The sequence below is a fragment of the Sardina pilchardus genome, chromosome 8, assembly GCF_963854185.1.
Source record: "Sardina pilchardus chromosome 8, fSarPil1.1, whole genome shotgun sequence".
Lineage (NCBI taxonomy): Eukaryota > Metazoa > Chordata > Actinopteri > Clupeiformes > Clupeidae > Sardina > Sardina pilchardus.
Window position 1 is genome coordinate 25,697,246 of NC_085001.1, and position 71,752 is coordinate 25,768,997.

The following is a 71,752-nucleotide window of genomic DNA, read 5'->3' on the forward strand; positions in this document are numbered from 1 at the left end:
ACTTGAATATTAATTCGCCAATGTCAATGTAACGGTAAAAACAACAACGTTGTATCTAAGACAGCGGCAATATAAACGAAAGTGATAGTAGCAGTGGTATAAGCGGGATAATCAACTCCACGCCGTGCGTTTATAGGAAAATAATGCACTTATCGAAGTGTAAAGTCCCCTCCGCCTGCGGCGTTGGGTCCTTATTACCACTTCGAACGTGCATTATTTTCCTATAAACGCACGGCGCGTCGTTGATTATCCCTTACATGTGTCGTTGATACACCTAATGTGTGGAACGTCCATTTCATATGAGCTAAACCACATTTATTCTACTGAAAAACATATCAAATATGAATATTTCATGGCATGAAAGGTGAACATTTCAGCCCCAAAACCTTAACAGCAGCTGCTCTTACATTTGTTCAGACAGTAGACATTGGGACAGATATCCCACTCCTCCTCTCACTTCTCTCACTTCTCTCTCTCTCTCTCTCTCTCTCTCTCTCTGTTCAGATAAGGACACCTCCGTGAGGGACGGTCTGCTGGTCTTCTTCTTCCTGGTTCTGCCGCTGCTGCTGCTGGGTCTGTATGTGTTCTTCAGACGGAACGAGCTGCGACGGCGCTTCGCCAGGAGGAAGCGCTCACGGGGCTACGAGTGAGTGAAGGAAGTGATGTCACCGGTTCAGAGATAGAGCAGGGGCTGAGGTCATATGAATATTCCAAAAATGCCCAAAAATATAAACAAGTCTAAGGAAAGAAATAAAATAATGGAGGATAGATGGGACACACACTGTCTGCTAAACAAATTATTACATACATTTCATGAAGAGCAAGCACATCACATGGTTAGGTAGCCTATGTGGAGATATCACATGCGCCCACTATCTTAAGTTTTAAGATCTGTGCTAAATCTACTACTGTGCTATATGTACTTCTATATGTATTTCTAGCTCTCATTCACTCTGTGTGTTGAACAGGGCTGAACCGGTGCCTCAGGACAACAGCCGTGTCCCACCTTCCCAGAGAGGAAATCCCAATATCGTTAAAAATGGAGTGAGTTACACATGCACCGCTAGATACAGTACATAAACACACACACACACACACACACAAACACACACACACACGGAAACAGTCAAGCACTGTTGCAACCTCTCCAAAAGCAGGTAGTGGTAATGAAGGAAAAGTTAGTTAGTGGGGAAACATTTGACAAGCTACCGTAGTAGGGACATATTTGACAGGGCTTACCCCGTATGCATGCCTCTTAGCTGTTGATAGTGTTAACAGATGGCTAAATAGTCCCTTGCATCCACACCAGATTCACATATCTACGACTGGGAAGATATCAATACCCCAAGCTCTGGTCTGGAACTCTACACTGACAGTGGATAGACTGTAGAGTATGTCATAACTCAGGTCAGAGTTCACCTGAGTCCATGTGAATTAACACTGAGATCTTCAGATGGAGTCTCTCACTGCATATTAGATACATAGATAGATAGATAGATTATTACTAATACAATATTACTGCATCCTGTTTAAGGCGGGATGGTCATATCAGCCACAGAGATGAGATGAGATGTAGTCAGTGTCCAGGTCTTCCCCTCCCACAACCTTCTTAGATGAGCAGTGTTCAGGCAAACTAATACAAATCCACTCACGGACGAGTATCAAAGAAATGATAATCTAACGTTCAAATTTAAAAATCTAACGTAACAAATTTAACAAAATCTCCTTTTGCAACCGTTGTGTTCAAGACCATGTATGCACTTGTGTGGTAACTTGCCTATAATCCCATACTAACTGTCTTCTAAGAAACTGGTATTGATCAGTAGTCATTGACAGGACAGGACAGGACATCTCCATTGACTGGAGATCTCCCATGTCTCCACATCTCATGTAACACCCTCTATGTAATCAACTGACTGAGCTTTTCTCTTCTCTCCTGCATCTGACCAAAAGCACCAAGTTCAGTTATTACCACCAGAACAGGTAAATGCCCTGAGCTCCTCACACTCCTCTTTGAAGGGGTCGTTATGTCTTACCTCTGGGGCCTACTTCTCTCCTCTACCATCCCACATTTCTCCCTCTCCTAGTCTATCCTTCCATGTCAGCTGTTCTCCCTTCTCTCTCTTCACTTGCTCTGCATCCATGGGCTTTTACAGGCCAACTCTGACCTAGAAATGCTGCTGAATCGTTGACTGTTTAATCCTCCTCTCTGAGCATCGCAGTGTAGTGGTGAGAAACTCACACACTGAAGTGAAGTCCTGGCTGAATTCTTAACGGAAAAAATCAACATGTTTGTTTTTACAAATCTTCACACCTCAGCAATTTCGCTACATTTCAATTGTGCATGTGAAGAGAGATGACATAAAATGGCGGATCTGGTTGTTATGAAAATAATTTAATTGGCATCCCCCAATTGCCATTTCTCCCTAGAGCTTGCTATTCACTATTGCATGGGGCGAGAGATGTGGTTTTGAATGGAGGACTTTTATAGTTGTGTTGGCAGGAGCATGCTAGTCGTCTTTCCTTTACTCCCTTTATAAGTGGTGATGGGCAAAACATACTGTATCTTCTCAATGGAAAACTCTCCACTTATTATATGTATTTTCATTATCATACTATTTATCTGCCAGTATGTTTCATTAGGGTAACTGCAAGGTTTTTCTTTTCTTTTTTTTAAAGCAGATTGTTTTGTTAAAAGTGTGTTGGAGTAACATTACAGTAGGCAAGATATGATTTATGTTGCCTAACCAATCAGTGCGATAAACAAGAGCATTCAAGACCCATAGTGCTCATCTGTGCTTCGGTGGCACAAATCGCCGTTATTGAGAAACTAAGGGCCAAGCTTTAACTTTGAAATGAAATTGAACTGCTAAGGTTTGCGTTTGCTGGTGTGTGTTACAGGTTGTTCAGACGGATAGGACCACCTCTGCACTATCTTATGCCCCGAGACCACCTCGGCCTCCTGTCAAGTACGTTCACTGCTCAGAATCATGCCTAGCAGCCTTTGATCAACTGTGTGACGATGCTTTTGTTAAACGCCTTGGTTTGCCTGCTGTGTCTTGTTGTGTAATGTACTGTACATGAAATCTATCTGTCTAGACTGCAGTGTGTGGAATATTTTAAACAGTTTTTCAGCATGATTCATGACCAATAAGTATAGTATAGTATACATATAGCACATACATATAGTATATACATATATATATATATATATATATATATATATACAGTTTTTCAGCATGATTCATGACTAACATGTTCACCACGACCTGCGCTCTTGTCTCTCTGTCTTTCTTGTCCAGGCCCTCTCCTGCTGCAACACATCTAGTGCCTCAGAGACCCCCTCCTCCGCCTCCCGTATAGCCCACACACTGCAGAGGTCAAAGTGCGCCGTGGGACGTGTGGTGGTGGCCAAGGAGGACGCGTGAGGGAGAAGGGGAATGGCCTGTCTGCAGCACTCCCTTCTCCTCTCATCGTTCCGTACTGACCTTCCTTCCCGCATGGTCTCACTGCTTCAGGGCATCAGTCAGCTGTCCAAACAGAATCACAAGGCTGTCACTTTAACCAGTAAAAACCTCCTGCAATACGACTCAAGAGTGCAGGGCCGGGCGTCACAAACTCTCGTCCAATGAGCTGGCTCCTGCCTGGATAGACTCCACGGTGTCTACAGCAACATGCAGATTTGTTTTTTTTCCTATTGTTTTGATTATTATGGGCTACATAGGACCACTACTACCAATTGCACTTCACAGGCTCAGTTCTTGATACACTGCAATAGGAATGTACAGAAAAAAAAACACGAGCCACGAGGAATCAGTGCGGCCTGTTGACATTGATAGGTCTTGAATTTTCTCTTTTTTTTGTTGTCGTGATGAGCACTGCTTTTTTTAAAGAGTCCTTTATCCTTGTGTGGAATGTAAATCGAGCACCTGCTTTGGACTGCAGGCTTATTGTTCCAGGTTAAAGGTTATGCCGCAAGCTGACTGCCATATTCTGCCCTGTTTGCATTTTTGATGCATTTTTCTTTTGTACTGATAACTCACAATGCTCTCTCAAATTTAATTTTGAAAAGATCAAAAGTGTGAGATGTCTTCTGAATCTTGAGGTTTAGAACTGACTGTTTTACAACTCACATAGTCTCTCGCACATAGATATACAGCATAGTACATGTATCCCTACAGTATACAGCATGCATTCTGTCTCTCTCTCTTCTTTTCAGACTGCCCAAATAAGGTAGAACCTCAGAGATCTGGGCCTCTCAGACAGCCTCAACTAAGCACACCTCAGTTAGCAAGTTTGTAAGCAGAAGTAACCCACGAGGGTCTGTGCTAACCCAGTGGATCAACAACACAATCATGCAAACAGACCTAATGGTTTTAATGCTGTGATTAAGATATATTACATGTTTTTATGATCATTTGTGTTGTTCAGGCGAGGACAAAATGGGATAGTAGGGTGATGGCATGTGTGACTTGTGCCTGGTATAAACGGTGGTTTATTGCTGATAAGAACTTGTGTTTAACTTTGGTTTGCATCTCACTCTAGCCTTCGCCCGTGCAGCGCATAGAAGGTGAACAGCTAACAGCTGCAGTGGCACCTCTTGTTCAGCTGTTCTCCTAAACCATCCATAGCTGTGTAGAGAGATCAGGATTGTTACAGGAGTGACTTTCAATATTCTCCACAGTTGAGCGGGACATGTTGCGGGCCATGAATGATCAGGTCTCTGAGATTCTACTTTCTACTCTGACGCAGTCATCTGTACAGTGTGCAGACAACTTTGAACGTTGCCCACTCCAAAAGAGCTGTTCAGAGAGTTGTGGGATTCATATAACATGCTGCACGTAGTCTGAATGACAGTAATAAATCAGTGGAGGTTTCCCTCTCCCATTGCTCTGCACAGTGACTCTCTTTAGCTTTATTTAAGTTTCATAGTTTCTTTTTTACACATTTTTGGTTAAACTCATTTGGTTATTATGGGTTTTATAATCAAGAAAGGTTCAAGTTTTCAAACTTGGACTCATATGCCATTCGCTAGTTTGGTTCCTTTGTTCTGTAAGGGCTGTGCAACTGTACGTGTTTAACATCTGCAAAAAAAAAAAAAAACCTGTTGGTGAATATGAGGAATGAGCTTTTATGAATCAGATGGATTGAATTGTTCTTCCTTAAACATAACACTGGCCACAAACACACAAACACACACACCCTTAATACAGATTCTTGTTTTATGATTCTTTCACATTTACTTTCAATCTTATGCAGTTCCACAAATATAAATGCAAACACACACACACACACACACACACACACACGCACACACACAATACTGAATCTCTGTAGATGTCAAATACCCATGGTGCATCAGGAGGTACAGCTGAGTGCCATGCCGTATTAAAATGAATATATGATTAAATAAATTAATAAATATTTTACTGTATTTGCAAAGGAATATCATGTATATGTGACTGATATTCTTATCACCACTATTGATTGGAATTATGTACTTGTGCAGTATATATTATCAAAGACAGTATAATGGAGGAATTGATTAACTGATGTTGGGAGGCCTGATTGCACTGCATACTCAACTCCAGCAGGCCCCTTTTCTGTGTCTGATTGTGGTGTTGTAGTGACTGCCATGCCCTCTCTCAAGAGGCTGACTAGTTGCTGGTACAGTAATGATGGTTGGTTTTGTTACTGCATATGAAAAATAAAATAAAAAAAAATCACTGGTATGTTTTTACACTCGGTTGCAAATGTTTTCTTTTTCACTGTCATAAATATTTTCTTGTTAAAGATGATAGATGGGTGCCATAGCACATTTATCAGGTGCATATCTATCTAATTAACTCAGAGCTTTATTACATGTCATTCATTTAGAGCAGTGGTTCTCAAACCTTTTCTGTCATTCCCCACTTGGACATCTTGGTTCCACATTAGCCTACATTTTCTGTCTCAGTCCGCTGAATCAGATGTTATTTTAGTTAATATGTCGGTTTGTTTGTGACTTCTGTTTGTGTGTGGCTATTTTGTTTTGAATCTATGATATTCATTGTTAAAAAAAAGAGAGGCATTATTAAAGATAGGCACAAAAGAACACATTTCCTCCAGTCCTCGCGCCCGACCTGTCATGTCTCTATTCCCCACTAGAGGGGCTCGCCCCACGCTTTGAGAACCACATAGGACATTATTACAGTCATGGTCAAAAACAGATGAGGCTATGACCTGTTCTGGCATTCAGTCGAAGCTGAATGTCTAGCTTCATGAAAACAGTCTCACTGTTAGTGATTTTATGGAAGCATGTGGTTTCTTTGGGATATCTTTTGAACCTCCATTTGCTTTGAAGTCACCTCATCAGGTGTTATTTTCATTTAAAAAATCATTGTCTACCCTTGCTGCCTGTTGTCGTTTCATTCATTAGTCAGTTTACACAGTGTGTGCTGTGGTTTGGTAGATGAATGATGAGCTAGCCTAATGGTTTATAGTTGGACCATGTCACAGTGCTAGAAGGGGGAGTTCCGACTCCTGCTGAGACATTCATTAAACGCCCTCTGACTGACAAATGCTAATGCTTTAGGCGTGTTCAGCACCACGGACAGCACTCACACATTTCTACCGAGCAACTCTAAACACAAAGACAGACACAAGGTGAAGATGAGGGAACTTGCATTTCATTATACACACACTCAAGATGAAAACTAATGGTTCATTAAAAAAAAAAGTAATGATACAAGAAATCCCCGTCCCCTATCACCTTGTTTTACTTAAAAAATATAAAAATAAATAATAATCAAAAACTGATGGTGAAACAGTTGCATAAGTATGGGTAACTTCTGTCTTCCCTGTCTGGGAATATCTTGGTTAGAGAATATCCACAATCTCCTGTGTGACAATAATTATTGTAAGTAAAATATTTAGATTCAGACATGTATTCAATTCAAGGCTATTTGAAAGTAAAATCTTTTAAAATGTAAAAAGATTCTTTCTCACCTGTCCAACATGATAATATGTGATTTTGTTCTGTGGTGCTCGTGTTCTGCAGGTGGGACCGTCTTGGTTTAGAGGAGATCATAGGAGATAATAAACATAAAGAATGCAAGGGTGTAAACGAAGATACCAGCTGCCGATATTTACAATCACTGTTTCTGTGTGTGAAATAAATTACCTGGTAGATAGCACCCTTGTGACAAATCATTCTCGGTAACAATTTAGGATCTAAATGGAATAATTTCGAAACACCTGATGATATGAGCTACTCACTCAGGTTCAATGATGTCCAGTGGGGGAGAGCGGGGTTAGTTGTCACACTTTTTGTGTCACACATAGGCCACAACATTACAACATTAGGCTACACGTTTTTTTAGTTAGGCCTGGCCCATAGATAGACAGTAAAAGCCTAGCCTCGATCCGTCTGTCAATTAGGCATACCGTCAACGTCACATCCTTTCCACACCTGACCCGCGGTTAAAACATGGTGACAGGGTTAAAATTATACATTTCGCTGCGTGGCGTGTAGCCTAATGTGCTATGTTGTTCATTCCTGTGGATTGCCTATTGTGTTTGTTAAAACTGGATTTTAAATAGGTAGCCTTAGAAGGAGCACAAACTGAAGGTGTATTCTTATCTCTCTATTGAACGCGACATCGTCTTGCCCTCTCAACAAACAAACAAACATGGGCAGACAATTATCTCTGTGGTGCTATTATGTCTTCTTCCTCGGTGCTTTTATCGTTGACCTTGTCAACTGCAGTAGAGGTAAGTTTGTGTTAGTCAACTACAATACGGATTCGTATAGGAAAGCTAAGTGATATTCTGTGCTGTGATACTCTGGCAACACTGCAGAGGTACAACAGTAGCCATGTAGGCCTACAATGATTTGGTAGAAGGTTGATTAGTTTAGTTTTTTAGAAATTGAAAGCAGAATGAAAAAGTGTGGCTGTAGACCAACAACTGTGTAGGCTGTGTGGTGCAACTGTAGAAACCAACTTGTAGCCTAAGCCTAATAATGGAGACACTGAAAATACTCTCTGACAGTGTAGGCCTACATGGGACATTTCCTTTTAAATTCAGCCTTTACTTCAGCCTTCTAGTGAGATGAAGCTAGTCAGTCACATTATGCTATCATCCTATTTCCATTGCATTGTTTTTTGTCTTTCTGTCTTTAGCCCAGCAGACCTCCCGCTTCTCTGCTTATGAGGTGACTGTACCAAAACAAATAGCAAGACAGAGGAGAGACCTGGATAACCAAGACACAGGGGAGGTAACATTTCAAAACATAATCTCCCAGGTGTAATTTCTTGAGTCTACTGTGAACACGAAACATGTCTCAAATATAGTCTGTTGCATACACTCATGTCCCACTATCCCACCACAGGGCAGATTTAGTAAAGTCACACTAATTTGAGTGATTGCTGTAAAAATGTAGATCATGGCTCCATGTCTTTTTTTTTTTTTTTTTTTTTTTTTTAAACAGATGTCTTACACCATCCAAGCCCAAGGCAGTGAGCATGTTCTGGTTCTGAAGAGGAATAAGTAAGCGTTTCTATGGTTCACATGCCCACCTCAGTCATGTCCACCTGTTACCTTTGAGAGCAAAGAGATATTGCCAAGGGGTCCGCAGAATAATTTGCTTGAAATTATAAAGTTAAAATTTTTAAAAGATGATGCTCTTTTCACCCATAAAACAAGCAAATTGTGTCTATTTGGTCCTACCCACATTAACTTGGGATAGTGGACGCGGCCACAACTTCAGAGAATACGAATGGTTAACTGTTACAGAAAATGTTATCCCCTAAAAGGGGTCCTTGGAACCAGAAACATTGAGAACCCCTGCGCTAGAACCATAAAGATCTGTGGGGAAGAACTAGGGGTGGTTCGCACACTGAAACATACTGTATGATTAGACAGAGACTTTGCAAATGGAGCCACTTTTTAATGAGGAGCAAAAGTTTCAGCTATCTGTCTATTCTCAATGCTCAGTTATCTTTAAAATAGTTCAAAGTCAATCAGCAGACATGCAGTTCATGTATCTCTAGACATTGTGACATGCATGTTGTGTCATGTCATTGTCAATTTATTTATGTAGCACATTTAAAACACACCAACCGTTGTAAAAGAATAAATTAAATTGTAAACAAAATTGTAAAAAAAGAAATGAATAAAAAGAAAGTTTGAACTGAGTTAAAGGCTGTAGAGTAGAAATGGGCTTTGAGGTGGGAGTGGAACATATTTAGAGAGACGGCCAATCTAATGTGGGAGGGAAGCTTATTCCAGAGTTTGGGGCTGCAGCAGCAGCAAAAGCAGTCTCCTCTACATTTATATTTGGTTTTGGGTACAGTAGGCAGAAAAAGCTCTTACAGGGGAGAATTTGTGTAATTGTTCGGAGAGATGGCATTTATTAAAGGTCATTAGCAAAACCTATGGTGAACCGTGAACAGGGAGACAGTGAAGGGAGGCTAAGGCTCAATTCACACCAAAGATCCGGGACGAGACGAAACCGTTGCAGCAGTGTGAATTAAATGTTGCATGTCATTGCCAGCTGTTGCAAGCGGTCACAGAGTATTCGCCATGTTTAGTCGCAGTTGCAAGGTGTTAGAACATCGCAGCTCATCTCGTTGCGAATCTTTGGTTTGAACCCTCCTTAAGATGGGAGAAATGTGTTCTCATCTACAGGTATCAGTTAAAAGGTGAGCTTCTACATGTTGAACCAGCTGGTTGTGGCAAAGACATGAATTACTTAAGGTCAGGTAAGATTTGATTTTAGATGGGTTCCTTAACTGAAAGAGACATTGACTATGGACTTAACCTGTCTGTCAAAGGTAAGATATTTGTACATGATCACACCCAGGTTCTTTACAGAGGTCTTTACATAGGGCTTCAGGAAACTTACGTCCACACCCTGGGTGTTATATCCACTGGGTCCTAATAGGAGGACTTCAGTTTTGCTGTCTCAAAATGTACATCAAGTACATCAGCAACAAGTAAAACAAATCATATTCTGTTTGTGAACATTAACCGAAGATATTTAAATAGAATAGGATGAGAAGAAGGAGGCTTATATATAGGAAATATGAAAGTCGTCCACATTGGACTCCAGTAAAATCTGCTGACTTGCAGAGAGGGAAGTGTAGATTAACTACAGGTGGCCTGGCCAGACTGATTCTCAATGGAGAATTGGTCTGCTGTTGAGCAGCCTAGAGAATTATTTAGACCATCTACTGAAGTTAGTTTGCGTGTATCATTGGAGAGGCATGACCTAGTAGCCACAATCTGAGAAACTTTGTGAATGGAGCTTCAGCAGTTTAGGGAGGATCTGGCACAGCACATTTACTTGACTAGGATTGAAATGTCATTTTCTTGGGGAATTTTATTTAAGATGAAATATGTTTTAAGATGTATGTGATTGCTTCATTCAAAATCAACATGCTGTCTTCACATCAACTAGAGGTTGAATTTAACTTGCCTGACTGTGCTACAGTAGGTTTGATGTCTGTTTTTAGAGCACTGGCTTACAAATATGAACTAAACAGATTCAGCCAAAACCTTCCTGTTGGGCGTAAGGAAGGTGGTGGTGGAACCATTTATGCAATAAGAAAAATTGTGCAAGCTTTCCTCTGAAAGAAAATTAGAATGAGGAACAGATTGTGAAATATGGCATGACTAGTGTCTAGTGCCACCCTCACAAATGACCACAAATGCAAAATTGAGGCCAACAGTAAAGTGACTCCACAAATGCACGCTACAGTGCACATAATTATTTGTTGTGTGCCTTACAATTTAGCGCTGAATTAATTAAATGTATGTGGAGATTGGTGAAGCAGCAGTATCAATACTGCTGACATTTGACAATACTGCTGACATTTGCTCAGCCCAGGTTCAACTTGTGAAGCTGCCATTGTGATTCTGTGTCCCTTTGGATGGAAGTGTCTGCTTCATACCAGTCCATTTTAACTTCAGCTTTGAATATTCATGTAAGCTACAGCATATCTTGCATTTGTATTCCATGTTTTGTAGGTGTCTTCATGTTCATGTGTTCATGTTCTGTTCACAGGCTCCTACTTGACACAAATTTCACTGTTTACACATATGACACAAATGGCTCCCTTATCAGTGAAAGACCCGACATGCAGGTATAACAAACCGACACACCAACATCTTACATTCATGCAGACACTGCATTTTCATTCGATGTGGGATTATTAGTCATTGGTCATTTCACACTCTGACACACGGTTCTAAAAACACCCTGGTGATGTGTGTTCTAGTAAGTTTTGCCCCAACCATGTGACGTGTCATCCATGATCCATGACCACATGTATATCATACATCACAAACAAACAAACCCACATCTGTCTGAAAATGGGATCCAATGACAACACCTGTGTTGCTTGACACACATGGAAGGCAACTTCTTAAAATTTTCCATTCAGTCTTTCTGAATTATTCACCCTTCAATCCTATACAGAGTCACTGCCATTACAAAGGCTATGTGGAGGATGTCGAGTTTTCATCTGTGTCTGTTAGCCTTTGCTCTGGACTCAAGTCAGTAAAACCCATTTACTCTGAAATATGGTGCTTTTGACCTTTTGCTGTGTTTGTGTCATAACTTGTGTAACATTTACTGTATGCTATTTATTTAAGTGTTTTAGTTCTGAGTCTAACAATAAAGCCAGTTCTAAAACATTTGTGTGTGTGTGTGTGTGTGTGTGTGTGTGTGTGTGTGTGTGTGTGTGTGTGTGTGTGTGTGTGTGTGTGTGTGTGTGTGTGTGTGTGTGTGTGTGTGTGTGTGTGTGTGTGTGTGTGTGTGTGTGTGTGTGTGTGTGTGTGTGTGTGTGTGTCTTCTCAGTGGATTCCTGAACATAGGGAATGCCAGACTAGGGATTGAGCCTCTGGAGGGCTCCTCTGACTTTGAGCATGTGGTGTACCGCTTGGAGGATGAGGAGACGGAACCTTTCAGCTACAGAACCTCTCACACCCATCACCATGACGACAACAACATTTCCCCTGACCAGACCATCGTCCACTCTCACAGTGATTTACCTGAGCACCCAGACAGTCATTCACTCAGAGTGAGTGTGTGTGTGTATGGCCGATGATGTCATTCTTTTGAACATATGTATGAATGTGTGTGTTTCCCCCCCAGAGGAGACGAGCGGTAATGCAGCAGACTCACTACGTGGAGCTGATAATTGTGGTGGATAAAAAAACAGTGAGTGACGGGTACAATGACCTTCGACCCCACTCCTTCCGCATTGTGTTAAGTCATTTAAATGAAGTTGAATTATTTCCTTATTTTCTCAATTTAATTTGATAGTTTGGTAAGATGTCTATAATTTTATGTTTACAAAGGACTCCAAGATAATGCATTTTATAGGAGGTGTGATGTTAATGAGATGAAAAGGGAATATGATTTGGAATTAAGAGTGAAGGGCAATGTAAAAAAGAAAAGCACAAGTTTCCTCCTCTCATCCCTCTCCTCTCCCTTGTTTCTCTTCCTATTTTCTTCCCAACAGTACGTAGCACTGGAGAGTAATGCAGCCCGGGTTCAACATCATATGATACAAGTTGCTAATCGCCTAGATAGTGTAAGTAGTAAACTGAAATAAGCATTCTGTGTTTAAACAAATGGTGTCTGGGTGGGAAGATTCTGTCAGTATGTTGGCTGCTCTGCTGCGGCAGGGGCCTTTCAAAATGTCTGCCAGGCCATATGGATGCCCCTCTGAAGGGCCTTGCAGTCCGCAGCCATCACTCACTGTGGCAGAGATCCTCATGCATGTCTCCATCAGCTCTCACCTGGACCACTGCAGTGGGGAGTTCTCACCTGCACGCACCAGGCCCTGACCGCACATCACCCCCATGCTCCTCCATCTCCCCTTCCCTCTCAGGTCATTCTGCCCTGAGACATTTCACATCCCTCCTCCCCATCTCCTGACCTCTCTGCATCCCACTCGCCTTCTTTTTCAGATGTACGAGCAGCTGAACGTCCGTGTGGTGTTGGTGGGGCTGGAGATCTGGACGGCAGGGAACCTCATCACTGTGGATGGCAAGAACCCTGGGAGTGTATTAACAAACTTCTGGAAGTGGAGGAGGAACAATCTGCTGCCCCGCCATTACCACGACAATGCTCAATTTGTTGTGTGAGTGTGTGTGTGTCTGTCTTTACGAGTGTGTTTGTCTGTTTTTGTGTCTGTTCAGCCATTGAAATTTTGCCCATTTTGTCCCTTTACATTCATTTGCAAATACAAATAAGTAATGAGTGTACAAGTAAAAGTAATGTGTGTTTCTCTCTTCCCCTGCTCCTCTCCACTCCTCTCTCTCCTTCACTCCTCCCCCTCTCTCCTCTTCACTTCTCCCCCCTCTCCTCTCTTCTACTCTCCCCCTCTCTCCTCTTCACTTCTCCCCCTCTTCACTTCTCCCCCCTCTCCTCTCTTCAACTCTCCCCCTCTCTCCTCTTCACTTCTCCCCCCTCTCCTCTCCTCTCCCCCTCTCTCCTCTTCTTCTCCCCCTGTCTCCTCTTCACTTCTCCCCTCTCTTCTCCCCCTCTCTCCTCTTCTTCTCCCCCTCTCTCCTCTTCACTTCTCCTCTCCTCTCCTCTCCTCTCCCCCTCTCCTCTTCACTCCTCCCCTGCAGGAATGAACAGCTCAGTGGAGGACAGACGCTTGGCTTTGGCTCCATGTCCACCATGTGCAGCAGTAAGAGTGCTGCAATAAGCACGGTAAGGCATAGGGGTGTAAAGATTAACCGATACGTATCAGAAGGCAAACCTCTGGATCGGTTTAAATGTACTATAAACCGATTGATAAATCGATTTTTAAATGACGAATCGGAAAGCTAACGTTACAAATTATGTTACTTTCAAAATCATAAGACCAACCTTGATTTGCTAACACACCAGAGCGTCTAGCCTTCTCCAACGAGGGTAGCATCACTGCTACAGTGGCAACAAACTAGTTGTCGAGTTTAGTGAAATGCAGATAACGCTGACGTTAACGTGTGTTGAAGTATCCTGAACAAAGTCATATATTCGGTTGTAAGCACAAGCCTCAAACCTAGCTTCATAGGCTTCAACAAGCACCCCTTATCTAATTGCTCAGCCTCCTGCATTCCCTACGCCGCTTGTCTTCCCAGTGCTTTGGTGCATGTCTGAAAGTTGACTGAGGAGGGAAGGTAATTGCCTACCCATTGTTGATGTGTTTAACGCGCTTCTCAAAACGTGACTCCTTATATGAAAGGTAATCCAGACAGAGCTACAGCTACATCACATAGTTTTAGACTATTGTGATTGGTTCAGCAGCTAAGTATAGGGTGATATGAATGTATAGATATATATTAATTGGCTGAGTGATTTCGTTTAGACATTTGGACACGTTCTTATTATCTAAATATTTATTCAGTCTCTCAATCCAATCAGTCAACCATCTCATGCCATTTAAAGTAGCAAAAATAATCTGCAGTATGGAAAATAAAATGAGGTTAAGAACTATATTGCTTTTTGGGGCCTATTGCATCGTATCGAATCGAATCGCGAATCATTCTGTATTGAAACGCATCGTCTGTCAATCGTAGCTTTATGAATCAATATGAATCGAATCGTCTTAAAAGGGAGAGATGCACACCCCTAGTAAGGCACTAATGCTAGATTGAGTTACTACATTACTGCTATAAAATACCTTTCCTATGTTTTCACCATCACTTCAAAATCTGTAGGCTACTCACTCTTCTACCGCTTCCATCTGTAATGCTGCTTAACACATCTGACATTGCACACAAGTATTTATGAAAACAAAACCTACCTGCCTGTCATGTGGTCATATGACAATAGGCCCACAATAGGCCCTCCTTGTTCCCTCCAGGTCATGGGTCAAATTACCTCTGTTCCCTCTACAGCACGCCCATGTAAGCTGCCTCTCATGGACCATGGCCCACGAAATAGGCCACAACCTGGGCATGCGTCATGACCCTAAGGACTGCTACTGCTCCGCTGAAGAGTGTGTCATGTATGCCCTTGGAAAGTGTGGAAGCTCGTGTGATGATAAGTGAGTGGAATTCTGAGAACATAGTGAGGGCAAGGTTGCCAAGTCTCACACATTTGGCTGAAGACTCAGGATTGTATGTTCTGAGTCTCATGCTCATGGAAAAAAAATCCATCAACTTCAATGAATCCCATGCCAAAAAAACCGTATCTCTGTTTTGTTCAGTATTTGTCTGCCTTTTTTCTCTCTGCAGTGTGTTTAGCGATTGCAGTGTTGATAGCTTTCAGAAATTCATGGTGCGACTGGATAACAGGAACTGTCTCCTCAACATACCACAGTCACAGGACATTTACACACCTCCCTACTGCGGCAACAACTGGCTGGACCCAGGCGAGGAGTGTGACTGTGGTTCTGAGGAGGTGTGTGTGTTTTGTGTGTAAAGCAGGTTCTGTGGTCTGCGAGAGCATTGAGAACTACGGTAGTGTCTCCATAAAACCTCTGTATCTCACTGGTTAGAAGGGAAACCTAATGTTTCTCTCACTGTCTTTGATTGCCTTTTCTCTCTCTCCTCAGGAGTGCAAGAAGGACCCGTGCTGTGAGCCAAACACCTGTAAGCTGAAGTCCGGGGCTCAGTGTGCCGATGGGGAATGCTGCAGGAACTGTAAAGTAAGTCACCTCACACGAGCCTTACGAACCTTCAACTGTTATATGTACTGTATTCCACATTACTGATGATTGTGTCTTTCTCTCTCAGTTCCGGCCAGGTGGTTATGAGTGCCGCAGTCAGTCAGATGAGTGTGACCTTCCTGAGTACTGCAACGGCTCGTCTTCTGACTGCCAGGCTGATGTCTTTGTGCAGAACGGACATCTCTGCAGGAACAATCAATCATATTGCTACAATGGCAAATGCCACCACCATGATGACCAGTGCAAGGCCTTGTTTGGTTCTCGTGAGTTACAGCTTCCCCACTGGACATTGCATTCTCACAATTCTCTCCCTTCTGAATGAGTGTGTGTGTGTGTGTGTGTGTGTATTTAACAGAGGCAAAGTCTGCTGCTGATATATGTTATCTATTTGTGAACCGTGTTGAAAACTGCGGTGGCAGCAAGGAGTGCCTTATCAGGTAGGAGGAATTTCTCTGATAGATATACAGTATTGTGATCAGTTTCAGCTCAAGATTCACTATATAATACACTTAAAATATGGGATGAAGCAATACAAATTAAGATAACATTGAAATATGACCTGGTGTATCTACTAATTCAAGGCTGCATACAAATTTCTTACAAATACAAAAACAAAACTGATTAGTTACTGTACAGTAGGTTACCCTCTGATGAGCATGATTGTCTATCACACCAGGACAGCATACATTTATAAAGCCTATGTTACATTATTGACCATAGGGTCACACTTGCCAGCTGCACAATTAATTGCAGCCTTTGCGATTTGATAATTGCATTAGTTCAAAGCGATTTCAATTCGATGATGATAAATGATCTTTTAGCAAATATTTCTCATGTAGCTATACACTAAGCAGAGCAGCAGTGTACAGTATGTCATTGTCATTTTCATTTGCATTCCTCCATTTAGCAAACGCTTTTATCCAAAGTGAATTCCAAAAGGAGACTTACAAATGAGTATGCAATCAAATTTATGTGTGTGCAACAAGACTGTATGTGGTATATGGATACATACATACATGCAGTACATACAGTACATACATACATACATACATACATACAATGTATCCCGCTGCATTTATCAGCACCAGTGTTAAAAAAGGCATGTGATCACAGAAACCCTTGGTTCTGGACATGAGGATGAGGTACTGTAACATACAAGGTAAGGTTATCTCTGTACAATATTCATGTGTAGTCATGTGTGTTTTCTTTCCTGCAGAAATGGCAAGTGTGGGAAGCTGCAGTGTGACGATGTGAACCCCGCCTCCACGATTGGAAGACCAGGACGGACCATCGTCACCACCACCACCATCGGTCAGAACAAGTGCTGGGGGATGAAGTCCATGATGGGACCTGATGTTCCTGATCCAGGCATGGTGAACAATGGAACAAAGTGTGGGGAGAATGGGGCGAGTACACACACACACACACACACACACACAGTTTTAGTTGAGATTGTGTTATTTTCATTGTTGTTATTAGCTGAATCCTTATTAGATCTGCATGTGTCACGGTGTCTTGTTCTCAGGTGTGCTTGAATCAGAAATGCAGAGACGTATCGGAGCTCAAGCACGGCTGTGACACGCAGGGTACATGCCTTGGCCATGGGGTAGGACAATGATTCATCTCAATTCATCTCCTCCATCATCATATACATCTCTCCGTGTCCTCCTCTAGCACCCTTAAACAGCAGATCTGCATATGTTCACAACACAGGTCTGTAACAGCAATAGGAACTGCCACTGTGATTACGGATGGGCTCCACCATTCTGTAAGGAGGAGGGCTATGGGGGCAGCATTGATAGTGGCCCTGGAGAAATGGTAGGACATACGTGTAGCAGCATCCACATTTTATGACCCATTGAATAGATTTAATTTAGAATTGGCAAACCAGACTGCAAAGTTGGTTTCTTGTAAGTTATTGAACATATTCATTAAAATCTTACTATCTATGCGTCTCTATCTTGTATGCTGACGGCTTGGAGTCATATTATCATCATATTATGAACCCAGCCTTCTTTAGCTGAGCTCTCAATTTATAACATTCTAGACAAGTTACTTCTGTGGAAACCAAATCTGTGATCCTAATTCATTCACCTGGATCTCGCCTTTCTCACTCTACCCTTAGACACCGTACTGTGATGACGCATGATATCCTCCTCCTACATAGCACTCACCCTACCAAGGCAAAGGTGTCTGCGGAAATGTGTTGGACAGGCAGATGAGAATCAGCAGTTGTGTGTCAATGTTCTGAAAAAGGCAAAGATTATGAATAATGTCATGTTCTAGTTAAACAATGCATTTCTAGATGATGAAGTCTATGAATTACAGGTGAAAAAGATAGAATCACATAACTGCTCATTTGTTGTCCGTTTGTGTCAAATGTAATAAATAAAGATATTTTTCACTTTTAAATGATGGCAGTTGTGAGTGTTGTAATGTGTTTAAGCAACTGTAAAACTGTAATTGGGTAGTTGACAAATGACCAAGAAAAAGTACTTAGTTTGGAAAACATCACTTTTTAAGAACAAATACGTACGGGATAATGGACGACACGCCGTGCGGTTATTCAAAGTTAATGCACGTTCTAGACGGTGATACGGCCCGACGCGAAGCGAAGTTTCTTTAAAAATATGCATTGGCAGTTGTGAAACAAACCTTCTCACAAATTGAGCATTGTGTTTTCAATAGTTTTGCTGTAGTGTGTAATGATGTGTATAGTGTTTACATTTTTGAAAGCTTTGAGCTGCTCTTTTGGTGTGAAAGTTTGAGTTTTGAAGTGAGAAGGTGTGGTTGTGCTTATGTAGCTTTAGAAAAGGGTATTGTGTTTAGACATTGGGGAAATGTGTTTATGGTATTGAAAAATGATGGCTAGATTTAGTAAATGTGTTTAGACAACTGGTCATTTGGTTTAGAGGATTGGCTTTTGTTTTTTAGCATTTGAGAAAAAACTGTAATATCTAAATTATTATGTTGTCTACCATCACACCATAGGATTATTTTAAGGTTTGGCTCAAAAAAAAAAAAAAAAAACCAACTCAGGGATTAAAACAACAAATTTATGTAAAACAAGAAAATGGTTAACCATCTACAATATTTCAAATGATGAAATGTGAAATAAATTATTTTTGTCATCTTCTGTGATGGTGAAAAAGCTGCGTCACATCAACTATACTCAAAGGTATTCAACTGATTGTTTTATCAATACTGGGTACCACTATTTTTGTTTTCATTTTATAAATAGTTACATGCCCAGAACAGAGTATGGGAGTTTGACGTTGCGTTAATGTTACTGGCTCTGATTAGTCACTTCCCCACGTACTTTGTTTTCTTTGGTGATGAGTAACCTGTTAGCTAAAACCGCTGACTGAGCTATACGAAGAAAATGCAGAAAAAAAACAGGAGGCAGAGGACAGGGTAGAAAGAGAGAGAATGGCATCAGACCACCCTAATGTGTATTCTCCATTTCACTTCTAGTTCTCAGCTCATATTACTCTTTGTCCACACACTCACATACAGTTTCCACTACAGGCATACTAGGCCCACAACCATCTAAAACATTGAAAGAAAAGTCTCAGGTCATTTAACCGTTTTATGGCCTTTTTTGGCATTTTCCAGTGCAATGGCTCTAGCATGTTTTTCCAAGACACATCTTTGGTGTGTATAGGTACTGATTAGGTCTATACAAGGCCTAAATATTAATCTATGTACAGTATAGAAACCATTCAGCAATTTGTACACACATACTGTACAGTATTCCAACCATCGTAGAGCAGAGCAGAGCAAGATGCACTCTAGAATATTTGATTTCAACACTTGAACACAATATTCTTGTCATATACTGTATAGTGCAGGGGTGGCCAACCAGTCTAGCATGAAGAGCCAAAAAAAAATCCACAAAAGTCAAAAGAGCCGCACAACAAAAAAGGCGTCCATACTACAACAGCACAACATTAGGCCTACAGTTATAGCTCCTTTGTTTTTCATTTAAAGTAAGACACTTGGCAGATGCTCAATGATCATTGATAAATGATCATTGGAAAATGAAAAAAGATCAGACACACATCAAATCCCCCCTCACTGAATGACTTACCTGATAATGCAATGTCAAGTGTTCAGTTAACTTTTAAAAAGAAAATAAACAAAAAGAAAACGAGTGACTGACGTCTATAGCCATTACCAGCCTAGGCTACTTGCAAAAGTATGTAGGAAATGTTCAGGTTTGAAGCTTTATGAATCCGTGGCATACCAAGTACCAAAGTAATGTGTAGGCTAGAAACATATCACCTCCGCAAATGAGGTTATGTTTTCATCGGTGTTTGTCTGTTTGTTAAGCAAGATGTTAAGCGGAGGCGCGAGATGTTAAGCAGGATGCGCGAGGCGGAGTTTTGCGATCTCAGAGTGCTTTTGTTTTGATTACTTTGACATATTAACCAGAGGGGTTATGTTACAAAACGATAAATGGTCCTTTTCAATGGCACGTGTTCCTTCTACTTACGATTAGCTTTATAGTATTCCTGATTGCAACTGTAGCATTAAACCTGGCTGAAGAATAAACACGTCTGCTTCGTTTTGGCCAATTCCTATCCATATCATGACGGTACAATTATTGTTAACTATTAATAATTACTTTAGTTAGTTTTGGCAATAGGCTACTATCAAATTCTGAAATTATTTTTTATTTACCGGAAATAAAGGCTATTTCAAAAGGAAAACGTTTAGGTCCGAGGAGAAGTGAGAACATCAGGGGCCTGTACTACGAAGGGAGCTCAACCTACCCAGATGTAACCCAAGGTTACTTTGCTAAACCGGGGTTGACAAAACCTGGTTATCTTCATTGGTGCTAATCGGTACTACGACGCTGAGTAAGAAGTTGATTTGTTGAACTGGGGTTAACCTCATCGGAGTTGGTGCGCGTTCACATAAAATGGGCGGGTTGCAGCGCATATCACCACTTTTAATGATGACGCGATCACGCTATTTTACGCATAAGGAATGAGCAATGATTATAAAAAAGTTGCGAGGAATTAAAACCCACTTTACGATACATCAAGTACGTCGGCAGCAAACAAAGCAAGACAAGGCTGTTGGCAACGTAGGCTATTGCAGATCGCATATATGAAAGTAAAGTTTTATTTCATGTTCCTTAAATAGCCTATGTGTTACGGAGGATTAATAGCTTGCGGAATGTCTGAAATGTGTTGAAATAAATACATGTTGAGTTCATAAAAGTCCTACAGATGCAACACAATTCATGCCATGTATATTAATAAATATTAATAAAGGATAATTGAATGTTTAGCCCCATTGACTGATTTAGTGTATATGCCTATCCTGTGAACATTTTAGATGCAACGGCAGTGCCGCTGGCAGCAGGTGAAAATGAAACTCAAGAACATTCAGAAGGTTTATAGGCCTAGTTATAGGCCTAGCTTGCATTAATATTTCTTAATTATGAAAATATGTTATATTGCCAATGCTTATATATAGCCTCCACTTTGCCTCGATCAGCTGACAAATGCAATGAATGCCCTCGGCTGAGAATGTATAGGCTATCTTTCATAGAGAATATTATATGGAGAAAGATTCTGGCGGTCTTAAAAAACTCTCGCCTTGCGAAGAGAGGCACTTACAATTTGCGCTCCAATAATGTATCTTCCAAGTAGCCTACGTCGACATTGTGGGGTGTGGTTAACCGCAAACCTCGGGTTAACCAAGATCATAACCTGCTCGGAGCAGGTTTGAGATGCAGCATAAATTGCCATGGCAGTAACCTAGGTTAAAACCTATCCACCTTTCGTAGTACGGGATAACCGGGAAGTTACGCCACACGTGATCAACTTACTCTCGAAGTTACCCAGCTAAGCCAGTAACCCCGCTTCGTAGTACAGGCCCCAGTTGAGCAGCCGTGAGCCGCACGAGAGGAGGCAAAGAGCCGCATGTGGCTCGCGAGCCGCGGGTTGGCCACCGCTGGTATAGTGGGACTAGGATCAAGAAAGCTGGCCGAGTTATAAATCCTCAGCGTGGATATCAAAGGCCTTCCAGCCAAGATTAAGCACATGAGGAGGGACCATGAGCACATGAAGGCTAGAGAGGGAAGATGATGCCCAACCTATGTCCAGTGGTTTGATGCACACGTCTCAAAACTCATTATTGTATCAGCTGCAAATTAAATAAATGAGGAAGGGCTATTACAGCATGATCAGGATCAGAGAAAAGGAATGTCTGGAGAGGGAAACTGATGCAAGGTAGTTGGACTGGACCAAACACAACAATGAGACCTTGGTTGTGGTGAAGGGGAGAGACAAGATGGCCAATGCTGCTGCTTGCCTGTTAAAATAAGGCTGAGAGAGTACTGTACATTCCAGATCCATTCCACACAATTTTTCAGTAAATATCTTATCTTAAGTTGGGCTTTGATCTGTCATTCACAAATACAGAATAGATGTTACAGTACATCAGAAGTTACAATGTGTAATGATGTATTTTTTCTTTTTATAGCAAGAGCAAATTGATCACCCACCCAGCTCATTGAAAGCACTTTTATGTGACAATTGGTATTCTATTTCATACATTAAATTTTGTTAAGTGCTTGTTGGCTACATAAGTTAGCCTTTTTAATCTTCCAGTAAACACTTCTCTTGATTAAAGCCTGGCCCCATGCAAAATAGATTGCAGTCTCAGCTCATAACACCTTGTCCAACTTGTGTTTCAGTGTCTCTATAAATGATTAAGAACTTTAGTTTACTTAACAATCAGAACTGATTAAGAACTTTAGTTTACTTAACAATCAGAACTCTTTATGTTGCAACTTCATATTGCTGGAGTCAGCTTATAATCTCCTGTGGGAAAAGATCTTGCCACACCCGCCCACACACCCGTTGTCTTGAGCTTGCATCATGTGTCCACATACTTTACTGACAACATTTACACGGTTTTCAGTGAGGCCTACTCTTACTCACCTCCAGATCCGTCATCTGTCTGTCAATGACCGTCAATGATGTCACACTCTACAAAAAATAGTGACCTGCGGTTAAAACATTGCCGGGGTTAAAATTGTATAAATTCCAGTGTGTATTATGCTATGTTGTTCATTCCTGTAGATAACCTATTGTGTTTGTTAAGACTGCATTTAGGTAGCATTATACACAAGGAAAACTACTTGAAGATATATTTTTCTATTGAGCGAGACATCTTCTTGCCCTCTCATCAAACATGGGCAGAAAATTATCGCTGTGGTACTGTGTCGTCTTTGTCAGTGCTTTTATCGTTGAACTTGGCAATTGCAGTACAGGTAAGTTGTTTGTGTTAATACAATACAGATTGGGATAGGAAAGCCAAGAGATATTCTGTGCTGTGATACTACAATATGCATGTATATTTTTTCAGGATTAAAAATTGTGGTGTGGACCAACGACAAGCGTACAATTAGCCTATTGCTATAACTCTATAATCCTAAAAATAGGATTATAGGAAATACTGAATGACAGCGTGTGCATAGGCCTACAGTACATTTTCCCTTAAATTCAGCCTTTACCAGCCTTTATTGTAAGATGAAAATAAAATAGTCACATTTTACTATCATGCTATTTTCACTGCATTGTTTCTTGTCTTTCTGTCTGTAGCCCAAACTTCCCGCTTCTCTGCTTATGAGGTGACTGTACCAAAACAAATAGCAAGACAGAGGAGAGACCTGGATACCCAAGACACAGGGGAGGTAAATTTGAATAATCACACTTGTGTCCCATTCTCCCACCACAGGGCAGTGTTTAGTAAAGTCACACTGTTTTTGATTGATTGCTGTAAAAAAATGAGATCTTGGCTCCATGTCTTTCTTTTCTTTTCTTTTCTTTTCTTTAAAAAAACCTCAGATATCTTACACCATCCAAGCCCAAGGCAGGGAGCATGTCCTGGTTCTGAAGAGGAATAAGTAAGTGTTTCTATGGGTCACATTCACACACCTTCTGTACCATTTTGTCTATCCAGGCATGTCAGTTACCTCTAAAATAGTTCAAAGACAGTATCAGCAGACATGCAGTTCATACAGTATTTCTATTACAGTGTCATTGTCATTTTCATGTCAATGAATGTACATTTATTCATATGATCATATTGCACATTTAAACAACAATAACAGTTGACCAAATTACTGTAAAAAAATAAATGAATAAAAAGAAAGCTTGAACTGAGTTAAAAGCTTTAGTAGAAATGGGCTTTGAGATGGGATTTGAAAACATTTAGAGAGAGGGCCAGTCTCATGTTAGAGGGTTGGGGGCAGCAGCAGCATAAACACGACCTCCTCTATGTTTGTATTTGGTTTTAGGTATAGTCAGCTGAAAAAGATCTGAAGATCTATGACTTACAGTGTGTAATTGATCTGAGAGATAGGTGGGGCCTCTGTCATTCAGGCATTTAAAGGTTATTAGCACAATCTTAAAATTAATCTTATACTGTAGGAGCCAGTGAAGGGAGGCTAACAGGGAGCCATGAAGGGAGGCTAAATGGGAGAAATAAGTTCGGCTGCACCCAGGCTACCTGTTCAGAGACAAGCTGCTGCAATGCATGTTGAAAATGCAGCAAGCGAGAAAGGGAGGCTTGGCTGAGACCAACATATAGAGTTACAGTAGTCCAGTCTGCGTGTGATGAAGACATTAATGACTTTTGAAAGTCCATAACGTTCAGGGAACGTTTGATTTTAGATATGCTTTGTCTACAGATTTAAGATCTCTGGCCATGATCACATCCAGGTTCTTTACAGAGGGCTTTGCTTCAAGGAACTTCAAGGAATACTGGGTCCTAATAGGAGGACTTCTGGTTTGCTGTCATTAAAAAATAAATAAATAAATAACATCATGTACATCAGCAACAAGTAACAAATCATACTCTGTTTATGGACCTTAACTGAAGATATTTAGTGTGAATAGGATGAGAAGGAGGTTTATATATAGGAAATATGAAACTTGTCTACAATTGGACCCCAGTCAAATCTGTACATTTGCAGAGAGGAAAGGGAGGAGGTAGATTAACTACTGGTGGCCTGGCCAGACTGATTCTCAATGGAGAATTGGCCTGGTGTTTAGCAGCCTGGATGATTATGTACTGTAGACCACCTACAGTACAGTTAGTTTGTGTGTCTTCTTTGGAGAGGCATGACCCAGCCACAATCTGAGAAACTGTTTGTGAATGGAGCTTCAGCAGTTTAGGGAGGATCTGGCACAGCACATTTACTTGACTATGATTTGAATTTCATTTTCTTGGAGAAGAGCTGAATTGAGGTTGAATTTCACTTGCCTATACGGACTGTGCTAGGGTTATAGTGGAGTGTAGTGTTTTCAGACCATCATCTTGCAAATATGAACCAAACAGATGCAGCCAAAACCTTCCTGTTGGGCGCAACAGATGATGGTGGATTTTAGGTCTAGCACATGAGAGGAACCATTTATGCAATAGCAAAAGTTGTGCTTTTCTCCGAAAGAAAATTAGAAAGGGGAACAGATTGTGAAATATGGCATGACTAGTGCCACCCTCTCACAGTGACTGCAAATACACAATGGTGCACAATTTAATATTACTTGTTGAGTGCCTTACAAGTCAGCGCTGAATTACTGTAGTTAAATTAATGTATGGTGATTGATGAAGAAGCAGTATCATTACTGCCTGATATTTGCTCCGCCCAGGTTCAATTTGGGAAGCTGCCATTGTGATTCTGTGTCCCTTTGGATGGAAGTGTCTGCTTAATGCCAGTCAACTTTAACTTCAGCTTTGAATGTTCATGTAAAAGCTACAGCATCCTTGCATTTGTATTCCATGTTTTGTAGGTGTCTTCATGTTTATGTGTTCTATTCACAGGCTCCTACTTGACAGAAATTTCACTGTTTACACATATGACACAAATGGCTCCCTTATCAGTGAAAGACCCGACATGCAGGTAAAAGAAACCGACACACCAACATCTTAAATTCATGCAGACACTGCATTTTCACTCAATGTGGGATTGTTGGTCATTGGTCATTTCACACTCTGACACACGGTTCTAAAATGAACACCATGTAGATCATACATCACAAACAATCAAACCCACATCTGTTTTAAAATGGGATCCAATACATACTGTGAGGCTCTAGTGACACAACACCTTAGTATGTTGGTGTCGGTATGACACACATGCCAGGCAACATTTTCAGTCTTTCTGAATTATTTACCTTTCAATCCTGTACAGAATCACTGCCATTACAAAGGCTATGTGGAGGATGTTGAGTTTTCATCTGCGACTGTCAGCCTTTGCTCTGGACTCAAGTCAGTGAAACCCACTTTACTCATATGGTGCTTTTGACCTTTTGTTGTGTTTGTGAGTGTCATAACTTGTGTAAAATTGTAAAAAACATTTCCAAGCTAATATTGGTTGTGACGAAAATTGTGTGTGTGTGTGTGTGTGTGTGTGTGTGTGTGTGTGTGTGTGTGTGTGTGTGCGCGCGCGCCCGTGTGCCTTCCCAGTGGATTCCTAAACATAGGGAATGCCAGATTAGGGATTGAGCCTCTGGAGGGCTCCTCTGATTTTGAGCATGTGGTGTTCCGCTTGGAGGATGAGGAGACGGAACCTCTCCTCTACAGAACCCCTCACACCCATCACCATGACGACAACAACACTATTTCCACTGACCAGACCATCGTCCACTCTCACAGTGATCTATCTGAGCACCCGGACAGTCATTCACTCAGAGTAAGCATGAGTGTGTGTGCGTGTGTATGCCTGTATGATGTCATTCTTCTGTAGATGTGTAAAGTGTGTGTTTTCCCCCCCAGAAGAGACGAGCGGTAATGCAGCAGACTCACTACGTGGAGCTGATAATTGTGGTGGATAATAAAACAGTGAGTAACGGGTACAATGACCTTCGACCCCACTCCTTCCTCATTATGTTAAGTCATTTAAATGAAGTTGAATTATTATTTCCTTATTTTCTTTTATCATGTATTTTGGAGAACCTTCCCCAGACAGCTAGAAAACAGTTGTGCTAATTGAATCGAGGAGCAAGTTTGTTTCAAATGAATTAAATACTAGTCATTTTACATTTACAAGACATTTTATAGGGGGTATGATGTTAATGAGATGAAAAGGGAATATGATTTGGAATCAGAGTGAAGGGTCAATGTAAAAAAGAAAAGCACAAGTTTCCTCCTCTCATCCCTCTCCTTTGTTTCTCTTCCTATTTTCTCCCCAACAGTACGTAGCACTGGACAGTAATGTAACCCGGGTTCAACATCATATGATACGAGCTGCTAATCGCCTAGATAGCGTAAGTAGTACATTGAAATGCTGTAAAAGTATTCTGTGTGTGATTATTTTAAGATGGTGACATACATGACTGTGCATAAGTTTAAGACTCATTTGAAATGACACCACACACACTTTCAAACACACACACACACACACACATACATGAGAAAATTGTGCAACATGGAGTTGCCAGCTGAAATTATACACTGTGCAGTGACAGTATATTGCGCTCACGATTGCATTGCAAAATAATGATAGTACAGGTAGATATTCATATCAGTGTGCAAGAGTACAAGTAGTTATTAGAGGGCTTGACCAAGCATGCCCACTATTGTTCTTCTTAAGTTTACGTTATTCATCAGTGGGCTTGATCAAGCAAGCCCACAGCATGGCAAAGTATTGTGGAATCTCTACCAGTTACACAGGTCATGTGAAAAAAGATGTGACGTCACGAAGCACTGTCACATTTTTTTTTAAAGCCAATCCATGTGTCAGATCATGTAAGCCGAGTTCAATGCATATAGAATAGAGATTTCACATCAACGCCCTGACAACCATCCCTATTACTCTAGCAACAGTCTTAATTACCATGGCGACAACCTAGCAACCACCTCTATAATGTCAACGTAGCAACCAGCATAACAAGCAACATGATTACCCTAGCAATGCCCTAGCAACCATCCCAATGACCCTAGCAATGTCCTAGCAACCATTTTAATTACTGTTCTAGTTTACATGACTCACTGAGTCAGGAACAGCGTGATTGTTCTTTGATGGCAGTGTACTGTAAGGTTGTGTAAGGTGTAAGGTTCTGTCAGAATGTTGGCTGCTTTGCTATGGCAGGGGCAATTCAAAATGTCTGCCAGGGAAATCAGTGCACAGCCATATGGATGCCCCTCTGAAGGGCCTTGCAGTCCACAGCCATCAGTCACGGACACTACCATTCAAAATGTCTGCCAGGCCATATGGGTGCCCCTCTGAAGGGCCGTGCAGTCCGCAGCCATCACTCACTGTGGCAGAGACCCTCATGCATGTCTCCATCAGCTCTCACCTGGACCACTGCGGTGGGGAGTTCTCACCTGCACGCACCAGGCCCTGACAGCACATCCCTCCTCCCCATCTCCTGACCTCTCTGCATCCCACTCGCCTTCTTTTTCAGATGTATGAGCAGCTGAACGTCCGTGTGGTGTTGGTGGGGCTGGAGATCTGGACGGCAGGGAACCTCATCACTGTGAAGCGCGGGACTCCTGTGCAATCAAACTTCAAGAAGTGGAGGAACAACCACCTGCTGCCCCGCCATCACCATGACAGCGCTCTACTTGTTGCGTATGTATCTGTGTATGTGTGTGTGAGTGAGTGCGTCTGTCTGCTGTCTATCAATCAGTTACCTGAGTGGTTTTCTGTGTCTGTTTCATTGAAATTTAGGTAATTTTGTCCCTTTACGTTAATTTGTAGGCTAAGCACAAATAAGTAAACTAGTGTGTGTGTGTGTGTGTGTGTGTGTGTGTGTGTGTGTGTGAGTGTGTGAGTGTACTGTATGTGGGAAGCAGGTTCTGTGGTCTGTGAGAACATTGAGAACTACCGTAATGTCTCCATAAAACCTCTGTGTGTTTGTGTTTGTGTGTGTGTGTGTTAGTATGGTGTGGGCAGTTCTCATTACTCTTTACTTGTTTATCCTTTTTTCTCTCCACTTTCCTCCTCATTCCTCCCTCTCCACTCCTCCCCTGCTCCTCTCCACTCCTCCCTCTCTCCTCTTCACTTCTCCCCTGCAGGAGAGACATTTTCAAGACAGGTTTTCTTGGCTTTGCCTCCATGTTCGCTATGTGCAGCCGTCACAGTGTTGGAATAATCATGGTAATGCACTAAGATTGTTTTGTTACAAAATGTGCTGCTATAAAATACCTTTCCTATGTGGAAATAACAGTGTAGGCATTTTCAGTCACAGACGTACTGGTGAGATTTTAATGTTTTCATGATCACTTCAAAATCTGTGGGCTACTTGCTCCTCTCTCGCTTCAATCTGTAATGCTGCTTAACACATCTGACATTGCACACAAGTATTTATGAAAATGAAACCTGCCTATTGGACCCCAGTGTAGACCAGGACCAATTAGGGAACTGGAAGTGGTCGAAGGAAATCAAGTTTTCAGTGCACTGTTGGAAATGGTCCTATATTTTCCTCCACTCCTGAACACATTCATTGTTACTAGTCTAGGAGTAGGTCAGAGGCTACATGCTGACCCGGACTGCTATACTCACCGGTGTGCTAAACAGTCTACACACCCTATACTACAGAGGGTTCAGGCTGAGCTAAGGTGTGAACGTCTTCTCCAGACCATCACTGGAAACTGCCCATAAACTGCCACAGCATGCCAATTCCAGAGATTAGTTTCTGATCCTAGCCATCCATTATGCTAGGACCACAGACGCCTCTGCCGGTAAATAAGTACATAGTGGCTATGCGGATCAGAGCATAACAATATATTTGTCAGGTATAAGTTACATCCAATACATTATAAAAGTTAATATGAATAATATGAAAGTACACGAAAACAGGTTAAAGGAATACGGTACTTAGACTATCATACAAAACAATCAGAGAATGAACATACTTGGCACAAAAGATGATGCTTAGCAGACACTTTTGTCCAAAGCGACATACGAACAAAACAACACAATAGCCTAATTAAATTTAGCAGTTGATCAGACTACAGAGTCAACTTAAGAACATAAACAATAAACAGTGTCAATATAAGCAAAGCTAATGAGAATAAAAAATGACTAAATGGGAGAATAGTAAAATAAACAATAAAGTCATTAAATCAATTATATGATAACAATAACTATGGAATAATGAGCAATAATAAAAACAATGTCAATTTAATCAATGGCCTAATAGAAACAAAACAACGCTATAACATACAAACCTTAATCATAAGAAACGTTAATAGACTAAGTGCATATGGAATAGATATGTCTTCAGACTCCTCTTGAAAGAATCAAAACTACTATTAGAACGAAGAGCACTGGGCAACCCATTCCACCAACATGGAACTACTGATGTAAAAAATCCTGAATTTGACCCAGCGTCTATAGCTGGTCGACACAGCAGACGCTCGTCAGAAGACCATGTGATAAGCACGTGATAGTAGGCCTGCATTAGGCCCTCCCTGTTCCCTCCACAGTGTTAAAGAACACAGCTGGCTCCCTTCTGATGTCATGGATCAAATGACCTCTGTTCCCCCCACAGCACCGCGATGTAAACGGCCTTTCACGGACCATGGCCCACGAACTGGGCCACACCCTGGGCATGCATCACGACAATAAGAACTGCTACTGCTCAGCCAAACGGTGTGTCATGGGTGCCGGTGGAAAGTGTGGAAGCTCATGTGACAACAAGTGAGTGGAATTCCAAGAACATTGAGAGGGCAAGATTGTTAAGTCTCACACATTAGGCTTCAGACTCACGCTTTTATATTTTCATACCCTGCGTCTCATGCTAGTGGGGGAAAACATCCATTGACTTCCATGTATCCCATGCCAAAAAGTATCTCTGTTTTGTTCAGTCTTTGTCTGCCTTTTTTCTCTCTGCAGTGTGTTCAGTGAATGCAGTGCTAATGGCTTTCGGAAATTCATAGAGCAACTGGGCAACAGGAACTGTCTCCTCAACGAGCCACAGCCACAGGACATTTACACACTGCCCTACTGTGGCAACAAGCGGCTGGACCCAGGCGAGGAGTGTGACTGTGGTTCTGAGGAGGTGTGTGTGTGACCTGTGTTGTGTGTAACCTGCATTGTGTGTAACCTGTGTCGTGTAAAACCTTTGTTGTGCTAACCGGGTGGCTCAACCCTGCACAGACTCAGACTCGAGCCTGTGTGTGTGTGTGTGTGTGTGTGTGTGTGTGTGTGTGTGTGTGTGTGTGTGTGTGTGTGTGTGTGTGTGTGTACTGTATGTGGGAAGCAGGTTCTGTGGTCTGTGAGAGCATTGAGAACTACCGTAGTGTCTCCATAAAACCTCTGTATCTGGGAAACCTAATGTCTCTCTCACTGTCTTTGATTGCCTTTTCTCTCTCTCCTCAGGAGTGCAAGAAGGACCCGTGCTGTGAGCCAAACACCTGTAAGCTGAAGTCCGGGGCTCAGTGTGCCGATGGGGAATGCTGCAGGAACTGTAAAGTAAGTCACCTCACATGAGCTTACAAGCATTCACCTGTTACATGTATTCCACATTACTGATGATCGTGTCTTTCTCTCTCAGTTCCTGCCAGGTGGTTATGAGTGCCGCAGTCGGTCAGGTGAGTGTGACCTTCCGGAGTACTGCGACGGCTCGTCTGCTGTCTGCCAGGCTGATGTCTTTGTGCAGGACGGACATCTCTGCAGGAACAACCAATCATATTGCTACAATGGCAAATGCCACCACCATGATGACCAGTGCAAGGCCTTGTTTGGTTCTCGTGAGTTCCAGCTTCCCCACAGTGCATTGTGTATCTCATTCTCACAATTCTCTCCCTTCTGAACAAGTGTGTGTGTGTGTGTGTGTGTGTGTGTGTGTTTTAACAGAGGCAAAGTCTGCTGCTGATATATGTTATCAGGATGTGAACAGTGTCAAAAACTGCGGTGGCAACAAGGAGTGCCGTGCCAGGTAGCGTGAACGATTTGGGGGAAATATCTCATTGGTGATTTTTCTGATAGACATATTGCAATCAAGTTCAGTTCAAGATTCGATATATGATGTGCTTCATCATTACCAATTAAGATAACATTGAAATATGAACTCTTTTATCTACTAATTCAAGGCAGAAAAGGAAAATATACACATTTCTTCCAAATATGCTTTAAGACGAGCCACATCTGATTAGTTAGGTTACCCTCTGATGATGATTGTCTATCACACCAGGACGGCATACATTTATAAAGCCTATGTTACATTATTGACTAGAAGGTCACAGCTGCCAGCTGCACAATTAATTGCAGCCTTTGCGATTTGGTAATTGCATTAGTTCAAAGCGATTTCAATTCGCTTCTGATTCATCTTTTAGTAAATATTGCTTATAGCTCATGTTGACTACGAAGAGAAGCAGTGTACAATACAGTATGTCATTTTCATTTGCATTCCTTCATTTAGCAAACACTTTTATCCAACGCGAATTACAACAGGAGACTTACAAATGAGTATGCAATCAAATTGATGTTTGTGCAAGACTGTACGTGGTATATTGATACATACATACATACTGTACATATAGACATACATACATACATACATACATGCATACATATACATATATACGTACAAACAATGTATCCCGCTGCATTTATAAGCACCAGTGTTTAAAAAGGCATGTGAATGCAGAAACCCTTGATACTGTATATGAGGTAACATACAGTATAGATATGAAATTTTTTGCCATGTAAGGTTATCTCTATATGTGCAATATCCATGTGTGTGTGTGTGTGTGTGTGTGTGTGTGTGTGTGTGTGTGTGTGTGTGTGTGTGTGTGTGTGTGTGTGTGTGTGTGTGTGTGTGTGTGTGTTCCCCTGCAGGAATCCCAAATGTGGGAAGCTACAGTGTGACAATGTGAACTCCACCTCCATGTTTGAAACACCAGGACGGACCATCGTCACCACCACCACCATCGGTCAGAACAAGTGCTGGGGGGTGAACTCCATGATGGGGCCTGATGTGCCTGATCCGGGCATGGTGAACGATGGAACAAAGTGTGGGGAGGATAAGGTGGGTTGATATTATATACAAACAAACACAAACAGACACAAACAGACACACCACACACACACACACACACACACACACACACACACACACACACACACACAATAGACAGAAGTCGACACGACAGAAGTAGTCTGGTACTGTAGAGTTTTAGTTGGGATTGTGTTATTTTCATTGTTGTTATTAGCTGAATCCTTATTAGATCTGCATGTGTCACGCTGTCTTGTTCTCAGGTGTGCTTGAATCAGAAATGCAGACACGTATCGGAGCTCAAGCACGGCTGTGACACACAGAGTACATGCCATGGCCATGGGGTAGGACAATCATTCATCTCTCATCTCATCCAACTCTATACATCTCTCCGTGTCCTCCTCTAGCATCCTTAAACAGCAGATCTGCATATGTTCACAACACAGGTCTGTAACAGCAATAGGAACTGCCACTGTGATTACGGATGGGCTCCACCATTCTGTAAGGAGGAGGGCTATGGAGGCAGCATTGATAGCGGCCCTGTGAGAAACGGTAGGACATACGTGTAGCAGCATCCACATTTAATGACCCATTGAATAGATATCATTTAGAATAGGCAAACCAGAGTGCAAAGTCAGCTTCTTGTAAGTTACTGAACATATTCCTTTAAATCTTACTATCTACCATGCATCCTTATCTCGTAGGCTGACGGCTTGGAGTCATCATATTATGAACCCTGCCCTCTTTAGTTGAGCTCTCAACCTATACTATTCCAACAATACTAGGCATGAGATGTAATATATTTTAGCCACTAAGAATTGTTGGAGTTTAAAAAAAAAAAAAAAAGTTATAGCAACATTTTATTTTCTGATAACAGCAAACTTCTGTGGAAACCAAATCTGTAATCTTACTTCATTCACCTAGGTCTCACCTTTCTCACTCTCCCCTTAGACACCGTACTGTGATGACACCTGAGTCCTCAGTGCTATCCTCCTCCTCCTCCTCCTACATAGCACTCACCCAAGGCAAAGGTGTTTGCGGATATGTGGGTGTTGGACAGGCAGATGAGAATCAGCAGTTGTGTGTCAATGTTCTGAAAATGTCAAAGATTATGAAGAATGTCATAATCTATTTAAACAATAGGTTTCTAGATTATGGAAGAAAACATTATTTCCTATGGATTACAGGTGCAAAGATAGAATCACATAACTGCTCACTTGTTGTCCGCTTGTGTTATCAAATGTAATTAAATAAAGATATTTTTCACTTTTAAATGATGGAAGTTGTGAGCGTTTTAATGTGTTTAAGCAGCTGTAAAACTGTAATGCTAACAGTTTGAGCCTGTTTGATGCTCATTGAGCTCAATGCAAATCAAACAGGCTAATAGACCTACTGGAAAAAGCACCATACCTCTATCCTCACCATATCTCTAGCTATGGTGAATGGTATGTGATGATGTGGGGCTATTTTAATTCCAACGGCCAAGGGAACTTTATCAGGATGCTAATATCCTGGATCCATGAAATAGCTGGCCTTTAAAAATAAAAATCTGCCTGCCCCTGTGTTAACCCTATGTGTTAAATGCACATGGGGTTACATAGGGGGTCAAATACTGCCGTTGGGCTACTGCTACCAAAATAGCCCCAAAACTGCACCCAGTACAGACTCTAATCTGGAAAGAGATTTTACTCACCGCGCTGGTTTTCTTGTCCTTGGATTCATTGGTCCTGACTGAGTTGTTTACAGGTCCAGTGTCCCGTCACAGGGGGCCAGTGTCGAACTCCTCACGCACCAGAAAAACAGAGGACTTTCATCAAATGTCCAGGTCCTAGACCTGACCGTGCACGGATTTTCAGGAATGTCCACCTGACCCCCAGATATTGGAATGCCGGATAGAGCCCCCAATCTGATAGATAAATCCACTATGTCTAATATTAATTTAGTATGTTTGTATGTAAATAAAGACAAGGAGGACCAGTGAATTCCCAGTGACAACACAATTGTATTATCTTTGCAAAGAGAGAATGACACAACACAAAATGGTTCATACCAGACTCAAATTTAGTCTGGGGTCTCCTTTTATACCAGGGTTTACGTATCTATACAAGAGTTTACTTATCTAGAGTCTAAGTTGCCCTTTGACATGTTCACATGGCTAAAACTTGGACAATAGGCTCTTCCCTTCGTTCCACCAAACATGTGTCAGGGAGAACATTTCAAACAGAACATTACTTCTGATTCAACAACAAATTACAAAACTTGTGGTCAAGATCTTGGGTCTAGGGAAACTTTAATTCCCCATAGATAAATCAGGTAAAAGAGACTGCACAGAAATGTTGAAACCTTATCTAGTGCACAGAAGTACAAAGAGTACAAAAGTACAAAAAGTACAAAAACATCTGATTGGTGCATAAAGATACAAAAGAACAGACTTCTCTATGAAAAATATGAAGTCTCGGTTACAAAGTATGATTATACAGAACATGGTTTGAATATGCAGTTACACTTTTCTGTATTCATGATGGTTAACACTTCCTTTATTCAATATATAGAGGAATACACTTTTCATTACAGTTTGCTTGAACATATAGACCCATGCTTAAACGAAAGTAACAGAACTTGAAGTTTTGTTGCCATATCTCAAACATATGTAGGCTACCTATACCTTAAACAAAAGTGCTGCTTTGCACTCTAGTTGCAATTCTGCAACACACTTACTCCTTTATGCAACACACTAGGTCCTGCATACTACTCTCTACTGTATGTCATACATAAGACACTTTGTTCAAAAATGAAATCTCAGACTATCATTTGTTAAACACATCAAAATACAAAACACATCGGGTAATTGCAACCTCTCAAATACACACATGAAGGCACTTAAGGCCTATTCGGACGGGATTAGTTTTATGGGGGGACGTAGAGTAATGCAGGTTTATCATATGACCTCTGTAATATAAATGTCCAATTCGGACGGGACTAGACATCTCTGTCATTTTACCTGACATGGGAGGAGTAACTACGTTTACGTTCTGCCGTCACATCTTCGTCGCCGTGCACGTGATACTTTGCGTCAGGTACGTGCGGCATTTTCAGATTGGAAAAAAGACTACACAAATTGGTTAAACTAGCCAACGTTAGCTTTATGTTATGCCATAAGTAGTTTGAAATGGCTAACAATATCAAGCTATTAGGCAAACTAGCTAACGTCCTATTAGGAGCTGCACAGCATGTTATGTTTTCATTCAGACTATGGTGGAATTGTTTTCAAAGGATGTGACGAAATATTACAGACATCTTTACAGAGGGTCGCGTTCGCACGGGATGGATTAATATTACCTAAGGTAATTTCTCCGGACCGTTTTACGGAAGGTAAAAGTGTCTGTAAATGTCACCGACATACTCCGTTATGTCTACTGACATGGCGCGTCCGGACGGGACTACATTACCTGGTAATTATTACTTTACCTGATGTCACCCCATAAAACTAATCCCGTCCGAATAGGCCTTTACTTGCACAACAGAACACCAATCAGCCAGCTACAAAAAGCCCTCAGTTTAGCCATTGTGAATGGTGATGTGAATAGTATATTTCCCAGTGTTGTGTGCACAAAACTAGAGTTTTGACACAATGAGTGAAGTTTTGCTAAATATATATATATACATATTATATAAAGTGGACTATTCCTCCTGATCTGAAAGTGTATGCATATGATGCAAGTGTGCTTCATTCTATTTTGACAAAGGATTGTTAGGTTTTGATAGCAGAGTTTAGGTGCTGCTAGTAGAGTTTCAATTTGACATAGATGTGAAAGGTATATTTCCTAGTGTTATGTTATGTTCATTTGTGTGCAGAGTTTTGGCACAGTGAGCGAAGTTTTGCAAAATGTGTTCAAGCAACGGGCAAAAACTGTAATCAATGTTGGGGAATATATATTTCATTAATGATTGTATAAGAATACATACCGTAATTTCCCGACTATTAGCCGCAGCTTATACATTGATTTTGCAAAATGTCCTCTGCCGTGAGGTTAATATAGGGGGGCAGTTCATGGTGTTAATATGGTTTTGTTTCTTTTAACTTGCATAAAGCACTGTCCTGCGGCTTATACACAATGCAGCTTATATGCAGGAAATTACTGTATTTCATTAATCAATATAGAAGAATATATATTTGATTAATAATTGTACTTAATCACATTTGTATATGTTTCTTCAGATTATCAATATAAATGAGAATACATGTTTCAATAATTTCTCCAACAAGAACGAAATGAAAAAAAGTGCTCCATCACTGTCATCCACTCATCAAAATCTTAAAAAGGAGAGAAAGAGAGTGAGTAAGTGAGTCAGAGAAAGAGAGAGGGAGAGAGAAAGAGTGGGTGAGTGAGTGAGTGAGTGAGTGAGAGTGAGTGAGGGAGAGAGAGTGAAAGACAGAAAGATAGACAGACAGAGAAAGACAGAGAGAGAGACAGAGAGAGATAGAGAGAGAGAGAAAGGAAGAGAGGGGTCAGTTAGTGCCATGCTGTGAGAACAGAGCCAGCTGAAGAACAGAAGCGGGCGGAAGAAGCAGACAGACAGAAGTGCTGTCCACATGTCCCACAGGCGACGGCGCCAGACCCAGGACGGTGAGCGAGGAGGAACACGCGAGAGCCCGCTGCGAGCCCGCTGAGAGTGGGGCCGGCCGGGTCGGTCTACTCACTGTCTTTATCACCTAAGAAGGGCTCCTGCTCCATCATGTCCATGGGGATTTTAATGCTGGGAACATTCTCATTGAAGGGGTGGTCGGACTGCACAAGAGGAAAACATGGTCGTAAGATCTAAGGTCGCTTTGATGATAAAAATAAAAGATAATACAATATGATAATGTATATAATAAAAGATATGGATATATAAAAACAATGAGCTGTAATTATGATGATTGGTACTAGCTCCAATGTCAGACTGATTGGTTATTAAATCGATACAGTCTGCTGTTTTGGAACTAAGAGTAACCATTAAGTACCAGGGAAAACATTTAGGACTGTTATTTTTTCTGTCTTAATGTGTCTCCTGATTCAGTGTGACAGTTATGCTGGGTAATGCTGATCGCAGCGCTCTCTCTCCCTCTCCCTGAACTCTGCTGAGGAGAGCTGCTAAATTATGAGAAACAGCCAGATGAAAAGAGAGAGCGAGAGAGAGAGAGAGAAAGAGAAAGAAAGAGAGGCCCTGGAATGACAGTCAAAGAGAGTGTGACTGCTAGTGCCAGGTAGTGCCAGAGGCCACTTTTCACTGTCACAACGGGACCTTGATTACAACCATGTTGTATCCTGAGTAGAGGTTTTTCAGGGGGATCCACATAGAATCCTACATTCCAACAGCATTGATCTTTCATTCAGGATCACTACAACATCTACAGCATCTACATGCCTATCTCTACATACATTCATATGGGATATACATTCTGGTAAAATTGGAACAACTTGTAACAAAGTGGAAACTCCATGATATATTGTTGTGATCCTTTCATCAATTATATAACCTCTTCATCCTATTACGGAAACGTCAGTAAACTAATATGGCTCAATAGGGTTCAACATGCAAGAAAAATTAAGGAGGACAGATTTCTTCAGATGAACTTACATCCTCAACATTACTGTTTATGCTTCCCCTCTTTTTCTTCCTCTTCTCGTCCTCCTCCTTCTTCTTGTCCTTCTCGGGAATGACGTCGTCCAGGAAGCTGAGTTCGTGTTGTGAGAAGAGACAGCCCATGGCTTTCCTCATGGCCACCAGGACCAGAATCTGGAGGCGGACACGACAGGCACCCTTAGATATCACCTCGGCATGGTCAGAACGCCACCTAATTCCGCTTTGCCATGGCTACTGTCTAGAGTAGGTTATAGTGGAAAGGTATGTGCACATCCCAGGTCAAGGTGCAGAACAAGGGTGAATCATAAAAATGGAAAAAAGTTCGCACACTTGAAATCCTTCTTTTTTTTTTTACTTTTATTGTCTCTTTTCTCTAGCACAGAAAAACGTTTCGACTGTGTGGTCTTCTTCAGATCTGAAGAAGACCACACGGTCGAAAGGCTTTTCTGTGCTAGAGAAAAGAGACAATAAAAGTAAAAAAAGAAGGATTTCAAGTGTGCGAACTTTTTTCCATTTTTACTGTCTAGAGTAGCCTACTGCTGACCAGGGCCGCGTAACCAAGAACTTCTTAGGAGCGCTCTAAGAAGTTCTTAGTACTTAAGAGCTTCTTAGGGAATCTGGGAAACGCGGCCCAGTACCATGTATTGATCTATGCAGCATTCTTTCCTGGCAGTACATACAGTATGAATATATTTCAAGTGTGGATGTTAAGTACAGCAAGATCATGCAGAAAGCCCAGCAGACATATTATTGTATGTTAAAAGTACGTATCTGGCATATGTACACGCTAACAAACAGTATTGAAATCACAATATCGAAAATAGCAATATCAATATCAATATCGAAAATAAAGCCGGGTCATTCCACGCCAAATCAACCAGAGCCCACGCACTTGCGTGTCAAAAAAATCTGAAAAAAATACCATGTGTGCCTATGTCACCCAGGAGACACTCTGTAAAATGTTTTTGTGCTAAGATCAATACTTTTCAAGTAACAGCCAGTTTTACAGGGGGAGGGGGGTGTCAAATTTGTTCTGCCTCTTTTTTTTGTCAAAGTTCACAAGCTCATTGCTCAAGAACTAGAATCTGTAGGAGGCTCAAATTTTGCAGGCTGGTGCATAAATAGGAATAGTATGCAGTACAATCACCACGAGTAGTCTGGATGATCCTGCATGGTCATAGCAGTCCCTCAAAGTTGATCAAAATGTTATTGGTTTTTGGCTGGGTTCTGTTTAGGCCTTCAGAAGACACATTTTTACTCAACATAGACTCTTATTGAGATAAGTAGAAACACTCTCCGAAAAAGCAATGAAGAGAAAAGAAAATCCATCAGGGACTGAAGAGCAGACCTCACAAGTTTGAAAAATAAATTTGGATCTCATATTCAGAGCACCCTAACACCTTGTGGGAATATACAAAGATTTTTTTTATAATTTTTTCTATATCAACTTTGAGGGACTGCTATGACCATGCAGGATCATCTAGACTACTTGTGGTGATTGTACTGCATACTATTCCTATTTATGCACCAGCCTGCAAAATTTGAGCCTCCTAAAGATTCTAGTTCTTGAGCAATGAGCTTGTGAACTTTGACAAAAAAAAGAGGCAGAACAAATTTGACACCCCCCTCCCCCTGTAAAACTGGCTGTTACTTGAAAAGTATTGATCTTAGCACAAAAACATTTTACAGAGTGTCTCCTGGGTAACATAGGCACACATGGTATTTTTTTCAGATTTTTTTGAGACGCAAGTGCGTGGGCTCTGGTTGATTTGGCGTGGAATGACCCAGCCACTACGTGGAACCTTAGCTGACCGCCATGTAGCAACTCACCGTGACGGGGAAGATGATGGCTGCCACCGTGGACTTTAACACCCAGAGGGCAGGCAGGCAGAGCACCTGGAGGAAGGTGAAGAGGTGCACCTTGCGCAGCGGCACGTGGCGCAGGTAGACGAAGTCCGGCTGGTGCTTGGTGCACGACGTGAGGAGCAGCTTGAGACGGTCCATGAACTAAACAACAACACAGACCTCAGAGGCACGACCCAGGTTGTCATACAGTATTTCACATCATATAGAGAAAGGCTTCTCCAAACATAGCAGTTGAATGTTTTCGAAGATTGAGTGTCTATTTTAATGTGAAATTTGAGACATCTGCATAGCCTGTTTACTTTCTTTTTTTCTTTTCCTGATACTTGTGGTCGGTAAAGTGCTAATTAGCATATCTGTTATCAAAGGACAACGTTTCAGATATCAGATTTTCTCTGTTCCTGGTCACGAACAGTGTGTTAAAGATGGACGACCACAGCCTGGCCACACCCCAGGTGGAAAAGCCTCTATGGGCCACCGAAGCTGCTTTGAGCTGATCTGGAATCAGATCAAAGCTGTAAGACAACAACAGGAGGATTTGACCAGGTGGAAAATCAGCTGGTGTCGAGTACCTTCACTGAGAAAGGTATTTTCCTCTCTCTTTTCTTCATCACTATCCTCACTGCTTTTTTCCCACAGACAGGGTGATGTCTGTATGTGTGTGTGTGTGTGCGCGCGCAGTGATGGTTCCTCAGAAACAAAAGACCCACCTGTAATTCGTTGAGAGAAGCCACGCCCATGTAGAGGAAGACTCCGTACAGCACGGGCATGGGGATGAACTGCAGGCCACAGAGAAACAATAAAGCTACCGTGAACAACAACTCCCAAACAAGTCTCTTTCAAAGTCAACAAGTGCATACTTTGAATTGTAACTAAATCTCTGATGTGACATTAGAGGAGCAGCATTTGCCTGTAAATGTAACAGATACGGAAGTTGCTGTTTCAGTCTATATCTGAAAGACAAGCTACCATGAGAGAGGCCATTACCTTAAGGATGGAGGACATCAGAACAGACAGGCCAGTGAGGATGAAGACACACACACCCGTGACACGCTGCTCCCTGTCATACAAAAAAAACACTTTGGAGACACAAAGTTTCACACAAAGAATGCATAGTGAGCACTTGACAGTAAACCAGAAAAGAGCCTCAATGCAGTACACATGGTTAGTGGATTTGTGTTTCTCATCTAACATCTCAGCCACGTGGGACCGATCACTACATGTGAGTGCTGAAGGAGTTTTGAGAAAAGGGCCCTGCGCTCCGAGTGTTTGTGTTGATCCAGCTCACAGCACACAATGTGTGCTTAGTAGATGATGGCTTGTGTTTACTGATTGATACAGAAACACCATTTTTACAAAGGTGTGAAGAGTTAATCAAGCTGTGTTCGCTTTTGCAAGAGAACTACAATGTTTTGATAATTTGGTGAAAGGTTTTGCTATTTGTGTGTAGAGTTTTGCAAAAATAGCCAATAGTTACAAAAAAAGTGCTTAACCAATCAGAAAAAAACTGTAAGAGCCATCTTACACACCGGCCAGCCACCGGCAAAATAGTGGTGCGCATACCCATGTTTTTATATATCAGCACCACTTAAGAGCCATCTATACTGTTTTTATACGGAAGAAAAAATATACAGCATGAAAACCCTCCTTCGAATGGGGCATTTGTGCCAATGTTATGCTGGAAGGGGACTAGCACATGTGAGTGTTTTCATGCTTGGGCCCTACATCAGTAACCTGCTCAGTCAGCTTTTTCTCCGTACAATGACTGGGGCCTATGAACCGAGCTACCACGCTACCACTCCCGTTACCTGACTCCCAGAAACTTGGGCTGCTCTCCCGGGGCCAAGGTCTCCATCTTCAAGCTGTCGACGTGGGCGATGGAGAGGACAGTGGCGGCCACGTTCCAGGGCAGACCCATGAAGGAGCACACGATCATGAGTATGGCCACCCAGAACAGGTCCAGGTGATAACCTGCTCCTTTCTGCACAGAGGAAGGAGGTCTGTGTTTGAGTGGAACATCACTTCCAGGCTCCAGACATTCATAACAAATCTCGCTCTCTCCACCTTCAACTTATGCTCCTTGCGGTTGACGATGACGGCGGTGATCTGCTGCTGCATGAAGAGGAGGATGGTGACCAGGAGGGCAGGTAGGGCCGACGCCACGTACACCCAGACGGGGTTGCCCCCAGACGGAAGCACAAACCAGCCACGCCTGGAACTGGTGGGCTGCACGGGGAGGATTGGCAGAGTGGAGGGGGAGGTGGATTAAACAGCGGGAAGAGGAAGAGGCTGAGCAAACACCCACACACCCACACACCCACACACACACACACACACACACACCCACATGCATGCAGGCACACACAAACACGCACACATACTGTACATACACACACACACACACGCACACACACACACACACACATGCATGCAGGCACACACAAACACGCACACATACACACACACACACACACACACACACACACACACACACACACACACACACACACACACACACACACACACACATACACATACACATACACACATACACACACACACACACACACACACACACACACACACACACACACACACACACACACTAATGGAGACATACAGAATACAGTACATCCATATTACTAACTAATCCAGAAATAATACTGATGCACACAGTCCATACACATCCTATAGAGATAAGCTAGGCTTCTGATAATGAAGTTCTGCTAATGCATTCTCCTTAAGAATTGTAAAAGCGTTTCCTGAATCACATAGAATAGATTGACCAATCATAAAATGGTAGATGGAGTTAGAACTCTGACAAATAATCTGCATTTACCAAAGCAATAATGTCAGTGCCCAATATGGCCAATGTCCACTATGGCTTGTGAAGTACACAGCCTCGTGGAGAGTGGCCTCAGAAAATTGTAGTCACTGTTCTCTATTATTGATGACTTCATGAAACTTTGGGAGGAGTGTATCAAGTGGACTTTCAAACCAAAATGGAAGAGGAATCTACAGTATGCAAATGCAGGGGGGTGGAGGACAGGGGGGAGGGTGGAGGTGCTGGAGGATGGAGGCTTACCTTGAATTCAGTAGGCACAATGAGCTTGGGCGTGCCCACTCCCACCAGTATGTCCACACCACAGAAGATCAGGATGGCCAGGATGATGGCAAAGTCACTGATCAGCTTCCAAACCTGACAAGGGCATATGGGTCATTGATAAAATGTTTATGGTACTTACAACACTGAAGTCTAAATAGCATGTTGTGATTGACCACACTAAAATTCAAATCAATATTTGGTCTGCTATACTGTCTGGCATGTTGATGACTATTGAATTTAAGCATAGTCCTCAGGTAAGTGTAGGTGAGTTTAATTCATAACTCATAAGATTGAATCCTTTACCCAAACACACATGTCTGAAGGGAAGGGAGACGACTGTGTACAATACTGTGTAAGGAAAACGGACCCAAATCTCCTCATATATGACCAAAAGAAACTGTGTTTCCACCTCTCACTTCCTGTAATGACCCCTTTCGTCAAGCCTGGCTTTAGACCTCTTCATTTTCTCTAGGCAATATCAGACAGCACATATCTCTGTGAATCTCTAAGCTGTGCTTCCCATCCCATCCTACTGGCTCAAAATAACCAACACTTCAGACAGTCACTGCATCTTGAACTAATTAATTCAGTTAGAGGGATGGGTGAAATAGACATATACATTCTGTATGTGTAATAGTTGATCTATAATGAATGCACCTAAATGTAAACCACCACACGTGACACAGAAGCGTGACTCCGAACTATTCATCCAAAAATCCATCAAGACTCATAGCGCTCTCTAACTCCTACAAGACAATGAAGTTTGACTCTTAAACTATTTAGCTGATGAGCCAGCCATGCTGCTCATGGCGCTCTGTCAGTAGACCGGTAGACCAGGGGGCTGTGACTCACAGCGGTGGGGAAGAAGGGGCAGAACTTGAACTTCTTGAGCCCCATGGAGCAGATGAAGGTGCCGAAGAACAGGATGAAGGACATGAGTGTGACGTCCATGACAAAACCGCAAGCCTTGCCCACCAGCTCGCCCTTGTACTCCAGACACTGGGAGCGCGTCAGGGACGACCACGTGGCGTTCATGGGCTAGGGGAGAGGGAAAACACACATACACACACACACACACAAAATAAAAACCCACAAGTAAATACAGTCAAAAACAGCAGACAGCTTGTCTGAATTGGGCGAATAGCACTTCTGCCGCAATCTGAGCAGGTAATATAATTTGCAATATAGACTAAGCTCCCAGGTAGGAACAGTACCCACCCACCAAAAAAGTAAAGTAGAAAATAGCTGCTATGCTATAGACTGTAGAGTACAACTTGATCGGCTACTCAAAGGCATTCAGAGTTCTCATCTTTTTATAGACTGCTGTCCGTGCATTCCCTCTATATTGTATCAGACACACATTTGTTCATTTGTCATCGTGCTTCTCAACTGTAGGGGCCCTCTGAGAGCAATCCTCTTTAAAGTTTCAGTTTCTTAAAGCGGCACTAATCAGTCAATTTCAGACACTTCATGCTGCAGATGTGCTCTTTATTGATCATTTGTTCACACAGCAGTGAACTCCGACCCCTCTACCACGCTGGACTCTGGAGTCGGAGCACAAGCGCTTCCTTTCAGGGGAAAAAAATGGCGACGACGCTGGCGTGGGATTGTGTTTGGGCATTACGTTTCAGCGAACTTGAAAAGATGGGACGAGGCTGGAGATGAATGAGTCCATTGTCGCCATGCCTTTTTTTCCAGTCGGTCGGCTCGGCGCGTTATTTTCTGCGGACAAACCCCTGGCATCGCTGGGGTTTTAGTGGTGGTACCCAGAGGGCCAGGGAACAGGGATGGGCCTCAGACAAAACAACCAGCGACGTCGTTCTGTTGGATTACCGAACTGAGACGGCACGTCTCGCTGAACAAGAGGACTGTTTTCAAAATTCACAGACGAAGGTTTCACACAAGCATTTAAAAACCTTCTTATCTGTTATATCACATGATTTTTGTGGAGCTGCGCAGACACCTACCATGTCGGTGATGTTGTAGAAAAACAGGCCATTTCCATCTATCACGTCCGGCACTAGTCCTGTGCTGTTATCTAAAGACAACACACACAAACACGCACAATGACTCATTTGAAATCTTGATGCAGTCTTACCGTATGGATGCTTTACACACACACACACACACACACACACACACATAAGCTGTCCAAGGAAAGAGAGTGTCACTCATCCCTTTGCCTGGAGTCTGCCCTCCTGCTTCATAAGTGCAGAAGCCAAAGAGGACAAAGGGAAAACCACAGAGGAGGGATTCTGCTCCAAAACAGCAATGCCATACCATACAAAACCATACGACTCTAACCATACCATGATGACCGCACGTTACCATACAATACCCTATCATAAACCATACAATACCATAGTACAACACTGTCCAGTACTGGACCATTCACCTGTTTGACTCCTGGGCTTAGGCTACGAGTAGTCGATTACTCAATTACTAATGATGGAAACTTAATGAGTTGGGGGATATGAGGGCTTCTATCAATCACGACAAAACGCTCCAACATTAACTCTTCTACTCTGCAGTGAAAAGTGTTTGTCCATGTTGAGAAAATCTGTTCAGTGAGGAGGGGTGCACATTGGGATGAGAGAGCCATCTCAAAATAGCCCCCTGTACTCTAGGGTCAGAGCCTCCATGAGGTATCAACATTTAATGTGGACGCCATTCATTATTGACCAGCTGTAAAACTGAACGTCACAATGCCTCCCACATGTCAGCCAGAATGTGACATCTAAAACGAATCTGACAAGGTAAAAAAAAAAAAGCTACAGATATTATTTACAAAACAAAATTACATTTTGCTCAACACTGCAAACAGAAGACAGAACCAAATTAAACAAAAAGAGCTTACTGACAGCCCAATGTGATGACATGACCTTCAAACATCACCACAGCCTCCTCCTCATCATCTATATGTAGAGCCAATAATGGACACCAACAGGGGGGGCGGACACCAACACAATTCACTTTTAATGTCAGCAGACAGCAGCAGGCGCCCCTGTCTGCATTATCCATCCTCATCATTCCTCGACATGCCCAATGCATTCGGGCTAAGGTTTCAGTGCAATTACAACTGACCTGGATAGTCAAGCTATTGTTTGCACCAAACACACACACACACACACACACACACACACACATACACACACACAAACACACACACAGTCCATTCTGCCAGCTCGGCAACTTTCCGTTGACCACAGAAGGTCCAGGGTACAATACACACACACACACACACACACACACACACACACACACACACACACACACACACATGTGTGTAACGTAGCAAGGAACCAAACCAAAATAAGCCTTCAACACTTTGCACGCATATCACATGACATGGTGAAGCAAAAATAAAAAACAGTACACAAGTGCTCTGGCTCACCTATAGAGGGCGCCATACACAGGCAGTCGTACTGAGTGACCAGGTCCGTCCTGTAGTCGGCGGCAATGGAGTAGTAGCGGGCCAGATTGAGCATCTTCTTGAAGGCGTTGTAGATGAAGATGAAGCTGATGAGCGACGAGAAGCCTTCCACGGTGAAGCGGGTGAAGTACTGCACCAGGAAGCTGGCGTCCGTCACCACCAGGACCAGGCAGAAGAAGGCCGACCACAAGCCAATCCACAGCCGGAACTCCAGATAGTCGAAACCACTATCACTGTGCAGGGGAAAGGAGATATTTGATAGACCTTTAAAAGAGTTAAATAAATAAATTCAATATCAATATCAATAAACACAAAACCCTTTATTACCATGAGACATGTTGTATCCTAAAAGTGCAGTGATATGCTTTAATATATTTGATTGATGTCCATATCAGGTATCCAATGGCCTCATTCAGGACATTATTAGTATTGATCAATGATTTATAATGAAGACAATGCGAAATGATAACAGCGGAGGCACATAGTAAAGGAGAGTTTACTAATGTCAATACTCTATGCTCTGAGATTGATGACAACTGATAACAGATAAGCGGACATGTCCAGGTAGGCAGAGATATAAACGTTACATTTCCATGTAGTCATTTAGCTGACAATTTCATCCAAAGCAACTTACAGAATAAGGAATAACATTCAAACTACAATGTGGAGGAGACCTTGAATACTGCATCAGTCAGTACTATTACTAGAGGAAGAGAGTGCGGACATTATAAGCGCCAGTCAAAGTGTGATAGGAGGAGAGTGGTAGAAGAAGGAAGTGGAGGAGGGAAGAGGCGAAACATGAGGACAAACTGATGAGCAGAGTCTGACCGGCTGAAATTGAAAAGTAGCATCTCGAAAACCAGCACGGGGCCAGTACTGCTGAGGATGGTGAGGGGTTGACCGGCCAGCAGGCAGAAGACCGCTCCAGAGACTGCAGTGCCCAGGAGGCTCTCCAGCACACCCTGCCAAACAAGACCCCCCATCCCATGCATGAGCAAGCCATATAGTATACACACACACATACAGACACATAGAAAAGAAGACATAAAGACTGTGTACTACAGGATACAGTACAGTATATGCAGTGTACACTACATTGTGTTCAGCAGTAGCGCTACCCCATCCCACCCTTTCCCTCCCTTTTCTCTCCCTCTCTCTCTCTCTCTTCCTCTCTCTCTCTCTCTCAGCGGGCAGTCACCAGCAGGGGAGACCCCGCAGCAGGGGCAGGTGGCTTCCTGCCTCACAGGAAGTGAGGCGGCACGGGCATCTGCTCCCTCAGCAGATGCCCTGGGGTCACTCCACCCCCAACCTGGCTGGGGCTGGGGGTGGGGTAGATGGCAGCGGTACTAACCACACACTGTTTGCACAGGAAACATTGACAGCGCTGACGTCAAAGGGCTCCCGCAGCCGCTGACCCACCTGCATGTTGTCAGTGGCGTCCCCCAGTAGACCTCCGAACGTGATGGCATTGGTCACGGTCCCCAGGTAAATGAATAAAATGGCCGACAGAGACTGGATGTTCAGCGCGTTGTAGAAGTCACTGGCGAAGAATGGCGCTTTGCGCTTCATGTCGAGTATAAGGCCACCGCAAAACCTGAGGGGGACACAATGGTGCAGTTAAAGGAAAATCTTGAGTGGCCACGTGCACATGTGGTTATGGATGTTGATTGAGATAAACAGTGTGGACACTACATCCAGGACAAACCGCAATGTTTGTTTATAAGACAAGAAAAAAGCTGCTGCCCAAACAGAGATAGAGAGATAGAGAGAGACAGGAAGAGAGAGAGAGAGAGAGAGAGATGAGATACAGATAGAGATAGAAATAGATAGATGAAGAGAGAGAGAAAAAAGAAAGATAGAGAAAAGAGAGAGAGTTGTTGCCGTTGTAGTTTGAAGCAACATGATTTGAGGTGGGTTTATTGAAATTCATTTATGTAATGTATTCTTTGGGGGGGGTGTGGGGGGAGAGTGGGTTGTCTTACTTTCCAGTCCTCTTCAGTTCATCGCCCACTGCATGCCCCCCTTCATGGGCGTGTCTCCGTTCACCTGCGCGTTGTCTCCTCCAGAGTACATGTTCTTTCTGAGTACACACACACACACACGCACACGCACGCACACACACACACACACACATACACACACACAGCTGTCAGTACATAACTGGCATTATTAGCTTTCATGAGAACATGCTATGTACTGCATAAATACAGTCAATAAAGGGCTTCTAGGGACAAGTGTTGTAGATTAGCAATAGCTGATTTGAGCTTCTCTATTGTACTGTATCTATCAAATAAACTATAATAACAACAACAACAACAACAAGTATTAGAATGGCAACCCCATTCATGGGATTGACGCTCATAGGGGTAAAATGTAGGGGAGTCAGTGTCAGTGAGTCAGTGGAATCTTATCAGGCCAAGTCAACAGACCAGATGGCGTGAACTACCAAATACTTGGCGGAAAGAGCACTGACACTAGGAGCTATGAGAGAGAGAGAGAGAAAGAGAGAGAGAGAGAGAGAGAGAGAGAGAGAGACTTTTGTCACAAAAACACTTAAGCTCTGTTGGCCTCATCTACATCTTTATATTCAATCTAGCCATCACACAGAATGTGTGATGAATACTTTTCCAAGGGAGTCCTGGCCAAGAGGCAGCAGAAAGTTACAGATTACTGATATAACCTAGAATTAAAATGACAATCATCATGTAAAACAGTTACAAATTAAGGATGCCGTCTCAAATGCTCTCAATCCGGGGCTGAAAAAAAAAACAATGTTTTCATCTGCTGTGTCTTGCCTTGAGAGATTAAATCCAGACTTGATGTATCAATTGTCTTGTCTGATTCTATTTCTAAGCAGATGGAATTTTGGCCTTAAATGTGGAAATAGCCAAATCCCTCAGTATATAGACTATAGATATATTATTGGTTGGCCCCAGCCATGGCGCGACTGGCTGGGGCACCTGCACCGCACGCCGGCGACCCGGGTTCGATTCCCGCCCCGTGGTCCTTTCCGGATTCCACCCCAACGCTCTCTCCCATTCACTTCCTGTCTCTCTCAACTGTCCTATCATTAAAGGCATAAAAAAAAGCCCAAAAAATATACTTATAAAAAAAAAAAAAAGATATGTTGTTGGTTGTTATAGGCCCCCATCCGCCACTAAGGAAGCGTTGTCATTCTAAGGAAGCTTCTGTCCAGATTAAATTACAATGAGCACAGTGTGCTGGATTCTCTCTGTTAATATATCTTGGGTATTGCCATCAATGTTCAAATAAAATATGTTTTCCTTTTTCATTTAATTCGCTTATGCACCCAGTTCCCATCCACGTTTGCTAATACTGATTTTAGACATACAATTGCATGTTTGTGGACATCGTGCATTTAGCCTACCTGTGAGATTATTATGTCAGTCAGCTGCATTCTTTCACGTCCTTTACAGCATCTTCCCAAAGACTGGGTCGGAGATTTTATTTGAGTCGGCCGCATAGTGACAGTTTAGGCAATGCCTACTTTCACTTTTATCTTGCCGTAGAGATCAGCCGCAGTTGTAACGAAGGGACATTGAGAACTGCTGCGTCTACTTTGATAAGCACCGTCATGAACTGCACTCATGTAGATACTCGTTTGTTTGGCTTCAAATAGGCTTCGTCACTTTTTTGACCCAGTTAAGAGTCTTGCTGCTGCATTCTGGACCATTTGTAGGCGTTGTATGAGGGACTGGGGGAGACCAAGGTAGAGGGAGTTACAATAATCCAGCCGTGATGTTATAAAGGCATGAATAATTGTTTCCAGATTATTGTATGACAGGGAGTGTTTTATTTTAGCTATAATTCTGAGCTGGTGGAAGCTGCTGTATACCACAGCAGAGATTTGCTTATGAAAGCAGAGCTCAGAATCAAAAATGACACCCAGATTTCTAGCAGATGGTTTAACGAAAGATGTCAGACTACCCAGGTCAGTCACTGTGGGTTTTTTGGATTTGGAGGGGTTAAAAATTCTTCTGTTTTGTCCTTGTTTAACTGAAGAACATTTTCTCCCATCCAGACATTAATCTCCATCAGACACTCTAGGAGAGTCTAAGGGAGTCACTGGATCTCAATGGGAGATATAGTTGGGAGTCGTCAACATAAAAGTTGAAAGAAAGGTTGTATTTTCTAGGTAGCAAATTTCCAGATAGAAGTAGAAGTAGGGCCATCAACAATCTTTGTTTCACATTACATTTTAAAGAAGTATTTTCAAATGTTGAGGGCAGGCAAGATCACATGAAGTAAAAACAATTTGAAGTTTAGATACATCTGATCAGTGGGGTGTAGGCTACTACGAACCTCGATTAGTGGGTCAGCAAGGTATGTTGCGCTCAAAGCCAGGGTAGCCTATGCTGTCATACGAAAGTGGATTTGTTTTAGCGTCGCTCTATCACCATGGTATCTTATGCTCGCCACTGTGGCGGTGCCACAAACGGGCAAGTTTAATTTAATAGCTGACTACGCCACCCTAGTGTCAAAACCAGGGAATAGGTTCGTGTTACCCCAAAAAGACTTGAAAAAGCTCACAGGTTTAATCAGGCATGAGACGGAGACAGAATTCCATCAAACGAAATGTTTTTATTTAAGCACCTGAGAATGGGAGCAATGCAAGAAGAATTTAGACTAGAGGGAAAGAGCTGCAACAAAACTTAAGAAAATGTTAAAATGTTATTAAAATGTAGGCTATGATGGGGGGGGGGGGGGGTGCAACAAGACAGGGGACAAGACAATTCATTAGCCAAGAGGGCTAGCCGCTTACCACAGGGAGGCAGGCTATCCTGAGGAAAGAGAGGTCAAGACCAAACGTGGATCCAGGAGACGCAACCACCGCAACCCACACAGGTGTACAGTACTGGAAAACACACACACGGTGAACCCACACAGGCACTACAAACTAAACTCCCACCGACTCCTGCAACAAGAAAACAAACCACAAAGGACAATGACAAATACAGAGAACATCAAAAATCACCAAAAAGCTCAGATGACAGGAGCTGACCTTTATAGGGCCAACTGAATTTCCTGTACCACAATGAAATACAAATAAATAATAAATCAAAAACACCAAAGACATTCACACAATAAGGGAGTGGATGGCTCTGGCACAAATGTAACGCTGTCCACAGATTTAGAGCGAGCGCAGAGGTGAACTTGAGCGAGGGAGAGAACTTAGGGAGCTGTCTGTGTATGAGAGCGCGTAGGCTATCAGTGAAACTGAATGAAAGCTGCAGGGGGCTGTTGCGAATACATGTTGACCGTAGTGAACACACTAGACATTTGTTGAGCACAGAACTGATTCCAGTTTGCTCAATTACAAATTCTTTGTGCTCAAATTTATTTTTTCCTCAAAATATAATTTGTGTGCTTGCTCAAAATATATTTCTGCGCTCAATATTGCTCATAAATGTGGCACATATGTACTGCCATAAACAAACAGAGGCAAAACAGCAGCAAGCAAAGGATGACCCTGCCAGTGTTGCCAGGTCACGTGAGCAAAAGCAACTGGGTCTCTGAAATAGGCCCCAAGCCCCAAAGAAGCGACTAGCATCCCTCCCCGAACCCCACATTTCTGGGGCTGTCATGTTAGAGCAGCATAGACTCGACGCAGAGGCATAAGTTTAAAATACCCTCTGTGTAGGCTACATGCAGCCGCTGCGTGGGTTCTACGCAGAAAGAACACGAAGCAAGCCCAAAAGAAGCGACCACATAAAATACACGCCCCCAAAACAAAACCGCACCCCGCAACTAAACAAAAAAACAAGACCAAGTCGTTTAAGCGGACTATGGCAACCTGGCGATCAGCAGCCTACAACCTGCTGGAGCATATGTTGAACAATATCACTAGCAGGAAAGAATAGCGGAGAAAACTATGGCTATACCACAGCGAAAATTGGGTTCGGACACACACACACACACACACACTGGACGACGACCAAACGCCCACGAGAAAATGTGACTAAAATGAAGTGGATGTTACAGTTTCAAGAGTTGACATGACTAGGCTATGTGTAAAGTTCAAAGCAACGGAATGGAGTTGGCTACCTGCGGAACGCAACCAGTGCACAGCACAACACAACCCAGGGATCGATAATCCAAAGAAACTTTAGTAGTCAACTTCTTCTTCTTCTTTAGTTTTTGGCATCCAACTTGGTGCATTACCGCCACCAACTGTTGATTGGGGGTGGAGCTTCAATTTAGCCTAGATGTCGAAAAAGCCTCACAACACAAACTTTATGCCTGTGCCTGAATCACATCAAGTTTGAGTAAATGTGTATTAGCAGCAGATCCATATGCAAAACATGCATAATCTAAAGCTGATCTAGGAAGTGTAGATGTGCCTAAGGCTGCGTTTAGACTGCAAGTTTGAAGTGACCCAGATCCGATTTTTTGCTCTCATGTGGCACGCATCCGATCTGTGCCACGACAGTGTAAACAGAAAAAAAACACATGAATTCCGATCTCCTCAGATCGGATACAGGCCCCTTTCGTATGTGGTTTTAAATCAGATATGGATCGGATTTGTGTGCATGTGTCTACAGTCTAAACAGACAAATCGGATATTCCAGTGCAATGCGTCCCACACGTCATTCATCTGTGACAATTTTGCGCCTGGTGACGTTAGGTTACAATTCCAAGTGGGCGCGCTGGCGTAGCGTGTTAAAAGTTGCCCTATTGATACTTTGATAGACTATTACGTTTCCGTAGACCATGTATTGAGAATAAAACATTTGTAGCCTACCTAATTATCTACAATCGTAGGCCTGTAGCCATCCAAATATGAATGGTCTACTGTAAATAGCCTACAACCAGAGATATTAAGCAAAAAAGTGCCAAATTCAAGCATCGCGATTTGTAGGCTATTACTATTTTTAAAACTGCAACTGCAGTTCTGTTTGTTTAACTTTGCTTCGTGAAATTTGAATGTGTAGACTTCAATCACATGTCATTCATTTCGTCAGTCCCTCGATCTGTTTCAAGTTAACATGAGTGCCATTTGAGTATAGTCACAGCAAATGCAATTAAATGAAAATAAAAAACATGACCTAGACCTGTGCGGGTTATTGCATAGACAGTAATAGAGTTAGTTGTAACACCCGTCTCTGGAAAAATTAACTGATTTTATAGCGCATGCACGAGCAATTATGATTGCGAGTTATGGATTATTTTTATGTGCCGCGATCACACCCAAAACAAGTTAACACAGCAACTTCAAATATCAGTGTTGGACCAATTGCTTCAGACATGTAAGAAATAAGCAGTTCATCAACTATATTAACAGGGTTTACCAAGTCGATATGACCAAAATAAGCCTATTTAAAGGTTATTGTGAGCTAGCATAATACCGTATGGTCTGCAATGGCTAATCACTCATACAACTAGCTTTAACCAGGCGCGTAGGAACGTAGTTAGCATTGGGGGGGACAAGAATGTGGTGTGTCGCGCGCGCAACGATTTTTTTTTATATTAATAAATAAAGGGGGCGAATTATAAGTCACACTAGACACAAAACCCTATTGTTGAAGTTTTAATGGTGCTCTGTAAGATGCCGCTTTGAAGATATGTATTTCAGTCTTCTTCTTTGATCACATTTGGAACTGAACATCTGCACATATTCAGAACACATTTCTTCCCTGAAAACGCACAGTCTGTAGGATAAACTGACTCCCCCAATGCTTCCCCGCAGCACGTTTGTAAAGGTTGCAAAAATCACCTTTTTACATGGTTGCATAAACGTTGCTTAAATGAAAATATGTTTCTTCTTCTTGACTTTTCATATGCCGTCTAAGTAAATCTTATGTCAGCTGACAGATGGACGCGCGTTTCGGGCACGAATGAATGGGTTTGCCATAAGTTTAAATGGAGGCGTGGGGAGCTGTGGCTATTGTTACCTGTATGCAGACAACTCAACAAAGTTACGTGGTTAAGAGATTACTGTATGCTGCATTGCCGTGACCCCTTCCTTGCGGATTTCTCTCATTGGATTACAGCTAACGAACGCGAAAGCTGAGATTGTTGCACATCAGTGTTGGAACGACTACTCAACAAACTTAGATAAGCATTGTTTTTCGTGTCTGGGAGATCTCGTTGACGTTTTGGACTGTCGGATTCTTATGCTTATTGTTTGGACTTATGGACACTGAACTTTGTTTGTTTGTGCTTTACGAAGCTTTGTGTTATTAGTAGCCTTCACCTCAGCGCGTAAGTTGCGCGCTAGGTGGCCACGAACTCATTGCTTAATTTGTGACACATTGCAGTGTGTAGGCCTATAGGAATATATTCATAATTCATTTGTGTTTATTCATTTGTTAGATTGTTGTATGTTTGACGTAGTTTGTAATCATTCTGCCCGTTTATCTTAAGTCAACCGAGGCCTTCAATGCGGTTGCTCATATCCGCCTGTAACCTATGTGCGTCGTGACAGTGTGTAGGCCTACTCTTGATTATAATAAGAGGCAAATTGTTACATATTTAATTTTAAAAGCATATAATATAGGATGAACAAAGTGTGGACTTGCTAGGCTATATTAAATCCAGGTTACCAGATAGGCTATTTGCACGTCCGATTTTGCAAGTGACTAGGCCTACATTAAAAAACCGACAGCCGTCTGTAAGACCAAAGACCAAAACTTATTTAGGCTACCGTAGACTAGGCTACTGTATTCGCCCACAGTAGGCTATCCTCTTAACTTTTTCGAAAAGAATGAAAGAAGGCAGTAGAGGCCTATTAAAGATATGGACTGCGAGATAGCCTTCAGCAGCTTTAGGCACTCAAGGTGAGGAAGTGCTCCATGCTGCATTATTGAGACGGGCTTCGTTTCGGGAAACATTCTTAAAACACAATGAAAGACCTCCGATGCGCACTGATAGCTATAGTTATGGGGCCGTAACTCAGGAGGATATAATTGAGCCTAAGAAATCAACAACGTCTGTAGCCTACTTTGCAGCGTTTTTTTTTCGGAGGGGGGTCCAACATTGCGGGTGCTAGCTAGTTAGCTCGGCTCCAGGAGGATGTAGCGGGCTCAATAATGGGGGGTGGCCAGCAGGTCCTTGTTAGAGGACCGCAGGGAACGTGACTGAGTGTAGGGGTGGAGGGAGATCTGTGAGGTGAGAGTCCATGGAGTGATTTGTATGTGAGCGGGAGGATCTTGTAGGCAATGCGTGTCTTGACTGGCAACCAATGGAGCTGTTGGAGGATGGGAGTGATATGCTGCCAGGGCCTTGTTTGGGTTAGAAACCTGGCTGCTGAGTTCTGAACATTCTGGTGTCTGCTAAGGGCCTTGGTGGGCAGTCCAGAGAGGACACCATTGCAGTAGTCTAGGCGGGAAGTGATGAAGGCATGGATGAGTGTCTCTGTTACTGAATGTGTGGAGCAGGATAACACCCAGGTTGTGCTCCTTGGTAGATGGGGAAGTGTAGCAGCCGTCCACAACCAGTGCCAGGTCTCCAATTTTCCTGAACAGTGGTGCAGGGGCCACCACCATAACCCTTGTCTTATTACTGTTGAGTTTGAGTAGGTTTGGGGTCATCCATGATTTGAGTTCCTGCAGGTGTGACGGGTCACTCCATTCTACTGTTTGCTTCTTACACACCACGGACAACCGCTTGGATCAGGTCTTTCTTTATTGCTGCAATATAATATGACAGTGTGGATTTGGGTTCGCTGTACATACAGTAGATCTCGGGACAACAATCCATTATCTATTAATCTCAGTCTGGCAAATATTTGTACTAGTTACAAATATGTAATACTGTTAATCAGTCGAATAATTCAATAACATAAATGCATAACTTGTATGTATGTGAAACAAAATAAAACTGTGTGTGATCGTATAGTGGTTCATTTCTTGAATATCTGCTTAGTACAATCTCTACACATAGCATACAATACATTTCAGCATTACAATAGGGAAATGACTTGATCCATTTTACATTATATTGAAATAACACAATAAGGAACGCATATCATGACTAACTCAGCACGAGTGTTGCAAACGCAGCACTCGAGCACATGTGGCTAATCTCCAGACTACCACGCTGGTCTGCAAGATAGCTAACGTGCACAGACTGCTTATCTAAATATAGAAACCGTATAAAGCAGATTGCGCATATAAAACAACATGACGGTAAAACCATAGACACAAAAACAAGGACATTTCAAAATATTACCTGCAATATAATATGACAGTGTGGATTTGGGTTCGCTGTACATACAGTAGATCTCGGGACAACAATCTGGATAACATGCAAAGCGAGTGAACATTAGCACGCTAGTTCACATAGAAATGCTTTGTTGCAAATCTCTAAAACGTCACTTTACAAAAGCTAGGTCAACAACTAAACTCAAAATAGTTAACTGAAATCATTATAAGTACATTGCATGACAAAATACGTGGCATATGTACTTAAAATTACAAGAAAACATTGTTTATCCCGGACCTCCCAAGTTGCGTGACTTACCCATTATCTATTAATCTCAGTCTGGGTAAAAGCAACGCGAACCCTACTGTCACATCGAATGTACTTGCCGCTAGATGGCGCAGTTGCATCATTTTTAATAATTTAACTAGCCAACTCTTTTTACTCCGTTACACAGGCAGTTGACAAGTTGTGTGGGTGGCAGATGGGAGGAGGGGTTTGTGTTGATATGAAGTTGCGTGTCATCGGCATAGCAGTGGAAGTTGAGTCCATTTTAGGGATAATATGACCTGGGGGTATCATGTAAATTGTGAACAGCAGAGGACCAAGCACAGAGCCCTGGGGTATACCATGGTTGATGGTATCCCAATGTCCGGACTCACAGACTTTGGTGCGTGTTCTCGCGAAATTCGTAAGGGCGTAGGGCTGTCCCAATGGGCGTGAGGGTTTGAGTACACACTTACCGAGCCCTTTCCGTGAGTCTGCATCAGTGCAGACTCAACCTAAGGGAATTACCCACAGTTCAAAGTGTTGTGACGTTTACAGCGGAGATCATAGAAAAATCCGGAAACGAAGGTGAACAACAGCACGACAGACACGTGCATGGTGCAAATGTTAGCAACGTCTTTGTTAGTAAACATCGCCAAGGTCCCAATCCCAAATACCTATCTGAGCCCATGTGGCCTCACACACTCACTCACTTAGCACCTGAGATCAATTAAGTCTGTGAGTCCTTAGTCCTTAGGGCTGACATTGGGATTGGGCCAGTGATGAACTGTTTCCGGCCGGTGAACCAGGGCAGTGTTGTGCCACTGAGGCCGATGAGCTCAGAAAGGCAACGGAGAAGGAAGGCCCGATCACATTATAGACGGCATGTGCTGCGCTCACCGCTAGGTTGCTCTTGGTTGAGATAACGTTCTACGATTTTTGTTGTTGTTACCGCTCCTATTTCTATGGTTACTGCTGGGCTCCGCGCAAAAGTCCATTCACTTACAGCGCGGCGCGGTCAAAGTTGAACATGTTTCAACTTTGACCGCGGCAAGCGCAACAGCGGCAAAGCGGCAAAATGCCGCCGGCGCTGCGCTTTGCTGCGCTTAGGGGAACTGTGTCAAAAGCTGCAGAAAAGTCAAGGAGGATGAGGATGGTGATGAGGCCATTATCGGCAGCAAGCAGGAGGTCATTAGTGATTTTAATGAGGGCAATCTCAGTACTATAGTGGATTCTGAAACCAGATTGGAGAGGTTCAAAGAGCTCATGGTGGGACATGTGATGTTGAAGCTGGGCAGCCACTGCTCTTTCCAGGATTTTACTGATGAAAGGGAGGTTGGAGATTGGACGATAGTTGTTGGGGTCGTCAGGGTCTGAGCCTGGCATTTTGAGAGTGGGGATGCCTGCTGCCATTTTGAAGCTGGATGACAAACCTGTTCTCTCACAGGCACGCACACACACTCACACATACACAGTTTACTTCTTTATTTGGATTGACAGATAGACATTTATCATAGCACAATCCAAATTTAGTTTAAAGGAGTCTTACACAGAATTAAAAGGTCTGCCCACTGAGTGTTCTAAGGATAAAGGTGACACCTACGTTTCCAAATGAAGAGGCTCCCAATTATGCTAGATACTGAGCAGAATTTTGTGATTTGCTTGGTACCACCTGTTACTCCCACTTCGCCTTTCGTAGAATGTAGCGCACTTGGAGCTTTTCACCCCCAGGCCAGACCAGTGAAGGAATTTATCTGTGTAGGCGAGCATAGTTTTTAATAACCCCTTCGTCTCGATGCCACTTGGACGTCATTCGCATAGGCCTGTACGGGGTTTGGTGATCTAATACGCTGGGGAGCACAGAGGCACAGCCACTTTAACCAGTGGTTTAGCGCAAGTATGACATTTATCACGCTCCACGGGCAGCCTGTTTTAATGCCCGTTTTCAGTTCAATCACGTTAGTTAACTGGTCTCCGCAGATAACTTGAAAAAATGAGTCTCTGTAGATATCTTTAATGATGTTGAGAAAAGGTTCAGGTTGATTTCGTTGAGGGTCTCTATCGTGACTGTATGTGGTAATGAGCCAAAAGCATCACGAAAGTCTATAAAAACTGCGTAAAAACACGCTGATTCATGTTTGAAGTCGTCGATTGCTGTTTTCAGACAGAATACATGTTCATTCATGCCTTGGCGGTTATAGGCCTTTTGCTTTTCTGAAAGAATGCCCGTTTCAATGAGCCATGGAAGGATACGGTTCAGGATGCACTTCATGAAAACTTTATATATGGTAGGAAGTAGGGAGATGTCTCTCCACGTCGTAGGATGATCAGGTATGTTATTCTTCTTAGGAATTCTACGGATAAGAGCTCCTTTCCATGTGTGTGGAATTTTCTCGTTTATCATACAAACATTAAATATCTGTGTCAATACGGTACATCTCCATCATTTTGTAGTTTTCAATGTTTCGTATACAACGCCATCCAGCCCACTTGCCTTGTTGTTGGGAAGACTTTCGATCACCTTTAGTACCTCTTGTGATGTAAAGAGAGACGTATTTGGTGTTTCGGTGGATACTGTAGGTTCAAATGTAATACATCGCGCCAAGGTAGTGCGTTTTGGCCTATGCTCTCGTGAGTGGTACTTGTTTGGTTTTTCTGATAATAATTATAGACACTGGGAGGGGGCCATGTGTTGGATCATATGTCTTTGATAGACATATTTTAAATCCATGAAGTCATCAATTTGCCCTGAATTAACTGCTGAAGGTCCTGCTGACTGGAAGATAGTGATCATGGTGCTTCTCTTCGCCTCTAATGACTTCACAGTTTCTTTTTCTGGAAGACCTGAGGGCTGCCATCTGCTACAGCCATAACTGTCCATTTTAGTTCTGCCTGTCTTTAATGTAGCATCATTACCACTGTTGTCATTCCTAGATCTCTTCGGCTGTCGGAGTCGATGACTATCGGTATTACGATTGACGTGTTCTACTCTCGTTTTAAGTTTCGATCATGGTGTTTCTCTTCGCCTCTAATGACTTCACAGTTTCTTTTTCTGGAAGACCTGAGGGCTGCCATCTGCTACAGCCATAACTGTCCATTTTAGTTCTGCCTGTCTTTACTTACCACTGTTGTCATTTCTAGATCTCTTCGGCTGTCGGAGTCGATGACTATGACTACGATTTACGTGTTCTACTCTCGTTTTAAGTTTCGATCATGGTGTTTCTCTTCGCCTCTAATGACTTCACAGTTTCTGGAAGACCTGAGGGCTGCCATCTGCTACAGCCATAACTGTCCATTTTAGTTCTGCCTGTCTTTACTGTAGCATCATTACCACTGTTGTCATTCCTAGATCTCTTTGGCTGTCGGAGTCGATGACTATCGTTATTACGATTTACGTGTTCTACTCTCGTTTTAAGTTTCTTCACAAGTGAGTAATGCCCACATCCCAACTGCTCTCCCTCCCCAGCAAATGTACCTGGATATTTGGACGCAATGGCTTGAGCAACTTCAGCACAGACAGCTTTGGTCGGGCTTGGGCAGTGAACTTGGAGAGCTTCAACAACAGTGATTCTCACCATTGCTCTCCTGTCTTCTGGGTGTGCTATGTTTCCTCTCTCTATGGCCTGTAGCAGACGTGCTGGCATTCTGGTACTTGGTACTTCAAAACGGCTGGGGCAGCACCTCTGTGAATGTAGCGGTGGTGGTGACAGTGGCAGTGGTGAAGGTGGAGAGAAGAGAAGAGGGAAATATCACTCTCAAGTGAACATCCAGACAGAAAAAGCACAGGCGGAGAAACAGTCTCTTCTGTGCGACCATTTGAAGGAGTTGAAGTCAGTTGCTTGGTTCTTCATAGACTGAAACAAATTCCATATTTACAGATAATTCAAAAAGGGAAGTTCTTAGGGAAATCATATGACGTATGATTGACGTTTCAAACACTAAAAAACACTAACCAAATGTTTGTTTGTTTTTTAAACTGTTTTCTGTTGAGAAAAGACTTCCAGAAAATAAGAGGAATGCTCTCACCATTTGGGAATTCTCTTATAAGTGTCTGTTTCTGAATTGGTGTGAGAAGAGGTATATGATCATCGTGTTGAACTAGGAGAAGATTTTCTCTCTTTCTCACACCAACATCTCTCAAATGTGTAACGAGTAAGAGTGTGTCTTCAAGTTCTGGTAATATCCTGTTAACTTCATGTTGAAGGTACCATGAGTGCAGTGATATGACGCACCACTTCCTGCTTGTTGCCTATGGGGACTATTTTCAGATATCACTGCGCCCATGGTACGTTTGCAACTTGCCTTGATTATTACGCCAGATGAGAGTGTAGTTCAAATCAGCCTAGAAAAACGCCAGGTTTCATTTTCAGTTGGTCTTATTGCACTTTTTAACTTGAGAAGAGACACGTTTTAAATGGGAAAATTACCAGAAACCTTAGTCACTTGTAAGCATGATGCTAGCAGGCGAGAAGCTAATGGTCTAATCTGATTCAATGATCTATGCTAGGCTGAAGCTAAATGTTGTATCGCCAGACTCACAGAATGGCTGGATGAACGAGGAAAAAGGTAAATATCGATTGTTTTGCTCGAGGGGAGGTGGAAACTGAGCTTATTTCCAAAAATGGCGGAATATCCCTTTAAAGGCTGATGCAGACTGGTGATTAGTCAAAGATGAATGACATACTGAGTCTTGGCAGAACTTAATGCTTACGCTTCCATTTCATCAATACTCGGGAACTACTATTTTTGTCTTCATTGTAGCCTATAAATAGTTACATGCTCTGATTCTGTGAGCAACATAAGGGAGGCCCCACTGGAGAGGTGAGCCAGAACAGACATGTGGGAGTTAGACGATACGTTAATGTCACTGGATTAGTCACTTTCCCAAACACCAAGCATCTTCCGTTCTCTGATGGTCAAGCAGCCCACATACTATGCTTTCTTTGGTGATGCGTAATCTGTCGGCTAAAGCCGCTGACTGAGCTATATGAAGAAAATGCTGGGAAAAAAACAAATGAGAACATACAGGAGATAGAGGACAGGGTAGAAAGAGAGAGAATGGCATCAGACCACCCTAGTGTGCATTCTCTATTCCACTCATAGTTCTCAGTTCATATTACTCTTTGTTCATAGGGGGTGTCTGTAGACATCACTCACGTAGCCTACAGTTTCCACTACAGGTCCACAACCATCTAAAACAGCAGTGGTTCCCAAACTTTTCCCCCCATGTACCACCTTCTACGCCCTGACTTGGCTCGCGTACCCCCACCATCCCCCCAAAACATTATGATGCATTCCAGGCATCATGTAAGCCGCCTTAAAAAAAAAAAAAAAAAAAAAAAAAAATAAAACATAGCCTACTTTAGAGTTTACAAATTCTTTCCTGTTGTAATGTCATATTTCCATATCATTATAACTTGATTCAAAATGATTTACTCTTGAAAAGTTGACACCTTTCCGACATAGCCCTTTTCACCTCGCCTACCCCCTAGAAGCAGATTGCACAGTTTGGGAATCCCTGATCTAAAACATCAAAAGGAGAGTTTCAAGTCATTTAGTTGACTTATGATCCCCTTTGGCATTTTTCAATGCAATGGCTAGCATCCTTTCTCAAGAGACCCTAGTTTATCCTTACAAATTGTGGACAAAATAGACAATGAACATGTGCCACTGGTCTGCACTATCACACTTGCATTTTAAAGTCATGCCCCCAGAATGTAGCACTAACTACCTGGCTGCTCTTGCTGTTTGCTGCAGCAACTCCAGCTAGGTAGCACCTATTCTTTTCAGATTTTTTTTACCGACGACAGTACTCAATAACCTTGAGAAACAGATTCATGTGAGTTTCCCTTTAATCTCTGAGCTGAAGAAACATGTATAAACCTCGGTTTCTACTTGGGAAATGGATATTTCTAATTCTACTATCATTTTACTAGCCTGACGTTGTCATAGCCTACTTAATTCTAGTCAGAATTTGAACAACTTCTCGAACTCAAATGTTGTGGGCGGGGCTAGTTCGGCTGGCATCCAGGCTATAATGTTATCACTTACTTTGCCAATAAAATCTCTCTTGAAAATTAGATTTCTATCTCAATAGGACTTGCCTGATTAGATAAAGAAGTTTACCTTCACTGTTAAAAAATACTCTTTTCATCTATTCTGTCATCTTTACTATACACAATTTTCACATGATGACAATGATTGTACTTATCATTAACAAAACAAAACCAATTTTCAAAAATCACTTTATTTTATACAGGATTTGAAAATAAACCGAAAAAATAATAATAATAATAATAATAATAATAAAGTGACAAGAACCACAGTCATTTGTGTGAGGGAGTTGTTCTCCCCAAATAGAATATGATGCTCTGTGTTATCTTTGACATAATCTTTCACTGCAAACCGCTGGAGCCGGACTCCTTCATATACCCACAACAGCATTTCTGTAGACAGACATCTTCGCCTTGCCTAGTACTTTACACGAGGAGGAGGAGGAGGAAGAGGAAGTCGCTGAGGCCTCACGTGTGTTGCTACAGTATGGGGTCTGAATGGAGAGAGAAATGGTGAGAGCCAAGTGAATGATTAGATAAAATCAGCATTCAAGGTGTGGTTGAAGATTGTTTTAATTGACTGTTGCTGTTATAATTTACTGACAAATGACAAAGCAAAAGGCATGGTTTGTAATGTTTATAAGACCTGGAAATGGCAACAGGAATTGAACCCACAACTTTCTGACTATTGCATGCTAGCTCAGTTCCTTACTCCATCCACTGAGATACCACTGCCTCGTCGCACCGCTGTCTCTAAATGTACTGTTTAGTCAAGCTTGTCAACGTTTTGCAGTGTCATTCTGTTCATAAAAAAAGAACTACTGCACTGTTAAATATTACTGTGATTTCACAATACCTTACAGTATTATTTCACAGTAAATTACTGTACTCAAACATTTACTGTAAAATCACAGTAGCTCTATCACATTACAGCACCTTGTTGTGAAATTTGAATTGCACTTGAACCGCACAGCATTGTGGGGCGATTTCTAACGTTCCCCCCTCCCACCCGCACCTGCTGCCTGCCACCCTCAACTGAGTTTTCAACTCAGCCGTCCACCAGTGACTTCAATCATCACTTTTCTGCATGTGTAAGCTGTACAAACTCTGCCATCATATCCAAGGTAAGAAGTACAGTGCTTTTGTATGTTACTTAGAAACGGGAATTTAATTAAAAAATATATATTGGTGTTATACTGTAATGTTTACCAAAACCCGTTGTGTTAGAAGTGGCTGGCTAGCCATTAGCTAGCGAGCTAAGAATCGCTAACATTTGCAGAGTTAGCTTTTTCAATAGCTAACTTCACGATTATGTGCAATATCTGGAATGGTAGTTAATATCATATCCAACAATACGTCTGTGTAAGATGTCGTTGTGAATGTAGTTTTAGTTTGAATGAAATATCAGGCGCAAGTAACGTTTACGTTAGCTATCTTTAAAGTGGCTGATTGTAGCCATGCAGGCTAACATTAAGTTAACATTGCAGACACAGATGAGAGTTGTTAATGTTACTTTCCTAACTAACGTGACTTTTAAGAATTGTCATGGGACATAGACTTAGGTAGATAACTTAATTTAAATTTGATATACAGTAGTGCCGATACAAAGGGAAAGAGGACCAGTAAAACTAATGAATGTAGTAATTTATCTCCCACCTTAACCTTAACTAAACTGCAGTTTAGTATGGCCATTGTCATTAACAGACGTGTCAAGGATGTGAATGGGGGTATGATGCACTTTAGGTTGTGAAGGGTAGTGTTTGGCTTCATGTTCTTAATTTCATAGCCCTTATTTATCCCTTGTTTGATATACCTAATCTGCTTATATGAGTGTAGTAGTGCTTCAGTGATGATCTTTTTATCTTCTGTGTGTTTTGCAATGTATTAATCTTAGTCTCCCTCTGTTCCCTCTGTTTACAGACATTGCATTGTGAGGACTGGTGCCCTGGGAACACTGAGCGCATTCTCGAAAATTCCAAATTTGTGCCACTTCCATACGAAGACAGCCCAGAATAATGTAGGTCCTGCCCTGCACACATTCACATACAAAAAATGTACAGAATTACATATAGCATTATGATGTGTGCATTTATTTGTACGTTTATCCCCTCTCTTCCTTGTCTGTTTGTTATGATTGTGTAGTGGGCTCCATCAACCATCCCGGGTAAAGTCGGTCTGTCCTGATTGCACTACTTGCTAATTGATGACGTCTAGAAGCCATAGCTGCTTCCCTCAACGTGGCGTAAGTGTTAATGTGTTTTGAATGTATTTATTGGTACCATTGTGAGTGCTCTACTGTGAATGAATGCAGCTACTTAAAATACTATACTCTTGAAATATCCATGTTTACCATTGTGTTGGTGGTAATGTAAAGTGTTGTGAATATCTGCCAAACTGATCATATTCATTATTTCAAGTGTATTGTATAGAATGCATACTTATGTTAAATCCTATCTATTATTGACAGAGCCCTCACAAATAAACTGATACCAGGAATTAACATACAGTAGATGGTGATGGTGGTGGTGGCAAGGGTGCCTTCACAAGGTAATTATAATATCTGTTTGTACATTTCATTGACTTGTCTTACTTATTTTTTAATGCTTCATTTTTTTAATCTTGCTCAACCATGACAAGGTGTATGACAATTGCCGTTTTATTTTTTAGGTGCCATGTCACAATCTCAGTGTGGAGCCAAAGGCTGCTATTGCAAGTCAGATGGGGGACGATCGATGTAAGGCATCAGAAAGGTGGTGTACGTACAAAGGCTGGAGCTGCTGGAGACAGTGTTGCACTTAGGTATGATATCACACAGATATACTATTGCTCAGAACTGTGGGGTCACTTTGAAATATCCTTCCTATCAAAAGAAAAGCACCCGACATCTGCATTACTTATACTGTAACTATTGCATCTGACTCATAGGTTGCTAATGTGGGTATTTTTTTATTTGTCACAAAAGATTACTAGTTTGAGTAGTTTGTATTAGTTATATTCATGGACAGGGCCTATTGTACTCTTTTACAGATACTTGATTTACTGCCGAAGGTACCATCAGAGCACCACCCTACCCCTGCAGGACCAGAAGAGGACGGACAGGGGGCCAACATTTTTTAACACTCTGACCATGGACTATTTAAACCATTGAGGTAACGCAGACGTCTGATCCCACTTGGCTAAAACAGAAGACTGAGGAGGAGTTTCTTTCCTCATGCCATTCGCATCCTGAGCACACATACTACATTACATGGACTTGCCATACTGCACTTACACACTGCACTATTTACCCCCTGACTCATTCCGTGTCAAATCAGACAAGGTTATGCTGCACCGTCTCAGGCCTGTACAATATTTTTTTGTTCAATCCTATGTCTTCATATTATAATGTTTGTATGGCCTGCTCAATGATTTTCATTGAAAAGTGTTCATTAAAAGTTCAAATGGTATTTTCTTTGTTGTTGCTTTTATTGACCAGATCCAAAACATGTTGGTATAGGTCAGGTAAATCACAAATCAAATGTTCAAATGTACAATATCTTTCACTGTAAATTCACAGCAAATTGCTGGCTACTGAGTTGCATTACTTTTACAGTAAAAATGAAAATATACAGTATGGTATTGTGATTATACACAACATGATACTGTAAATTTACTCCAAATTGCTGGCTACTAAATTGCATGACTTTTACAGTAAAAATTCAAGTGTACAGTATGGTATTGTGATTATACACAACATGATGCTGTAAATTCACAGCAAATTGCTGGCTACTGAGTTGCATGACTTTTACAGTAAAACATGGAATTCACAGTAATTTACTGTGAGATAGTACCGGTAAATTACTGTGAAAGTCATGCAATTACAGGGATGCAAACAGCTCGCTTTTCGGCGCCTCCCGCTTTTTTCATGTCGCTTTGTGGGACTTGTGTGAATCATGCAAATCCGAAGAGTTTTTTTTAGAGGGGGGGGGGGGGGGGGGGTCTGTAGATAATTGAGATGCAGTAAATGAAGAAGAAAACAATTCTTTCTACTTCGAAGTTGTCCATTGAATTGCATGTGACAAGGGGAACCATCTAATGACATCAAAGAATTCACTGAGGGCAGCGACGGAGAACGGTAGAATATGAATAACCAGATTACGCACCTTTACGCATGTGCTCCGCTTGCCATGTGGATAAAGTTAAGTTCGTCATGCGCACCTCTGGATGGGTTATAAAAGCTAACTCTGCTGATATCATCAATAATAAAATCAGGATTAAGATCAGATCAAACAGCTCTGTGTCTACCGTAACATGTCCAAAAATAGCCTTTGTCTTTTAAGTGTCGGGAGGAGCACATCTGTCTACTGTGGAGCATAACCTAGAATTGTTTTTTAGACTATGCCTACTTAGCCTATTATGGGAAGACAATTACGTGAGTGAGGCTAATTTGTCATGTTATGTTGTTAGTTGTATTGGAAATCATGGCCTTATTGTAGTAGTTGTTAATTTATGTCAACATCGTTTGAATTGTAGCAATGTGGCTATAATCGCGATTAGCATAATTTTGGTTTAGCCCTTATCATTTTTTGCATTTAGATTACCAACCAACTATATCCTCTTTTTTTATTGGCCTACTATGTTTGGATTAGATGTAGCTGGCAGTGCAGCAACCTGCCTTGACAAAAAAAAACTTGTAGGAGTGTATATGGGACTTGCATAAAGAATTCTGCGATCTCGAAGAACAACTGCTTGACAAACGCAAACACTCATATTTTGCCTTGCAAGTGGACAAGGCCACTGACTTTACAAAGGTGGTTTAGTTATTGCTTATGTCCGCTTTGTTAACTTGACAGCGGCCGATATTCTATTCTGCGAGTATGCCAAAAGTAGGGCCACTGCAGATGAACTATTCAACATTGATCTCAACAATTAGTCTACCTGGCAGAACAGGACATCAAATGGGAAAACCGTGAGGGACTTGGTCGGTTGGCGCACAGACGATAGCAGGTTAAAGAAATGCTATCGTCGTGATAAAGAGGGTAGTGCCCGATGCGCAACAGACGGATTGTTTCATTCAGGGAAGCGCTCGCGTCAAGGCTTGACCTGAATAAGATTTTGAACGAGGTTGTGAGAGTGTTGAACTTCATTTCTAACACAACGGTAGCATATAGTTGGCCCTTTTGCTGTAATTTTGGAAATTAGCTTTTTTTGAAGCAAGGATTGACACCTTGTCAATGACAAAAAACTGACGTTATTGGTCATTGATTTAGATTTTTATTTTCTCTATTTTTGAACTGATATTTATCTGTAGGCCTAGCCTAACTGTTATTGGTTACTGATGTATATTTAGCAAGTGACATTATAAATGTGACAATTTTGAGCTTGACCTATACTTTCTTAGAGCGATGATGGACAGGTGGGGCTCGGGAAAGCCAAGCTTGATCAAAGTGGGGAATGAAAGAAAAAGTTTGAGAACCACTGGTATAGAATATAGAACACAATAAAGCAATGTTGAGAAGAGCTAGTCTTATAGAGGAGCTGGTTGGACATTAGCTTATATAAAACATAGTATTCCCATCATTTGTTTGTACTTGGCATTAATTGTTTTGTCTATATTATTAGTGGTGTGCCAATATTTCACTGAAACCTTAGAATGTGTAGTCATGGGCTAATAGGCTATGTAGGCCTAAACAGCAAGTTTAGGGGGATTTTGCAATTTGCAAAAATCATTTTGGACAAAACGAAAAAAGGTTGCACTGGGTGTTCTTTCAAGATTTCAGTGCCCAAACATTACTACAATGGCTTTTTTTCGGCATACACTGCATGCTCAAGGTGCAGTAGTTTGCCAAGATGATGATGATGGTACAGCAACTTTGACTCAGAGTAAAGGTACTGAACATCATGACCCCCCTACATTCACCGTAGTGACCATATATAGGCCTTCCTCCAAGATGCTCGATACCCATAATGCACCACCCCACGGCCACCGGCGCCACACTGCGCACCTAAGCACACCTACCCCCCCCCCCCCCCCCCCCCCCCCCGCTCCGAGGCTCTCTCTTTTTTGACCACATGTGTGTTTGCATCCCTGCAATTAGTAGCCAGCAATTTACAGTAAATTCACAGTGAAACATTTTACAGTGTGCATATCCTGGATAGCTGGTGAAAACAACACATGACTTATCTCTCCTTCAGATGACAACATGCCATCAAAATGCCACTTAAATACTTTGGAAGCTGATGCCAAAATGAATTGCTTGTTCCTTTAAGCCATAGATATTTGAGCATCATCCTTACTTGTATTGTGATTGCGGGTCCGAACTTCCGTAACAAAGCACAAAGGCCGGCATTGAGGGCTGAACAACCTGTAACACACACACACACAAATCTGAGCGCCCTGATTTTTTCATTGCTTCTACTATTATAACTGCCATGAGTTGAACTGTTATAGCCACATTACCAGCATAGACAACTCTTTTATGGTCCTGTGTAAAATATGGATTTGAATGATTGAACCATTTCAGTGTGATTTGCTGAATCTAATCACATTCTTCATCAAGGTGAGTCTACAGTGATCTATCTTTAGAAATAAAGAAAATGCATGCTTTCTTCTGTCCAGAAGATGTATACGTAATGTAAACTAGACATGTGCATCTCCGTGGAGGAGCTGCAAGAGTGGGCTTGCTCACCAGGGGGCAGTGATGTAAACGCCTGAACAGTCCCCCATTCATTTCAATGGGGAAACGCCTCTGGTGGAGCATGGCGGAACTACAAGGGTCTAAAAACGTGAATACTGGAAAAACGACAACCGGCAGCCATCCGACATTAACAAGCAACCTACACCGAATCGGATCGGGCCTGATTTTTTTGTGTTTGAACCGTGTCGATAGCTCAAACGCTCTAGGAGAAGAGGCGTTCTCAAAAAAACGGGCAAAGAAGAACAATAGATAGGCTTGCCTTGCAGCAAGCTCACTAATAATCAGAAAAAAGCTAAATGAAATTGCAGTCTATTATTCAATTTTCCCAACACACAATCACAATCACCATGTCTATGCAGTGTGAGTATGCCGTGTGAGTGCGTGTGTGTGTATGTGTGTCTACGGTCTACGTCTTGTGTGTGTGTGTGTGTGTGTTTTGACTCACTCCATGTGTAGTAGCCGGGTTTACTGCTGGAGAGGCTGGATTTTGATTTTTGGTCTGCAGCTGTCCAGATTCAGTCCTGGAGGAGAGGAGACAGTAAAAGAAATGGATGAACAGACTCCGTTGTTTTCAATGGGAGGGCACTGACACAAATTGAACGGTCTTTCAGTGACCTCCTATCGTGCTGTGCTGCGACTCAAAATTAACTTTGTGGCCTTAGCATCGAACTTAATCTTGTAACTAGTCTGATAGATGGTTCACACAGAAATTATTCTCAAACTTCCTTCGCCTTCAAAGTCTTCAAAGTTAAACATATATTTATTTATTATTATTAACATCACCATCACAAGTGATATCAAGTCGTGTTCTTGTTGAAATTACTGGACATGATCATCTTCAAACAGTCAATGGTAAAACAAAAACAGAACAGTTATTATCTTCTTCCAACTTTTACTACCAACTGTCAATCCATCAGAAACCTCTGAAATTATTAGTGCCGTTTTTTTTATTTGGCTTACTTGTAATATTACCTTAACATAGGCCTACAATGGTCTTGTAGGCTACATAGCTTTTAGTGCAGACTGGACATAAGGATGGACTGAGCTTCTTATCCAAACAATACGGTTATCTCCCCATGGTGCGATGGGCATAACCACATCAAAGTTAGCTTCCCTACAACCAGACATGCTAAATATTCTTCTTATAGGATCCCAACGTGACGTACGAGGTAGTTGAGCTTGTTTTGCCTTCTGTTGTTTATGTAAAAAATACAGAAGCTACAATGATGGCACAGATTAAATGTTACATGAAGCTATGGGATTTAAAAAAAACTACAAAACGAATGGGCATTTTATGTGGTTAGCGAAGAGTTGATAGCTCCAGCTCCATGGGTGTTTCAACTTCCGGTAATTCGCCTGCCCCCTGGCCCTGACCCAATAACCTCCCATCCTTCAGTCACTCGTACCTGTTCTTGCAGAGGTGCTGCTGCAGCTGGTTCCAACCAATAAACACAGTCATACCCAGCAGGAGCAGAGGTAGAACTAGGAAGAAATAGATCAGCAAACCATCCCTGACGTCCTTGTCTTTATCTAAAGGGGTGAGGCATGGCAGATAGTGAGGTTTAAAGATAAATGTTCTGATAAGCAGCTTATTGTGTCGGGTAACCAGACCATAAAAAGAATGTAAATCTAAACAATGTAATAATCATGTAAATTCTGTATGTCATTAAACATAGATATTGTAGGATGCCTCAATGTCAGGCTACCGTTCCACGCTGGGCCGCTATCGATGCTGCCTCCATAACCCTCCTCCTTACAGAATGGTGGAGCCCATCCGTAATCACAGTGGCAGTTCTTATTGTTGTTACAAACCTGTTATGTGAACATGTGCAGATCTGTGTTTACTGTCTCAGTCATTTTTACAGCAGATTGGTATCTTTTCTCAGACGGGAAAACACTAAGAAACACCAACAAATATTAAAGTCCAGAAGAAGACAG

General features: G+C 42.1%; 4 protein-coding genes, 2 long non-coding RNA genes and 1 pseudogene across 8 annotated transcripts in view; 4 read left to right on the top strand and 3 right to left on the bottom strand.

Moving 5' to 3' along the window:
• Window positions 1-6,018, top strand: part of LOC134089085 (disintegrin and metalloproteinase domain-containing protein 9-like) — a 41,989-nt gene extending 35,971 nt beyond the window's left edge. The window contains exons 19-23 of one of the 2 annotated variants that reach the window (XM_062543394.1): window positions 505-646; window positions 969-1,044; window positions 1,954-1,983; window positions 2,902-2,969; window positions 3,303-6,017. In XM_062543394.1, coding sequence (XP_062399378.1) covers window positions 505-646; window positions 969-1,044; window positions 1,954-1,983; window positions 2,902-2,969; window positions 3,303-3,363 — 377 coding nt within the window. In that variant the 3' untranslated portion in view covers window positions 3,364-6,017. Of the gene's footprint in view, window positions 1-504; window positions 647-968; window positions 1,045-1,953; window positions 1,984-2,901; window positions 2,970-3,302 lie in introns of both variants that reach the window. The other variant, XM_062543395.1, reaches the window with a different exon arrangement.
• Window positions 6,019-11,053: 5,035 nt separating this feature from the next.
• LOC134089088 (disintegrin and metalloproteinase domain-containing protein 9-like) lies at window positions 11,054-18,068 on the top strand. Its single transcript, XM_062543399.1, has 16 exons — window positions 11,054-11,126; window positions 11,462-11,538; window positions 11,843-12,065; window positions 12,140-12,205; window positions 12,510-12,581; window positions 12,961-13,133; window positions 13,627-13,711; window positions 14,884-15,032; window positions 15,223-15,388; window positions 15,543-15,635; window positions 15,724-15,919; window positions 16,012-16,093; window positions 16,873-17,062; window positions 17,182-17,262; window positions 17,370-17,474; window positions 17,782-18,068. The coding sequence occupies exons 1-16, from the start codon at window positions 11,121-11,123 to the stop codon at window positions 17,803-17,805; spliced, it is 1,788 nt and encodes a 595-aa protein (XP_062399383.1). The 5' UTR covers window positions 11,054-11,120; the 3' UTR covers window positions 17,806-18,068.
• Window positions 18,069-22,764: 4,696 nt separating this feature from the next.
• On the top strand, window positions 22,765-33,900 carry LOC134089087 (disintegrin and metalloproteinase domain-containing protein 9-like). Its single transcript, XM_062543398.1, has 19 exons — window positions 22,765-22,947; window positions 23,279-23,370; window positions 23,525-23,583; window positions 25,503-25,581; window positions 25,873-25,949; window positions 26,148-26,373; window positions 26,457-26,522; window positions 26,876-26,947; window positions 28,088-28,254; window positions 28,701-28,782; window positions 30,179-30,327; window positions 30,523-30,688; window positions 31,009-31,101; window positions 31,184-31,379; window positions 31,486-31,567; window positions 32,470-32,659; window positions 32,890-32,970; window positions 33,073-33,178; window positions 33,578-33,900. Exons 1-19 carry the CDS (start codon window positions 22,869-22,871, stop codon window positions 33,589-33,591), a joined length of 2,076 nt encoding a protein of 691 aa, XP_062399382.1. The 5' UTR covers window positions 22,765-22,868; the 3' UTR covers window positions 33,592-33,900.
• A 708-nt stretch (window positions 33,901-34,608) lies between these two features.
• On the bottom strand, window positions 34,609-50,096 carry LOC134089715 (electrogenic sodium bicarbonate cotransporter 1-like; annotated as a pseudogene).
• A 1,343-nt stretch (window positions 50,097-51,439) lies between these two features.
• On the bottom strand, window positions 51,440-52,800 carry LOC134089090 (uncharacterized). Its single transcript, XR_009940019.1, has 2 exons — window positions 52,723-52,800; window positions 51,440-51,592 (listed from the first exon to the last, which is right to left on the bottom strand). It is a non-coding gene; the product is annotated as an uncharacterized LOC134089090 (long non-coding RNA).
• A 10,524-nt stretch (window positions 52,801-63,324) lies between these two features.
• Window positions 63,325-71,752, bottom strand: part of LOC134089086 (disintegrin and metalloproteinase domain-containing protein 9-like) — a 16,302-nt gene continuing 7,874 nt past the window's right edge. Inside the window, exons 18-22 of the mRNA XM_062543397.1 lie at window positions 71,521-71,626; window positions 71,221-71,344; window positions 70,260-70,335; window positions 69,414-69,481; window positions 63,325-63,631 (exon numbers count right to left, since the gene is read on the bottom strand). Coding sequence (XP_062399381.1) covers window positions 63,556-63,631; window positions 69,414-69,481; window positions 70,260-70,335; window positions 71,221-71,344; window positions 71,521-71,626 — 450 coding nt within the window. The 3' untranslated portion in view covers window positions 63,325-63,555. The remainder of the gene's footprint in view (window positions 63,632-69,413; window positions 69,482-70,259; window positions 70,336-71,220; window positions 71,345-71,520; window positions 71,627-71,752) is intronic.
• Window positions 63,968-66,583, top strand: LOC134089089 (uncharacterized). 2 transcript variants are annotated; one of them, XR_009940018.1, is made up of 6 exons: window positions 63,968-64,261; window positions 65,058-65,158; window positions 65,280-65,379; window positions 65,605-65,684; window positions 65,805-65,936; window positions 66,165-66,583. It is a non-coding gene; the product is annotated as an uncharacterized LOC134089089 (long non-coding RNA). The 2 variants fall into 2 exon arrangements; XR_009940017.1 differs by having other exon boundaries at window positions 65,058-65,154.

Excerpts from the sequence above, each read along its gene's own strand:
- LOC134089087 (XM_062543398.1), top strand. The coding sequence starts at position 22,869 with ATGGGCAGAAAATTATCGCTGTGGTACTGTGTCGTCTTTGTCAGTGCT. Across the intron at positions 22,948-23,278 it reads ACTTGGCAATTGCAGTACAG|CCCAAACTTCCCGCTTCTCT; the intron begins GTAAGTTGTTTG and ends TTCTGTCTGTAG. Across the intron at positions 26,374-26,456 it reads CGGACAGTCATTCACTCAGA|AAGAGACGAGCGGTAATGCA; the intron begins GTAAGCATGAGT and ends TTTCCCCCCCAG.
- LOC134089088 (XM_062543399.1), top strand. Across the intron at positions 15,389-15,542 it reads GTGACTGTGGTTCTGAGGAG|GAGTGCAAGAAGGACCCGTG; the intron begins GTGTGTGTGTTT and ends CTCTCTCCTCAG. Across the intron at positions 17,263-17,369 it reads GTACATGCCTTGGCCATGGG|GTCTGTAACAGCAATAGGAA; the intron begins GTAGGACAATGA and ends TTCACAACACAG.